Consider the following 72089-nt stretch of genomic DNA (forward strand, 5'->3'; position numbering starts at 1 on the left):
GCAACGGCCCTAGCAACCACGCCGGGTACCCTAGCAACCACATAGCAACACCCTAGCAACCACCCCGGGTACCCTAGCAACCACCCCGAGTACCCTAGCAACGGCCATAGCAACCACCCCAGGTACCTTAGAAACCGCATAGCAACACCCTAGTAACCACCCCGTGTACCCTAGCAACCGCATAGCAACACCCTAGCAACCACCCCGGGTACCCTAGCAACCACCCCGAGTACCCTAGCAACGGCCATAGCAACCACCCCAGGTACATTAGAAACCGCATAGCAACACCCTAGCAACCACCCCGTGTACCCTAGCAACCGCATAGCAACACCCTAGACAACCACCCCGGGTACCATAGCAACGGCCCTAGCAACCATCATGGGTGCCATAGCAACTGCATATCAACACCCTAGCAACCGAGGGCCGAGTTTTGCCACCGCAAGCACCACTCACATTTTCTTCAGGAAATGTACATATCTAGTATTACTATTACTGTTCGCCCTGACAAAACTTTGGCGCACTTCTCCTCCCGCATCGTTTGCTGTAGATCCATGAATGAGGTGTCAAATCGACCGGCCCATTGAGGAGAGGTTTGCTATGACTTTTCTAAGCAATCGGACCTACGATGTTCACACAGCGGAGGAAAAAGCGAGCTACCAAATCACATTGATTTACAATGGCAGAATGTCTGTGAATTTGAATCTCAACTGTCACTTTCTCACACACACATACAGGCCTATAGGAACTTAGTTGTGTAATTTGTCCTGCACCGTTTGGCGTAGACCCATGAATGAGGTGTCAAATGTTGCGGCTTATTGAGGAGAGGTGTGCTATGACTTTTCGGAGTGATTGTACGTACGATGTTCAAACAGTGCACGAAATTGCGGGCAAAAATATCACATAGACTTTCATTGGCACAATGTCCATGCAGGCCCATAGGAAATTCGGTGCGTATTTTGACCGGCACCGTTTGCGGTAGAACCGTGAATGAGGTGTCAAATGTTGCGGCTTATTGAGGAGAGGTGTGATATGAATTTTTGAAGAGATCGAGCATACGATTATTGTAAAGCGGACGAGAAATTTGGCCAAAATCTCCCATAGGCCTAACATTGCCATACAATTTGTGAGAACATATCTTTGGATCAGAAAGTCATAGAGGTTTGTGGGTTTGAACTCGGCCTATAAGTAGTGACCTATGATCTTCATAGCCACACTCTAGCGACCAATTACATCACCCTAGCAACCGAGGGCCGAGTTTTGCCACTGCAAGCACCACTCACATTTTCTTCAGGAAATGTACATATCTAGTTAGTGGTGCTTGCCATAGGCAAAGCATCACTATTACTGTTGTGCGTGCTTATTATTATTATTATTATTATAGATTCCGTACAGATTTTCGGCGCGCTACTCCTCCCGCAGTTTTTGTCGTAGACCCTCGAAACGGGTGTCAAATCGTGCGGCCTATATAGACTCGGTGTGCTATGACTTTTATAAGCGATCGGGGGTACGATGACATCACACGGGGCGAAAAAGCGCCCCAAAAACGTCCCATAGACAATGCATTGTGGAAACGTTTTAGGGGACGTAGCGCCGAGCGACAATTTCGCAGAAACACGTCATTCGCCACATTTGGAGAGGCTATCAAGCTGTGCGAGAACACATCTCGCAATGGGGTGTAAGTTGTACCCCTGGGGCGCAAATGCCCCTCTTTCGTTCAAATTTTGGCGCGCCCCTTGTCCCGCAATTTTTGACGTAGACCCTCGAAATGGGTGTCAAATTGTGCGGCCAACACGGGAATGTAGATCCCCGACTTTCATAAGTGATCAGGGGTACGATGATGTCACAGCCAATTTTTATTCGGCCCCAAAATACCATAGACAACGCATTGGGACGAATTTTGACGGGACGTAGCGCCAAGCAATAATTTCGTAGAAACACGTGATTCGCCACATCTGGAGAAGCTATCAAGCTGTGCGAGAAGACTTCTCGCAATGGGGTAAAAGTTGTACCCCTGGGGTGCAAGAGCTCTCCAAATTTGCCCCATTGACTTTCTATGGTAAGGGACGTCCCATGAAAACCCATTGTAATTTACATAGGGATTTTGCATTGGGCATAACTCAGCATCACATTGGCCTAGAGACATGGAGGCGGGCTCATTTTACTCAGATGGCCAATCAGACTCTCCGGATCATCATGAAGGTGTCAAGCCACGCCCTAGCGACCATTTAGGGCACCCTAGCAACTGATCCCATAGACTTCCATTATAAGGGCCCAGATGCATATCTCTGGATCAGAGTGTCATAGAGACATGGGGGCGGACTCCTTTGAGTCGGGGCAGCAAACGCCCAATCACCAATCAACATTGACACTCCCTAGCAACCAAACAGAGTACCCTAGCAACCCAAAGCCACACAGGCATATCTTCACACCTGAATGTCACAGAGACATGGGGGTTGGTTTATATAACTCATACTGGCAACTACACTTTACAGTGTCGTCATTGGCCACTCCCTAGCAACCAAACAGAGTACCCTAGCAACCTAAAGCCACACAGGCATATCTTCAGACCTGAATGTCACAGAGACATGGGGGTTGGTTTATATAACTCATACTGGCAACTACACTTTACAGTGTCGTCATTGGCCACTCCCTAGCAACCAAACAGAGTACCCTAGCAACCCGAAGCCACACAGGCATATCTTCAGACCTGAATGTCACAGAGACATGGGGGTTGGTTTATATCAGTCATACTGGCAACTACACTTTACAGTGTCGTCATTGGCCACTCCCTAGCAACCAAACAGAGTACCCTAGCAACCCAAACCCACACAGGCATATCTTCAGACCTGAATATCACAGAGACATGGGGGTTGGTTTATATCACTCATACAGGCAATTACACTTTACAGTGTCGTCATTGGCCACTCCCTAGCAACCAAAGAGAGTACCCTAGCAACCCGAAGCCACACAGGCATATCTTCAGACCTGAATGTCACAGAGACATGGGGGTTGGTTTAAATCACTCATACTGGCAACTACACTTTACAGTGTCGTTATTGGTCACTCCCTAGCAACCAAACTGAGTACCCTAGCAACCAATTAGCAAGACCGATATCTTTGTATCAGAATGACGCATGGACATGGGAGTTGCTACTTTTGACTCATGCTAGCTAACTCTTGACATGCTACACATGCTAGCACTCAATGGCTACATGCTCATAGCAATTAGCTAAGGGCTAATCAGGCAAAGACCTCTATAACACTCCATAGTAATGATCTTTGACAACTAGCAACTGCCTACCAATGCCCTAGCAACTAGCCCGGGTACCTTAGCAACGGCCCTAGCAACCACCCGGGTACCCTAGCAACCGCATAGAAATGGCCCTAGTAACCACCCAAGTACCCCAGCAACCACCCTGGGTACCCTAGCAACGGCCCTAGCAACCACCCCGGGTACCCTAGCAACCACATAGCAACACCCTAGCAACCACCCTGGGTACCTTAGCAACCACCCCGAGTACCCTAGCAACGGCCATAGCAACCACCCCAGGTACCTTAGCAACCGCATAGCAACACCCTATCAACCACCCCGGGTACCCTAGCAACGGCCCTAGCAACCATCATGGGTGCCATAGCAACTGCATATCAACACCCTAACAACCGGGGTCCAAGTTTTGCCCCCGCAAGCACCACTCACATTTTCTTCAGGAAATGTACATATCTAGTATTACTATTACTGTTCGCCCTGACAAAACTTCGGCGCGTAACTCGTCCCGCACCGTTTGGCGTAGACCCATGAATGAGGTGTCAAATCGACCGGCTCATTGAGGAGAGGTGTGCTATGACTTTTCTAAGCGATCGGACCTACGATGTTCACACAGCAGAGTAAAAAGCGGGGCTAAAAAATCCCATTGATTTACAATGGCAGAATGTCTGTGAATTTGAATCTCAACTGTCACTTTCTCACACACACACACACACACACACACACACACACACACACAGGCCCATAGGAACTTCGGTGCGTAATTTATCCGGCACCGTTTGCCGTAGACCCATGAATGAGGTATCAAATGTTGCGGCTTATTGTGGAGAGGTGTGCTATGCCTTTTCGGAGCGATTGGAGGTACGATGTTCAAACAGCGCACGAAAAAGCAGCGAAAAATATCCCATAGACTTTCATTGGCAGAAAGTTCAAACAGGCCCATAGAAACTTCGGAGTGTAACTCGTCCTGCACCGTTTGTCATAGACCCATGAATGACGTCTCAAATCGACCGGCTTATTGAGGAGAGGTGTCCTATGACTTTTTGAATCGATCGAGCATACGATTATCGTAAAGTGGCCGAGAAATTTGGGCAAAATCTCCGATAGACTAACATTGCCATACAATTTGTGATATATCTTTGTATCAGAAAGTCATAGAGGTTTGTGGGTTTGGACTCGGCCTATAAGTGGTGACCTTCATAGCCACACCCTAGCAACCAATTACATCACCTTAGCAACCGTGGGCCGAGTTTTGCCACTGCAAGCACCACTCACATTTTCTTCAGGAAATGTACATATCTAGTTAGTGGTGCTTGCCATAGGCAAAGCATCACTATTACTATTCGACATACTTATTAGTGGTGCTTGCCATAGGCAAAGCATCACTATTACTATTCGACATACTTATTCTTCTTCTTACTTCTTCCGTACGTTTTTCGGCGCGTAACTAGTCCCGCAGTTTTTGTCATAGACCCTCGAAACAGGCATCAAATCTTGCGTCCTATATACATTCGGTGTGCTATGACTTTTATAAGGGATCGGGGGTACGATGATGTCACACGGGGCAAAAAACCACCCCAAAATTTACAACGACAATGCATTACGGCCAACTTTAACGGGACGTAGCGCAGACCCAAAATTTCGTAGAAACACGTGATTCACCACAACTGGAGAGGCTGTCAAGCTGTGCGAGAACACATCTCGCAATGGGGTGTAAGTTGTACCCCTGGGGCGCAAATGCCCCTCTTTCGTTCAAATTTTAGCGCGCCCCTCGTCCCGCAATTTTTGACGTAGACCCTCGAAATGGGTGTCAAATTGTGCGGCCAATACGGGAATGTAGATCCCCGACTTTCATAAGTGATCAGGGGTACGATGATGTCACAGCCAATTTTTATTCGGCCCCAAAATCCCATAGACAACGCATTGGGACGAATTTTGACGGGACGTAGCGCCAAGCAATAATTTTGTAGAAACACGTGATTGGCCACATCTGGAGAGGCTATCAAGCTGTGCGAGAAGACTTCTCGCAATGGGGTAAAAGTTGTACCCCTGGGGTGCAAGAGCTCTCCAAATTTGCCCCATTGACTTTCTATGGTAAGGGACGTCCCATGAAAACCCATTGTAATTTACATAGGGATTTTGCATTGGGCATAACTCAGCATCACATTGGCCTAGAGACATGGAGGCGGGCTCATTTTACTCAGATGGCCAATCAGACTCATCATGAAGGTGTCAAGCCACGCCCTAGCGACCATTTAGGGCACCCTAGCAACTGATCCCATAGACTTCCATTATAAGGGCCCAGATGCATATCTCTGGATCAGAGTGTCATAGAGACATGGGGGCGGACTCCTTTGAGTCGGGGCAGCAAACACCCAATCACCAATCAACATTGACACTTCCTAGCAACCAAACAGAGTACCCTAGCAACCCAAAGCCACACAGGCATATCTTCAGACCTGAATGTCACAGAGACATGGGGATTGGTTTATATCACTCATACTGGCAACTACACTTTACAGTGTCGTCATTGGCCACTCCCTAGCAACCAAACAGAGTACCCTAGCAACCCAAAGCCACACAGGCATATCTTAACACCTGAATGTCACAGAGACATGGGGGTTGGTTTAAATCACTCATACTGGCAACTACACTTTACATTGTCGTCATTGGCCACTCCCTAGCAACCAAACAGAGTACCCTAGCAACCTAAAGCCACACAGGCATATCTTCTGACCTGAATGTCACAGAGACATGGGGGTTGGTTTATATCACTCATACTGGCAACTACACTTTACAGTGTCGTCATTGGCCACTCCCTAGCAACCAAACAGAGTACCCTAGCAACCCAAACCCACACAGGCATATCTTCAGACCTGAATGTCACAGAGACATGGGGATTGGTTTATATCACTCATACTGGCAACTACACTTTACAGTGTCGTCATTGGCCACTCCCTAGCAACCAAACAGAGTACCCTAGCAACCCAAAGCCACACAGGCATATCTTCACACCTGAATGTCACAGAGACATGGGGGTTGGTTTAAATCACTCATACTGGCAACTACACTTTACATTGTCGTCATTGGCCACTCCCTAGCAACCAAACAGAATACCCTAGCAACCTAAAGCCACACAGGCATATCTTCTGACCTGAATGTCACAGAGACATGGGGGTTGGTTTATATCACTCATACTGGCAACTACACTTTACAGTGTCGTCATTGGCCACTCCCTAGCAACCAAACAGAGTACCCTAGCAACCAATTAGCAAGACCTATATTTTTGTATCAGAATGTCGCATAGACATGGGAGTTGCTACTTTTGACTCATGCTAGCACTCAATAGCTTCATGCTAATAGCAATTAGCTAAGGGCTAATCAGGCAAAGACCTCTATAACACTCCATAGTAATGATCTTTGACAAGTAGCAACTGCATACCAACGCCATAGCAACTAGCCCGGTTACCTTAGCAACGGCCCTACCAACCACCCAAGTACCCTATCAACCGCATAGCAACTGCCCTAGTAACCACCCGAGTACCATAGCAACCGCATAGCAACACATTAGCAACCACCCCGGGTACCATAGCAACGGCCGTAGCAACCATCCCGGGTACCATAGCAACTGCATAGCAACACCCTAGCAACCACCCCGGGTACCCTAGCAACGGCCCTAGCAACCACCCCGGATACCCTAGCAACCGCATAGCAACACCCTAGCAACCACCCCGGGTACCCTAGCAACCACATAGCAACACCCTAGCAACCACCCTGTGTACCCTAGCAACGGCCCTAGCAACCACGCCGGGTACCCTAGCAACCACATAGCAACACCCTAGCAACCACCCCGGGTACCCTAGCAACCACCCCGAGTACCCTAGCAACGGCCATAGCAACCACCCCAGGTACCTTAGAAACCGCATAGCAACACCCTAGTAACCACCCCGTGTACCCTAGCAACCGCATAGCAACACCCTAGCAACCACCCCGGGTACCCTAGCAACCACCCCGAGTACCCTAGCAACGGCCATAGCAACCACCCCAGGTACATTAGAAACCGCATAGCAACACCCTAGCAACCACCCCGTGTACCCTAGCAACCGCATAGCAACACCCTAGACAACCACCCCGGGTACCATAGCAACGGCCCTAGCAACCATCATGGGTGCCATAGCAACTGCATATCAACACCCTAGCAACCGAGGGCCGAGTTTTGCCACCGCAAGCACCACTCACATTTTCTTCAGGAAATGTACATATCTAGTATTACTATTACTGTTCGCCCTGACAAAACTTTGGCGCACTTCTCCTCCCGCATCGTTTGCTGTAGATCCATGAATGAGGTGTCAAATCGACCGGCCCATTGAGGAGAGGTTTGCTATGACTTTTCTAAGCAATCGGACCTACGATGTTCACACAGCGGAGGAAAAAGCGAGCTACCAAATCACATTGATTTACAATGGCAGAATGTCTGTGAATTTGAATCTCAACTGTCACTTTCTCACACACACATACAGGCCTATAGGAACTTAGTTGTGTAATTTGTCCTGCACCGTTTGGCGTAGACCCATGAATGAGGTGTCAAATGTTGCGGCTTATTGAGGAGAGGTGTGCTATGACTTTTCGGAGTGATTGTACGTACGATGTTCAAACAGTGCACGAAATTGCGGGCAAAAATATCACATAGACTTTCATTGGCACAATGTCCATGCAGGCCCATAGGAAATTCGGTGCGTATTTTGACCGGCACCGTTTGCGGTAGAACCGTGAATGAGGTGTCAAATGTTGCGGCTTATTGAGGAGAGGTGTGATATGAATTTTTGAAGAGATCGAGCATACGATTATTGTAAAGCGGACGAGAAATTTGGCCAAAATCTCCCATAGGCCTAACATTGCCATACAATTTGTGAGAACATATCTTTGGATCAGAAAGTCATAGAGGTTTGTGGGTTTGAACTCGGCCTATAAGTAGTGACCTATGATCTTCATAGCCACACTCTAGCGACCAATTACATCACCCTAGCAACCGAGGGCCGAGTTTTGCCACTGCAAGCACCACTCACATTTTCTTCAGGAAATGTACATATCTAGTTAGTGGTGCTTGCCATAGGCAAAGCATCACTATTACTGTTGTGCGTGCTTATTATTATTATTATTATTATAGATTCCGTACAGATTTTCGGCGCGCTACTCCTCCCGCAGTTTTTGTCGTAGACCCTCGAAACGGGTGTCAAATCGTGCGGCCTATATAGACTCGGTGTGCTATGACTTTTATAAGCGATCGGGGGTACGATGACATCACACGGGGCGAAAAAGCGCCCCAAAAACGTCCCATAGACAATGCATTGTGGAAACGTTTTAGGGGACGTAGCGCCGAGCGACAATTTCGCAGAAACACGTCATTCGCCACATTTGGAGAGGCTATCAAGCTGTGCGAGAACACATCTCGCAATGGGGTGTAAGTTGTACCCCTGGGGCGCAAATGCCCCTCTTTCGTTCAAATTTTGGCGCGCCCCTTGTCCCGCAATTTTTGACGTAGACCCTCGAAATGGGTGTCAAATTGTGCGGCCAACACGGGAATGTAGATCCCCGACTTTCATAAGTGATCAGGGGTACGATGATGTCACAGCCAATTTTTATTCGGCCCCAAAATACCATAGACAACGCATTGGGACGAATTTTGACGGGACGTAGCGCCAAGCAATAATTTCGTAGAAACACGTGATTCGCCACATCTGGAGAAGCTATCAAGCTGTGCGAGAAGACTTCTCGCAATGGGGTAAAAGTTGTACCCCTGGGGTGCAAGAGCTCTCCAAATTTGCCCCATTGACTTTCTATGGTAAGGGACGTCCCATGAAAACCCATTGTAATTTACATAGGGATTTTGCATTGGGCATAACTCAGCATCACATTGGCCTAGAGACATGGAGGCGGGCTCATTTTACTCAGATGGCCAATCAGACTCTCCGGATCATCATGAAGGTGTCAAGCCACGCCCTAGCGACCATTTAGGGCACCCTAGCAACTGATCCCATAGACTTCCATTATAAGGGCCCAGATGCATATCTCTGGATCAGAGTGTCATAGAGACATGGGGGCGGACTCCTTTGAGTCGGGGCAGCAAACGCCCAATCACCAATCAACATTGACACTCCCTAGCAACCAAACAGAGTACCCTAGCAACCCAAAGCCACACAGGCATATCTTCACACCTGAATGTCACAGAGACATGGGGGTTGGTTTATATAACTCATACTGGCAACTACACTTTACAGTGTCGTCATTGGCCACTCCCTAGCAACCAAACAGAGTACCCTAGCAACCTAAAGCCACACAGGCATATCTTCAGACCTGAATGTCACAGAGACATGGGGGTTGGTTTATATAACTCATACTGGCAACTACACTTTACAGTGTCGTCATTGGCCACTCCCTAGCAACCAAACAGAGTACCCTAGCAACCCGAAGCCACACAGGCATATCTTCAGACCTGAATGTCACAGAGACATGGGGGTTGGTTTATATCAGTCATACTGGCAACTACACTTTACAGTGTCGTCATTGGCCACTCCCTAGCAACCAAACAGAGTACCCTAGCAACCCAAACCCACACAGGCATATCTTCAGACCTGAATATCACAGAGACATGGGGGTTGGTTTATATCACTCATACAGGCAATTACACTTTACAGTGTCGTCATTGGCCACTCCCTAGCAACCAAAGAGAGTACCCTAGCAACCCGAAGCCACACAGGCATATCTTCAGACCTGAATGTCACAGAGACATGGGGGTTGGTTTAAATCACTCATACTGGCAACTACACTTTACAGTGTCGTTATTGGTCACTCCCTAGCAACCAAACTGAGTACCCTAGCAACCAATTAGCAAGACCGATATCTTTGTATCAGAATGACGCATGGACATGGGAGTTGCTACTTTTGACTCATGCTAGCTAACTCTTGACATGCTACACATGCTAGCACTCAATGGCTACATGCTCATAGCAATTAGCTAAGGGCTAATCAGGCAAAGACCTCTATAACACTCCATAGTAATGATCTTTGACAACTAGCAACTGCCTACCAATGCCCTAGCAACTAGCCCGGGTACCTTAGCAACGGCCCTAGCAACCACCCGGGTACCCTAGCAACCGCATAGAAATGGCCCTAGTAACCACCCAAGTACCCCAGCAACCACCCTGGGTACCCTAGCAACGGCCCTAGCAACCACCCCGGGTACCCTAGCAACCACATAGCAACACCCTAGCAACCACCCTGGGTACCTTAGCAACCACCCCGAGTACCCTAGCAACGGCCATAGCAACCACCCCAGGTACCTTAGCAACCGCATAGCAACACCCTATCAACCACCCCGGGTACCCTAGCAACGGCCCTAGCAACCATCATGGGTGCCATAGCAACTGCATATCAACACCCTAACAACCGGGGTCCAAGTTTTGCCCCCGCAAGCACCACTCACATTTTCTTCAGGAAATGTACATATCTAGTTATGTTGGCTTGGAGAAGCCAACATATTGTTATGCTATTTAAACTTATTATTATTATTATTATTATTATTAAAATTCTTCTGAGACTAAAATTCTATACGCTACTCCTCCTAGAGCTTTAAGGCTACAAGCCCCAAACTCGGCGGAGCCCTGGGCCCTGGTCACCAAAGTGTTGCTATATCTTTTTGGAATGATCAGACTTACAGTTGATTTAATATTAATTTTTTTACATGAAAAATTTCTATGGGATTTCAATGGGCTGAGAAAAAATGCGCCATCTAAAGGCGCAATACCTCTCGACTGAAGAGGCGGGACTCAAACCTCTTACTTACAGTCACTCTGAAATCGGTGGAAATACAAATAAATACCGCCTTAAAAATTCAAATATTACAGCGATTTAACTCTAAATACCCATTAGAACATATCAACAGCTAAATTCAGTGGTTTGTAAGTAGTTCTTGTAAGAGAAAAGCTCGCACCCTTCAGCGCTTATACAAGCCGTCAGCACTAGGCTTCTCTCTCTCGACATGTGCTCACAAACAACATAAATTGCACGAATTAGAACGCCTTTAAAGTAAATATATTTCAGCGATTTGTTTGTAAATACCCATTAGAACACATCAACAAATCAGCCTTTTGAGATCTGTTTTATTTCAAAGTTAAAGCACTGTCTTCAGCAAATGTGTTATACAGACGAGCTTTCACGGATCGGAGCTAACCTGACTGAGAATTATACATGACTGCACGTCTTTTAAAAGCATTTAATTAAAAACACTCCAGCGATCCAACACAATAAATATAGAAGAATATTTTAAAGAACTACATTAGCTGCAAATGAGCTGTTCAATAGGTTTCACTAACGAACATGTTACCGAGCTGAGACTTACTTTCACTTTGAACTCGGTGGAAAATGCATATAAATAACGCCTTTAAAATTACAATATTCCAGCCATTTAATACTAAATACCCATTAGAAACACATCAAGACCTGAATTCAGCTGTTTGAGCGAATTTATTGAAACCCCAAAGCATTTCCTTCACCGCGTACAGATTGCTTTCAACGAGTTTACATGGATACGAACGACAAAATTTGCACAAATTTGACCGCCTTTAAAATTACAATATTGCAGCGATTTAATTCAGTCCACCCATTAGAAAATATCAACAGCTAAATGCAGTTGTTTGTGAGCATTTTGCTTTCATACAGAGAGTGCTGCGTTCAGCCGTGTGTTAGACATGAGCTCCGAGATGTCCGACTGAGAATTATACATGACTGCACGTCTTTTAAAGGCATTTAAATAAAAACACTCCAGCGATTCAACACAATAAATATAGAAGAATATTTTAAAGACCTGCATTGGGTGCAAATGACGTTTTTCATAGGCTTAACTAACATGAGATGCACTGCTGCATTTATGTGTCTGTTAACAAAGACATCATTTGCACGTCTTTTAAAGGTATTTTAATACAAACACTCCGGCGATTCAACACAATAATAGTTCAGTCATATAATAAAAAGTTTAAATGCTTGCTTATTTCTGCTTTTCGGCTCAACCGCACGGCAACGCAACGCGGCTTTGAAGAAGGCATCACTTATTCCAGTATGGCAAGCCGTTTTAACCTAAAATACACATATTAATCCAATATGGTGTTCTGGGCTAGCCCTTTTGCCCGAAGCCTGCCCGGTTTGCTTCTCCAAGCCAACATTTAAAGTTTGTCATCGAACTTTAGCTTCTAGTTATTATTATTATTATTATAGATTCCGTACAGATTTTCGGCGCGCTACTCCTCCCGCAGTTTTTGTCGTAGACCCTCGAAACGGGTGTCAAATCGTGCGGCCTATGTAGACTCGGTGTGCTATGACTTTTATAAGCGATCGGGGGTACGATGACATCACACGGGGCGAAAAAGCGCCCCAAAAACGTCCCATTGACAATGCATTGTGGCAAACTTTGACGGGACGTAGCGCCGAGCGACAATTTTGCAGAAACATGTCATTCGCCACATTTGGAGAGGCTATCAAGCTGTGCGAGAACACATCTCGCAATGGGGTGTAAGTTGTACCCCTGGGGCGCAAATGCCCCTCTTTCGTTCAAATTTTGGCGCGCCCCTCGTCCCGCAATTTTTGACGTAGACCCTCGAAATGGGTGTCAAATTGTGCGGCCAACACGGGAATGTAGATCCCCGACTTTCATAAGTGATCAGGGGTACGATGATGTCACAGCCAATTTTTATTCGGCCCCAAAATACCATAGACAACGCATTGGGACGAATTTTGACGGGACGTAGTGCCAAGCAATAATTTCGTAGAAACACGTGATTCGCCACATCTGGAGAGGCTATCAAGCTGTGCGAGAAGACTTCTCGCAATGGGGTAAAAGTTTTACCCCTGGGGTGCAAGAGCTCTCCAAATTTGCCCCATTGACTTTCTATGGTAAGGGACGTCCCATGAAAACCCATTGTAATTTACATAGGGATTTTGTATTGGGCATAACTCAGCATCACATTGGCCTAGAGACATGGAGGCGGGCTCATTTTACTCAGATGGCCAAACAGACTCTCCGGATCATCATGAAGGTGTCAAGCCACGCCCTAGCGACCATTTAGGGCACCCTAGCAACTGATCCCATAGACTTCCATTATAAGGGCCCAGATGCATATCTCTGGATCAGAGTGTCATAGAGACATGGGGGCGGACTCCTTTGAGTTGGGGCAGCAAACGCCCAATCACCAATCAACATTGACACTCCCTAGCAACCAAACAGAGTACCCTAGCAACCCAAAGCCACACAGGCATATCTTCACACCTGAATGTCACAGAGACATGGGGGTTGGTTTATATCACTCAAACTGGCAACTACACTTTTCAGTGTCGTCATTGGCCACTCCCTAGCAACCAAACAGAGTACCCTAGCAACCCAAAGCCACACAGGCATATCTTCACACCTGAATGTCACAGAGACATGGGGGTTGGTTTAAATCACTCATACTGGCAACTACACTTTACATTGTCGTTATTGGCCACTCCCTAGCAACCAAACAGAGTACCCTAGCAACCTAAAGACACACAGGTATATCTTCTGACCTGAATGTCACAGAGACATGGGGGTTGGTTTATATCACTCATACTGGCAACTACACTTTACAGTGTCATCATTGGCCACTCCCTAGCAACCAAACAGAGTACCCTAGCAACCCAAAGCCACACAGGCATATCTTCACACCTGAATGTCACAGAGACATGGGGGTTGGTTTAAATCACTCATACTGGCAACTACACTTTACAGTGTCATCATTGGCCACTCCCTAGCAACCAAACAGAGTACCCTAGCAACCTAAAGCCACACAGGCATATCTTCTGACCTGAATGTCACAGAGACATGGGGGTTGGTTTATATCACTCATACTGGCAATTACACTTTAAAGTGTCGTCATTGGCCACTCCCTAGCAACCAAACAGAGTACCCTAGCAACCAATTAGCAAGATCTATATTTTTGTATCAGAATCATCACTGCAAGCACCACTCACATTTTCTTCAGGAAATGTACATATCTAGTTATTATTATTATAATTATACTAGATTCCGTACACATTTCGGCGCGTAACTAGTCCCGCAGTTTTTGTCGTAGACCCTCGAAACGGGCATCAAATCGTGCGTCCTATATAGACTCGGTGTGCTATGACTTTTATAAGGGATCGGGGGTACGATGATGTCACACGGGGCAAAAAACCACCCCAAAATTTACAACGACAATGCATTACGGCCAACTTTAACGGGACGTAGCGCAGACCCAGAATTTCGTAGAAACACGTGATTCACCACAACTGGAGAGGCTGTCAAGCTGTGCGAGAACACATTTCGCAATGGGGTGTAAGTTTTACCCCTGGGGCGCAAATGCCCCTCTTTCGTTCAAATTTTGGCGCGCCCCTCGTCCCGCAATTTTTGTCGTAGACCCTCGAAATGGGCGTCAAATTGTGCGGCCAATACGGGAATGTAGATCCCCGACTTTTATAAGCGATCAGGGGTACGATGATGTCACCTGGGGTAATAATTCGGCCCCAAAATCCCATAGACAACGCATTGGGACGAATTTTGATGGGACGTAGCGCCAAGCAAGAATTTCGTAGAAACACGTGATTCGCCACATCTGGAGAGGCTATCAAGCTGTGCGAGAACACTCCTCGCAATGGGGTAAAAGTTGTACCCCTGGGGTGCAAGAGCTCTCCAAATTTGCCCCATTGACTTTCTATCGTAAGGGACGTCCCATGAAAACCCATTGTAATTTACATAGGGATTTTGCATTGGGCATAACTCAGCATCACATTGGCCTAGAGACATGGGGGCGGGCTCATTTTACTCAGACAACCAATCAGACTCTCTGGATCACTGTGAAGCAGTCAAGCCACGCCCTAGCAACCATTTAGAGCACCCTAGCAACTGATCCCATAGACTGCCATTATAATTACCCATATGTATATCTCTGGATCAGAGTGTCATAGAGACATGGGGGCGGACTCCTTTGAGTCGGGGCAGCAAACGCCCAATCACCAATCAACATTGACACTCCCTAGCAACCAAACAGAGTACCCTAGCAACCCAAAGCCACACAGGCATATCTTCAGACCTGAATGTCACAGAGACATGGGGGTTGGTTTATATCACTCATACTGGCAACTACACTTTACAGTGTCGTCATTGGCCACTCCCTAGCAACCAAACAGAGTACCCTAGCAACCCAAAGCCACAAAGGCATATCTTCACACCTGAATATCACAGAGACATGGGGGTTGGTTTAAATCACTCATACTGGCAACTACACTTTACATTGTCGTTATTGGCCACTCCCTAGCAACCAAACAGAGTACCCTAGCAACCTAAAGCCACACAGGCATATCTTCTGACCTGAATGTCACAGAGACATGGGGGTTGGTTTATATCACTCATACTGGCAACTACACTTTACAGTGTCGTCATTGGCCACTCCCTAGCAACCAAACAGAGTACCCTAGCAACCTAAAGCCACACAGGCATATCTTCTGACCTGAATGTCACAGAGACATGGGGGTTGGTTTATATCACTCATACTGGCAACTACACTTTACAGTGTCGTCATTGGCCACTCCCTAGCAACCAAACAGAGTACCCTAGCAACCAATTAGCAAGACCTATATTTTTGTATCAGAATGTCGCATAGACATGGGAGTTGCTACTTTTGACTAATGCTAGCAAACTCTCAACATGCTACACATGCTAGCACTCAATGGCTGCATGCTAATAGCAATTAGCTAAGGGCTAATCAGGCAAAGACCTCTATAACACTCCATAGTAATGATCTTTGACAAGTAGCAACTGCATACCAACGCCATAGCAACTAGCCCGGGTACCTTAGCAACGGCCCTAGCAACCACCCAAATACCATAGCAACTGCATAGCAACGGCCCTAGTAACCACCTGAGTACCCTAGCAACCGCATAGCAACACCCTAGCAACACCCCGAGTACCCTAGCAACGGCCCTAGCAACCACCCCGGGTACCCTAGCAACCGCATAGCAACACCCTAGCAACCACCCCGGGTACCCTAGCAACGGCCCTAGCAACCACCCTGGATACCCTAGCAACTGCATAGCAACACCCTAGCAACCACCCCGGGTACCCTAGCAACCGCATAGCAACACCTTAGCAACCACCCTGGGTACCCTAGCAACGGCTATAGCAACCACCCCAGGTACCCTAGCAACCGCATAGCAACACCCTAGCAACCACCCTGGTGACCCTAGCAACCGCATAGCAACACCTTAGCAACCACCCTGGGTACCCTAGCAACCGCATAGCAACACCCTAGCAACCACCCAGGGTACCCTAGCAACGGCCCTAATAACCACTCCGAGTACCCTAGCAACCGCATAGCAACACCTTAGCAACCACCCTGGGTACCCTAGCAACGGCCCTAGCAACCACCCCGTGTACCCTAGCAACCGCATAGCAATACCCTTGCAACCACCCCGTGTACCCTAGCAACCGCATAGCAGCACCCTAGCAACCACCCCGTGTACCCTAACAACCGCATAGCAACACCCTAGCAACCACCCCATGTACCATAGCAACGGCCCTAGCAACCATCATGGGTGCCATAGCAACTGCATATCAACACCCTAGCAACCGAGGGCCGAGTTTTGCCACCGCAAGCACCACTCACATTTTCTTCAGGAAATGTACATATCTAGTTCTTATTATTCTTCCGTGCCAAATTTCGGTGCGTAACTAGTCCCGCAGTTTTTGTCATAGACCCTCGAAACGGGCGTCAAATCGTGCGGCCTATATAGACTCGGTGTGCTATGACTTTTATAAGCGATCGGGGGTACGATGGCGTCACACGGGGCGAAAAAGCGCCCCAAAAACGTCCCATAGACAATGCATTGTGGCAAACTTTGACGGGACGTAGCGCAGAGCGACAATTTCGCAGAAACATGTGATTCGCCACATTTGGAGAGGCTATCAAGCTGTGCGAGAACACACCACTCAATGGGGTATAAGTTGCACCCCTGGGGCGCGAAAGCGCCCCAAAGTCGCCCCATTGACTTACTATGGTGAGGGGCGGCCCATGAAACACATGCGTTTTTCCTACTATGGTAATTTACATAGGGATTTTGCATTGAACATAACTCTGCATCACAGTGTCATAGAGACATGGGGGCGGGCTCATTTTACTCAGACAACCAATCAGACTCTCCTTATCACTGTGAAGCTGTCAAGCCACGCCCTAGCAACCATTTAGAGCACCCTAGCAACTGATCCCATAGACTGCCATTATAATGACCCATATGTATATCTTTGGATCACAGTGTCATAGAGAGATGAGGGTGGGCTCGTTTGATTCGGGGCCAATTATGAATCACCAATTAAACTATCTAGCCACGCCTTAGCAACCATTATCAAGCACCCTAGCAACCAAAACCCACACAGGCATATCTTTAGATCTGAATGTCACAGAGACATGGGGGTTGGTTTATATCACTCATACTGGCAACTACACTTTACAGTGTCGTCATTGGCCACTCCCTAGCAACCAAACAGAGTACCCTAGCAACCCGAATCCACACAGGCATATCTTCAGACCTGAATGTCACAGAGACATGGGGCTTGGTTTATATCACTCATACTGGCAACTACAATTTACAATGTTGTCATTGGCCACTCCCTAGCAACCAAACAGAGTACCCTAGCAACCCAAAGCCACACAGGCATATCTTCAGACCTGAATGTCACAGAGACATGGGGGTTGGTTTATATCACTCATACTGGCAACTACACTTTACAGTGTCGTCATTGGCCACTCCCTAGCAACCAAACAGAGTACCCTAGCAACCCAAAGCCACACAGGCATATCTTCACACCTGAATGTCACAGAGACATGGGGGTTGGTTTAAATCACTCATACTGGCAACTACACTTTACATTGTCGTTATTGGCCACTCCCTAGCAACCAAAAAGAGTACCCTAGCAACCTAAAGCCACACAGGCATATCTTCTGACCTGAATGTCACAGAGACATGGGGGTTGGTTTAAATCACTCATACTGGCAACTACACTTTACAGTGTCGTCATTGGCCACTCCCTAGCAACCAAACAGAGTACCCTAGCAACCCAAAGCCACACAGGCATATCTTCAGACCTGAATGTCACAGAGACATGGGGGTTGGTTTATATCACTCATACTGGCAACTACACTTTACAGTGTCGTCATTGGCCACTCCCTAGCAACCAAACAGAGTACCCTAGCAACCCAAAGCCACACAGGCATATCTTTAGATCTGAATGTCACAGAGACATGGGGGTTGGTTTATATCACTCATACTGGCAACTACACTTTACAGTTTCGTCATTGGCCACTCCCTAGCAACCAAACAGAGTACCCTAGCAACCCGAATCCACACAGGCATATCTTCAGACCTGAATGTCACAGAGACATGGGGCTTGGTTTATATCACTCATACTGGCAACTACAATTTACAATGTTGTCATTGGCCACTCCCTAGCAACCAAACAGAGTACCCTAGCAACCCAAAGCCACACAGGCATATCTTCAGACCTGAATGTCACAGAGACATGGGGGTTGGTTTATATCACTCATACTGGCAACTACACTTTACATTGTCGTTATTGGCCACTCCCTAGCAACCAAACAGAGTACCCTAGCAACCCAAAGCCACACAGGCATATCTTCAGACCTGAATGTCACAGAGACATGGGGGTTGGTTTATATCACTCATACTGGCAACTACACTTTACAGTGTCGTCATTGGCCACTCCCTAGCAACCAAACAGAGTACCCTAGCAACCCAAAGCCACACAGGCATATCTTCACACCTGAATGTCACAGAGACATGGGGGTTGGTTTAAATCACTCATACTGGCAACTACACTTTACATTGTCGTTATTGGCCACTCCCTAGCAACCAAAAAGAGTACCCTAGCAACCTAAAGCCACACAGGCATATCTTCTGACCTGAATGTCACAGAGACATGGGGGTTGGTTTAAATCACTCATACTGGCAACTACACTTTACAGTGTCGTCATTGGCCACTCCCTAGCAACCAAACAGAGTACCCTAGCAACCCAAAGCCACACAGGCATATCTTCAGACCTGAATGTCACAGAGACATGGGGGTTGGTTTATATCACTCATACTGGCAACTACACTTTACAGTGTCGTCATTGGCCACTCCCTAGCAACCAAACAGAGTACCCTAGCAACCCAAAGCCACACAGGCATATCTTTAGATCTGAATGTCACAGAGACATGGGGGTTGGTTTATATCACTCATACTGGCAACTACACTTTACAGTGTCGTCATTGGCCACTCCCTAGCAACCAATCATAGTACCCTAGCAACCAATTAGCAAGACCTATATTTTTGTATCAGAATGTCGCATACACATGGGAGTTGTTACTTTTGACTCATGCTTGCAAACTCTAAACATGTTAAACATGCTAGCACTCAATAGCTTCATGCTAATAGCAATTAGCTAAGGGCTAATCATGCAAATACCTCTATAACACTCCATAGTAATGATCTTTGACAAGTAGCAACTGCATACCAACGCCATAACAACTAGCCCGGTTAGCTTAGCAACGGCCCTAGCAACCACCCAAGTACCCTAGCAACCGCATAGCAACACCCTAGCAACCACCACGGGTACCATAGCAACGGCCCTAGCAACCACCCCTGGTACCATAGCAACCACATAGCAACACCCTAGCAACCACCCCGGGTACCCTAGCAACGGCCCTAGCAACCACCCCGGGTACTCTAGCAACCGCATAGCAACACCCTAGCAACCACTCCAGGTACCCTAGCAACCACATAGCAACACCTTAGCAACCACTCCAGGTACCCTAGCAACGGCCCTAGCAACCACCCCCGGTACCCTAGCAACTGCATAGCAACACCCTAGCAACGGCCCTGGGTACCCTGACAACGGCCCTAGCAACCACCCTGGGTACCTTAGCAACCACATAGCAACACCCTAGCAACCACCCTGACTACCATAGCAACACCCTAGCAACCACCCTGGGTACCCTAGCAACCGCATAGCAACACCTTAGCAACCACCCCGGGTACCATAGCAACTGCATAGCAACACCCTAGCAACCACCCCGGGTACCCTAGCAACGGCCTTAGCAACCACCCCGGATACCCTAGCAACCTCATAGCAACACCCTAACAACCACCCTGGGTACCCTAGCAACCGCATAGCAACACCTTAGCAACCACCCCGGGTACCCTAGCAACGGCCCTAGCAACCACCCCGGATACCCTAGCAACCGCTTAGCAACACCCTAGCAACCACCCCGGGTACCCTAGCAACCGCATAGCAACACCCTAGCAACCACCCGGGGTACCATGGCAACGGCCCTAGCAACCATCATGGGTGCCATAGAAACTGCATGTCAACACCCTAGCAACCAAGGGCCGAGTTTTGCCACCGCAAGCACCACTCACATTTTCTTCAGGAAATGTACATATCTAGTTAGTGGTGCTTGCCATAGGCAAAGCATCACTATTACTATCTCACATACTTATTATTATTATACTAGATTCCGTACAAATTTCGGCGCGTAACTTGTCCCGCAGTTTTTGTCACAGACCCTCGAAACGGGCGTCAAATCGTGCGTCCTATATAGACTCGGTGTGCTATGACTTTTATAAGAGATCGGGGGTACGATGACATCACACGGGGCGAAAAAGCGCCCCAAAAACGACCCATAGACAATGCATTGTGGCAAACTTTGACGGGACGTAGAGCCGAGCGACAATTTCGCAGAAACACGTCATTCGCCACATTTGGAGAGGCTATCAAGCTGTGCGAGAACACACCACTCAATGGGGTATAAGTTGTACCCCTGGGGCGCGAAAGCGCCCCAAATTCGCCCCATTGACTTACTATGGTGAGGCGCGGCCCATGAAACACATGCGTTTTTCCTACTATGGTAATTTACATAGGGATTTTGCATTGAACATAACTCTGCATCACAGTGTCATAGAGACATGGGGGCGGGCTCATTTTACTCAGACAACCAATCAGACTCTCCGGATCACTGTGAAGCAGTCAAGCCACGCCCTAACAACCATTTACAGCACCCTAGCAACTGATCCCATATACTGCTATTATAATGACCCATATGGATATCTTTGGACCACAGTGTCATAGAGACTTGGGGGTGGGCTCGTTTGATTCGGGCCAATGGTGAATCACCAATGACACTTCCTATCCACGCCCTAGCAACCATTATCAAGCACCCTAGCAACCAAAACCCACACAGGCATATCTTTAGATCTGAATGTCACAGAGACATGGGGGTTGGTTTATATCACTCATACTGGCAACTACACTTTTCAGTGTCGTCATTAACCACTCCCTAGCAACCAAACAGAGTATCCTAGCAACCCAAAGCCACACACGCATATCTTCACACCTGAATGTCACAGAGACATGGGGGTTGGTTTAAATCACTCATACTGGCAACTACACTTTACATTGTCGTTATTGGCCACTCCCTAGCAACCAAACAGAGTACCCTAGCAACCCAATGCCACACAGGCATATTTTCAGACCTGAATGTCACAGAGACATGGGGGTTGGTTTATATCAATCATACTGGCAACTACACTTTACAGTGTCGTCATCGGCCACTCCCTAGCAACCAAACAGAGTACCCTAGCAACCTAAAGCCACACAAGCATATCTTCAGACCTGAATGTCACAGAGACATGGGGGTTGGTTTATATCACTCATTCTGGCAACTAGACTTTACAGTGTCGTCATTGGCCACTCCCTAGCAACCAAACAGAGTACCCTAGCAACCCAAAGCCACACAGGCATATCTTCAGATCTGAATGTCACAGAGACATGGGGGTTGGTTTATATCACTCATACTGGCAACTACACTTTACAGTGTCGTCATTGGCCACTCCCTAGCAACCAAACAGAGTACCCTAGCAACCCAAAGCCACACAGGCATATCTTCGCACCTGAATGTCACAGAGACATGGGGGTTGGTTTAAATCACTCATACTGGCAACTAGACTTTACAGTGTCGTTATTGGCCACTCCCGAGCAACCAAACAGAGTACCCTAGCAACCTAAAGCCACACAGGCATATCTTCAGACCTGAATGTCACAGAGAGATGGGGGTTGGTTTAAATCACTCATACTGGCAACTACACTTTCCAGTGTCATCATTGGCCACTCCCTAGCAACCAAACAGAGTACCCTAGCAACCTAAAGCCACACAGGCATATCTTCTGACCTGAATGTCACAGAGACATGGGGGTTGGTTTATATCACTCATACTGGCAACTACACTTTAAAGTGTCGTCATTGGCCACTCCCTAGCAACCAAACAGAGTACCCTAGCAACCAATTAGCAAGACCTATATTTTTGTATCAGAATGTCGCATAGACATGGGAGTTGCTACTTTTAACTCATGCTAGCAAACTCTCAACATGCTACACATGCTAGCACGCAATAGCTTCATGCTAATAGCAATTAGCTAAGGGCTAATCAGGCAAAGACCTCTATAACACTCCATAGTAATGATCTTTGACAAGTAGCAACTGCATACCAATGCCATAGCAACTAGCCCGGTTACCTTAGCAACGGCCCTAGCAACTACCCAAGTACCCTAGCAACCGCATAGCAACTGCCCTAGTAATCACCCGAGTACCATAGCAACCGCATAGCAACACCTTAGCAACCACCCTGGGTACACTAGCAATGGCCCTAGCAACCACCCCGGGTACCCTAGAAACCGCATAGCAACACCCTAGCAACCACCCCGGGTACCATAGCAACCGAATAGCAACACCTTAGCAACCACCACGGGTACCCTAGCAACGACCCTAGCAACCACCCTGGGTACCCTAGCAACCGCATAGCAACACCCTAGCAACCACCCAGGGTACCATAGCAACGGCCCTAGCAACCATCATGGATGCCATAGCAACTGCATAACAACACCCTAGCAACCGAGGGCCGAGTTTTGCCACTGCAAGCACCACTCACATTTTCTTCAGGAAATGTACATATCTAGTTAGTGGTGCTTGCCATAGGCAAAGCATCACTATTATTATCTCACATAACTATTATTATTATTATAATAATTATTATTATACTAGATTCCGTACACATTTCGGCGCGTAACTAGTCCCGCAGTTTTTGTCGTAGACCCTCGAAACGGGCGTCAAATCGTGCGTCCTATATAGACTCGGTGTGCTATGACTTTTATAAGGGATCGGGGGTACGATGATGTCACACGGGGCAAAAAACCACCCCTAAATTTACAACGACAATGCATTACGGCCAACTTTGACGGGACGTAGCGCAGACCAAGAATTTCGTAGAAACACGTGATTCACCACAACTGGAGAGGCTGTCAAGCTGTGCGAGAACATATCTCGCAATGGGGTGTAAGTTGTACCCCTGGGGTGCAAATGCCCCTCTTTCGTTCAAATTTTGGCGTGTCCCTCGTCCCACAATTTTTGTCGTAGACCCTCGAAATGGGCGTCAAATTGTGCGGCCAATATGGGAATATAAATCCCCGACTTTTATAAGCGATCAGGGGTACGATGATGTCACCTGGGGTAATAATTTGGCCCCAAAATCCCATAGACGACGCATTGGGACGAATTTTGATGGGACGTAGCTTCAAGCAAGAATTTCGTAGAAACACGTGATTCGCCACATCTGGAGAGGCTATCAAGCTGTGCGAGAAGACTCCTCGCAATGGGGTAAAAGTTGTACCCCTGGGGTGCAAGAGCTCTCCAAATTTGCCCCATTGACTTTCTATGGTAAGGGACGTCCCATGAAAACCCATTGTAATTTACATAGGGGTTTTGCATTGGGCATAACTCAGCATCACATTGGCCTAGAGACATGGAGGCGGGCTCATTTTACTCAGATGGCCAATCAGACTCTCCGGATCATCATGAAGGTGTCAAGCCACGCCCTAGCAACCATTTAGGGCACCCTAGCAACTGATCCCATAGACTTCCATTATAAGGGCCCAGATGCATATCTCTGGATCAGAATGTCATAGAGACATGGGGGCGGACTCCTTTGAGTCAGGGCAGCAAACGCCCAATCACCAATCAACATTGACACTCCCTAGCAACCAAACAGAGTACCCTAGCAACCCAAAGCCACACAGGCATATCTTCAGACCTGAATGTCACAGAGACATGGGGGTTGGTTTATATCACTCATACTGGCAACTACACTTTAGAGTGTCGTCATTGGCCACTCCCTAGCAACCAAACAGAGTACCCTAGCAACCCAAAGCCACACAGGCATATCTTCACACCTGAATGTTACAGAGACATGGGGGTTGGTTTAAATCACTCATACTGGCAACTACACTTTACAGTGTCATTATTGGCCACTCCCTAGCAACCAAACTGAGTACCCTAGCAACCAATTAGCAAGACCGATATCTTTGTATCAGAATGACGCATGGACATGGGAGTTGCTACTTTTGACTCATGCTAGTAAAAACTCTCAACATGCTACACATGCTAGCACTCAATGGCTGCATGCTAATAGCAATTAGCTAACACTCCATAGTAATGATCTTGGACAACTAGCAACTGCCTACCAATGCCCTAGCAACTACCCCAGGTACCTTAGCAACGGCCATAGCAACCACCCAAGTACCCTAGCAACAGCATAGCAACGGCCCTAGTAACCACCCAAGTACCCTAGCAACCACATAGCAACAACTTAGCAACCACCCTGGTTACCCTAGCAACCGCATAGCAACACCTTAGCAACCACCCTGGGTACCCTAGCAACGGCCCTAGCAACCACCCCAAGTACCCAAGCAACCGCATAGCAACACCCTAGCAACCACTCCGGGTACCCTAGCAACGGCCCTAGCAACCACCCCGGGTACCCTAGCAACGGCCCTAGCAACCACCCCGGGTACCATAGCAACCGCATAGCAACAACCTAGCAACCACTCCGGGTACCCTAGCAACCGCATAGCAACACCTTAGCAACCACCCCGGGTACCCTAGCAACGGCCCTAGCAACCACTCCGGGTACCATAGCAACCGCATAGCAACACCCTAGCAACCACCACGGGTACCCTAGCAACGGCCCTAGCAACCACCCCGGGTGCCCTAGCAACGGCCCTAGCAACCACCACGGATACCCTAGCAACCACCCCGGGTACCCTAGCAACGGCCCTAGCAACCACCCTGGTTACCTTAGCAACCGCATAGCAACACCCTACCAACCACCCTGGGTACCCTAGCAACGGCCCTAGCAACCACCCTGGTTACCTTAGCAACCGCATAGCAACACCCTACCAACCACCCTGGGTACCCTAGCAACGGCCCTAGCAACCACCCTGGGTACCCTAGCAACCACATAGCAACACCCTAGCAACCACCCCGGGTACCTTAGCAACCGCATAGCGAAACCCTAGCAACCACCCCGGGTACCTTACCAACGGCCTTAGCATCCATCCTGAGTGCCATAGCAACTGCATATCAACACCCTAGCAACCAAGGGCCGAGTTTTGCCAAAGCAAGCACCACTCACATTTTCTTCAGGAAATGTACATATCTAGTTAGTGGTGCTTGCCATAGGCAAAGCATCACTATTACTGTTGTGCGTGCTTATTATTATTCTTCTTCTTTTTATTCTTCCGTACACATTTCGGCGCGTAACTAGTCCCGCAGTTTTTGTCGTAGACCCTCGAAACGGGCGTCAAATCGTGCGTCCTATATAGACTCGGTGTGCTATGACTTTTATAAGGGATCGGGGGTACGATGATGTCACACGGGGCAATAAACCACCCCAAAATTTACAACGACAATGCATTACGGCCAACTTTGACGGGACGTAGCGCAGACCCAGAATTTCGTAGAAACACGTGATTCACCACAACTGGAGAGGCTGTCAAGCTGTGCAAGAACACATCTCGCAATGGGGTATAAGTTGTACCCCTGGGGCGTAAATGCCCCTCTTTCATTCAAATTTTGGCGCGCCCCTCGTCCTGCAATTTTTGTCGTAGACCCTCGAAATGGGCGTCAAATTGTGCGGCCAATATGGGAATGTAGATCCCCGACTTTTATAAGCGATCAGGGGTACGATGATGTCACCTGGGGTAAAAATTCGGCCCCAAAATCCCATAGACAACGCATGGGGATGAATTTTGACGGAACGTAGCGCCAAGCAAGAATTTCGTAGAAACACGTGATTCGCCACATCTGGAGAGGCTATCAAGCTGTGCGAGAAGACTCCTCGCAATGGGGTAAAAGTTGTACCCCTGGGGTGCAAGAGCTCTCCAAATTTGCCCCATTGACTTTCTATGGTAAGGGACGTCCCATGAAAACCCATTGTAATTTACATAGGGGTTTTGCATTGGGCATAACTCAGCATCACATTGGCCTAGAGACATGGAGGCGGGCTCATTTTACTCAGATGGCCAATCAGACTCTCCGGATCATCATGAAGGTGTCAAGCCACGCCCTAGCAACCATTTAGGGCACCCTAGCAACTGATCCCATAGACTTCCATTATAAGGGCCCAGATGCATATCTCTGGATCAGAGTGTCGTAGAGACATGGGGGCGGACTCCTTTGAGTCGGGGCAGCAAACGCCCAATCACCAATCAACATTGACACTCCCTAGCAACCAAACAGAGTACCCTAGCAACCCAAAGCCACACAGGCATATCTTCAGACCTGAATGTCACAGAGACATGGGGTTTGGTTTATATCACTCATACTGGCAACTTCACTTTACAGTGTCATCATTGGCCACTCCCTAGCAACCAAACAGAGTACCCTAGCAACCTAAAGCCACACAGGCATATCTTCTGACCTGAATGTCACAGAGACATGGGGCTTGGTTTATATCATTCATATTGGCAACTACACTTTACAGTGTCGTCATTGGCCACTCCCTAGCAACCAAACAGAGTACCCTAGCAACCAATTAGCAAGACCTATATTTTTGTATCAGAATGTCGCATAGACATGGGAGTTGCTACTTTTGACTCATGCTAGCAAATTCTCAACATGCTACATGCTAGCACTCAATGGCTGCATGCTAATAGCAATTAGCTAAGGGCTAATCAGGCAAAGACCTCTATAACACTCCATAGTAATGATCTTTGACAACTAGCAACTGCCTACCAATGCCTTAGCAACTAGCCCGGGTACCTTAGCAACGGCCCTAGCAACCGCATAGAAACGGCCCTAGTAACCACCCAAGTACCCCAGCAACCACCCTGGGTACCCTAGCAACTGCCCTAGCAACCACTCCGAGTACCCTAGCAACCACATAGCAACACCCTAGCAACCACCCCAGGTACCCTAGCAACCACATAGCAACACCCTAGCAACCACTCCGAGAACCCTAGCAACCACATAGCAACACCCTAGCAACCACCCCAGGTACCCTAGCAACCGCATAGCAACACCCTAGCAACCACCCCGGGTACCCTAGCAACCACATAGCAACACCCTAGCAACCACTCCAGGTACCCTAGCAACGGCCCTAGCAACCACCCCGGATACCCTAGCAACCGCATAGCAACACCCTAGCAACCACCTCGGATACCCTAGCAACCACATAGCAACACCCTAGCAACCACCCCAGGTACCCTAGCAACGACCCTAGCAACCACCCCGGATACCCTAGCAACCGCATAGCAACACCCAAGCAACCACCCCGGATACCCTAGCAACCGCATAGCAACACCCTAGCAACCACCCCGGATACCCTAGCAACCACCCCGTGTACCCTAGCAACGGCCCTAGCAACCACCCCGGGGACCTTAGCAACGGCCCTAGCAACCACCCCGTGTACCCTAGCAACGGCCCTAGCAACCACTCTGGGTACCTAGCAACGGCCCTAGCAACCACCCAGGGTACCCTAGCAACGGCCCTAGCAACCACCCCGGGAACCCTAGCAACCACCCCGTGTACCCTAGCAACGGCCCTAGCAACCACCCCTGGGACCTTAGCAACGGCCCTAGCAACCACTCTGGGTACCTAGCAACGGCCTTAGCAACCACCCAGGGTACCCTAACAACCGCATAGCAACCACCCCATGTACCCTAGCAACCACATAGCAACACCCTAGCAACCGCCCCGGGTATTACTATTACTGTTCGCCCTGACAAAGTTTTGGCGCGCTACTCCTCCCACACCGTTTGTCGTAGATTAATGAATGAGGTGTCAAATCGACCGACTCATTGAGGAGAGGTGTGCTATGACTTTTCTAAGCGATCGGACCTACGGTGTTCACACAGCGTAGGAAAGAGCGGGCTAAAAAATCCCATTGATTTACAATGGCAGAATGTCTGTGAATTTGAATCTCAACTGTCACTTTCTCACACACACACACACACACACAGGCCCATAGGAACTTCGGTGCGTAATTTGTCCGGCACCGTTTGCCGTAGACCCATGAATGAGGTGTCAAATGTTGCGGCTTATTGAGGAGAGGTGTGCTATGACTTTTCGGAGCGATTGGAGCTACGATGTTCAAACAGCGCACGAAAAAGTGGGCAAAAATATCCCATAGACTATCATTGGCAGAATGTTCATTCAGGCCCAAAGGTACTTCGACGTGTAACTCGCCGGTCACCGTTTGTCATAGACCCATGAATGACGTCTCAAATCGACCGGCTTATTGAGGAGAGGTGTGCTATTAATTTTTGAAACGATCGGGCGTACGATTATCGAAAATTGGGTGAGAATTTTGGGCAAAATCTCAGATAGACTAACATTGCTATACAATTTGTGAGATCATATCTTTGGATCAGAAAGTCATAGAGGGTTGTGGGTTTGGACTCGGCCTATAAGTAGTGACCTGTGACATATAGCCACACCTCAATTACATCACCCTAGCAACCGGGGGCCGAGTTTTGCCACTGCAAGCACCACTCACATTTTCTTCAGGAAATGTACATATCTAGTATTACTATTACTGTTCGCCCTGACAAAACTTTGGCGCGTAACTCCTCCCACCCCGTTCGGTGTAGATCCATGAATGAGGTGTCAAATCGACCGGCTTATTGAGGAGAGGTGTGCTATGACTTTTCTAAGCGATCGGACCTAAGATGTTCACACAGCGGAGCAAAAAGCGGGCTAAAAAATCCCATTGATTTACAATGGCAGAATGTCTGTGAATTTGAATCTCAACTGTCACTTTCTCTCACACACACAGTTCCATAGGAACTTCCATGCGTAATTTGTCCGGCACCGTTTGCCGTAGACCCATGAATGAGGTGTCAAATGTTGCGGCTTATTGAGGAGAGGTGTGCTATTACTTTTCGGAGTGATTGGAGCTACGATGTTCAAACAGCGCACAAAAAAGTGGGCAAAAATATCCCATAGACTTTCATTGGCAGAATTTTCATGTAGGCCCAAAGGTACTTCAACGTGTAACTCATCCCACACCGTTTGTCGTAGACCCATGAATGACGTCTCAAATCGACCGGCTTAATGAGGAGAGGTATGCTATGACTTTTCTAAGCAATCGGACCTACGATGTTCACACAGCAGAGGAAAAAGCGGGCTAAAAAATCCCATTGATTTACAATGGCAGAATGTCTGTGAATTTGAATCTCAACTGTCACTTTCTCACACACACACACAGGCCCATAGGAACTTCAGTGCGTAATTTGTCCGACACCGTTTGCCGTAGACCCATGAATGAGGTGTCAAAAGTTGCGGCTTATTGAGGAGAGGTGTGCTATGACTTTTCGGAGTGATTGGAGCTACCATGTTCAAACAGCGCACGAAAAAGTGGGCAAAAATATCCCATACACTTTCATTGGCAGAATGTTCATGCAGGCCCAAAGGTACTTCGACGTGTAACTTTTCCCTAATCCGTTTGTCATAGACCCATGAATGACATCTCAAATCGACCGGCTTATTGAGGAGAGGTGTGCTATGAATTTTTGAAGCGATCGGGCGTACGATTATCGTAAAGCGGGCGAGAAATTTGGGCAAAATCTCTGATAGACTAACATTGCCATACAATTTGTGATATATCTTTGGATCAGAAAGTCATAGAGGTTTGTGGGTTTGGACTTGGCCTATAAGTAGTGACCTATGATCTTCATAGCCACACCCTAGCAACCAATTACATCACCCTAGCCACCGAGGGCCGAGTTTTGCCACCGCAAGCACCACTCACATTTTCTTCAGGAAATGTACATATCTAGTTATGTTGGCTTGGAGAAGCCAACATATTGTTATGCTATTTAAACTTATTATTATTCAACCTTCTTCTGAGACTAATTTTCTATACGCTACTCCTCCTAGAGCTTTAAGGCTACAAGCCCCAAACCTGGCTGAGCCCTGGGCCCTGGTCACCAAAGTGTTGCTATATCTTTTTGGAATGATCAGACTTACAGTTGATTTAATATTAATTTTTTTACATGAAAAATTTCTATAGGATTTCAATGGGCTGAGAAAAAATGCGCCATCTAGAGGCGCAATACCTCTCCACTGAAGAGGCGGGACTCAAGCCTCTTGCTTACAGTCACTCTGAAATCGGTGGAAATACAAATAAATACGGCTTTTTAAAATGTAAATATTACAGCGATTTAACTCTAAATACCCATTAGAACACATCAACAGCTTAATTCAGTGGTTTGTGAGCAGTTCTTGTAAAAGAAAAGCTTGCACCCTTCAGCGAGTACAAGCCGTCAGCACGAACTCTCTCTGTATGTGCTCATAAACAACATAACTTGCACGAATTAGAACGCCTTTAAAATTAATATATTTCAGCGATTTATTTGTAAATACCCATTAGAACACATCAACAAATCAGCCTTTTGTGATCTGTTTTATTTCAAAGTTAAGTTAGCTCCGAGCCGTGAAGCTCATCTGTATAACACACATTTGCTGAAGACTGCTTTAACGTTACCCGACTGAGAATTATACATGACTGCACGTCTTTTAAAAGCATTTAAATAAAAACACTCCAGCGATCCAACACAATAAATATACAAGAATATTTTAAAGAACAACATTAGCTGCAAATGAGCTATTCAATAGGTTTCACTAACGAACATGTTCCCAAGCTGTGACCCACACTTTCAATTTGACTTCGGTGGAAAATGCATATAAATAACGCCTTTAAAATTACAATATTCCAGCCATTTAATTTTAAATACCCATTAGAACACATCAAGACCTGAATTCAGCTGTTTGAGCGAATTTATTCAAAACCCTAAGCATTTCCTTCACCGCGTACAGATTGCTTTCAACGAGTATAAATGGAGACGAACGATATAATTTGGACGAATTAGAATGCCTTTAAAATTACAATATTGCAGCGATTTAATTCATTCCACCCATTAGAAAATATCAACAGCTAAATGCAGTTGTTTGTGAGTATTTTTTTTTCCATACAGAGAGCGCTGTGTTCAGCAGTGTAGACATGAGCTCCGAGATGTCTGTCTGAGAATTATACATGACTGAACGTCTTTTAAAGGCATGTAAATACAAACACTCCAGCGATTGCACACAATACATATAGAAGAATATTTTAAAGACCTGCATTGGGTGCAAATGACTTTTTTCATAGGCTTAACTAACAGGAGATGCACGGCTGCATTTATGTGTCTGTTAACAAAGACATCATTTGCACGTCTTTTAAAGGTATTTAAATTCAAACACTCCAGCGATTAAACACAATAATAGTAGAGTAATATACTACACAGCTTAAATGCTTGCTTATTTCTGCTTTTAGGCTCAACCGCACAGCAACGCGTCGTGGCTTTCAAGCACCCGCTGCACACTTGTTGTATGGCAAGCCGGATTAACCTAAAATACACATAAATCCTCTATGGCAAGCTGTTTAGCCTAAAATATACTAAGCATTACTTATCGTAATAGCATTTTTACTAGCAACAATTCAATCAGAGAGCTCTAAGTGTTCTGGGCTGGCCCTTTTGCCCGAAGGCTGCCCGGTTTGCTTCTCCAAGCCAACATTTAAAGTTTGTCATCGAACTTTAGCTTCTAGTTATATGTTATTATTCTTATGGTACACGAATTTACAAACGCTACTCCTCCTAGGGCTTGAATGCCACAAGCCCCAAACTTGGCAGATACCTGGGTCCTGCTCTGAAGTTAGTTGCTATATCTTTTTAGACTGATCAGACTTACAGTTGATTTATTATTAATTTTTGAATATGACACATTTCCCAATGAATTACATGGGCTGAGAAAAAATGCGCCCTCTAACAGTAATACCTCTCGACTGAAGAGGCGGGACTCAAACCTCTCACTTACAGTCACTCTGAAATCGGTGGAAATACAAATAAATATCGCCTTAAAAATTTAATTATTACAGCGATTTAACTCTAAATACCCATTAGAACATATCAACAGTTAAATTCAGTGGTTTTATAGTTCTTGTAAAAGAAAAGCTCGCACCCTTCAGCGCTTATACAAGCCGTCAGCACTAGGCTACTCTCTCTGTGCATGTGCTCACAAACAACATAAATTGCACGAATTAGAACGCCTTTAAAATAAATATATTTCAGCGATTTGTTTGTAAATACTCATTAGAACACATCAACAAATCAGCCTTTTGTGATCTGTTTTATTTCAAAGTTAAAGCACTGTCTTCAGCAAATGTGTTACACAGACGAGCTTTCACGGCTCGGAGCTAACTTACCCGACTGAGAATAATACATGACTGAACGTCTTTTAAAAGCATTTAAATAAAAACACTCCAGCGATCCAACACAATAAATATACAAGAATATTTTAAAGAACTACATTAGCTGCAAATGAGCTATTCAATAGGTTTCACTAACAATCATGTTACCGAGCTGTGACCTATACTTTCACTTTGACTTCGGTGGAAAATGCATATAAATAACGCCTTTAAAATTACAATATTCCAGCCATTTAATTGTAAATACCCATTAGAACACATCAAGACCTGAATTCAGCTGTTTGAGTGAATTTATTGAAACCCCTAAGCATTTCCTTCACCGCGTACAGATTGCTTTCAACGAGTTTACATGGAGACGAACGACATAATTTGCACGAATTAGAACGCCTTTAAAATTACAATATTGCAGCGATTTAATTCAGTCCACCCATTAGAAAATATCAACAGCTAAATGCAGTTGTTTGTGAGCATTTTGTTTTCATACAGAGAGCGCTGCGTTCAGCTGTGTGTTAGACATGAGCTCCGAGATGTCCGACTGACAATTATACATGACTGCACGTCTTTTAAAGGCATTTAAATACAAACACTCCAGCGATTGCACACAATAAATATAGAAGAATATTTTAAAGACCTACATTGGGTGCAAATGACTTTTTTCATAGGCTTAACTAACATTGGATGCACTGCTCAGTCTTCGTCTGCATCATCAAACACATCATTTGCACGTCTTTTAAAGGTATTTAAATACAAACACTCCAGCCATTAAACACAATAATAGTAGAGTAATATAATACACAGCTTAAATGCTTGCTTATTTCTGCTTTTAGGCTCAACCGCACAGCAACGCGTCGTGGGTTTCAAGCATGCGCTGCAAACTTGTTGTATGGCAAGCCGTTTTAACGTAAAATCCACACACGATCCTCTATGTTTTAGCCTAAAATATACTAAGCATTTCTTGTCGTACTGCCATTTTTACTAGCAACAATTCAATCAGAGAGCTCTAAGTGTTCTGGGCTGGCCCTTTTGCCCCAAGGCTGCCCAATTTGGCTCTCCAAGCCAACATTTAAAGTTTGTCATCGAACTTTAGCTTCTAGTTATATGTTATTATTCTTATGGTACACGAATTTACAAACGCTACTCCTCCTAGGGCTTGAATGCCACAAGCCCCAAACTTGGCAGATACCTGGGTCCTGCTCTGAAGTTAGTTGCTATATCTTTTTAGACTGATCAGACTTACAGTTGATTTATTATTAATTTTTGAATATGACACATTTCCCAATGAATTACATGGGCTGAGAAAAAATGCGCCATCTAACAGTAATACCTCTCGACTGAAGAGGCGGGACTCAAACCTCTCACTTACAGTCACTCTGAAATCGGTGGAAATACAAATAAATATCGCCTTAAAAATTTAATTATTACAGCGATTTAACTCTAAATACCCATTAGAACATATCAACAGTTAAATTCAGTGGTTTTATAGTTCTTGTAAAAGAAAAGCTTGCACCCTTCAGCGCTTATACAAGCCGTCAGCACTAGGCTACTCTCTCTGTGCATGTGCTCACAAACAACATAAATTGCACGAATTAGAACGCCTTTAAAATAAATATATTTCAGCGATTTGTTTGTAAATACTCATTAGAACACATCAACAAATCAGCCTTTTGTGATCTGTTTTATTTCAAAGTTAAAGCACTGTCTTCAGCAAATGTGTTACACAGACGAGCTTTCACGGCTCGGAGCTAACTTACCCGACTGAGAATTATGACTGCACGTCTTTTAAAAGCATTTAAATAAAAACACTCCAGCGATCCAACACAATAAATATACAAGAATATTTTAAAGAACTACATTAGCTGCAAATGAGCTATTCAATAGGTTTCACTAACGATCATTTTACCGAGCTGTGACCTATACTTTCACTTTGACTTCGGTGGAAAATGCATATAAATAACGCCTTTAAAATTACAATATTCCAGCCATTTAATTGTAAATACCCATTAGAACACATCAAGACCTGAATTCAGCTGTTTGAGTGAATTTATTGAAACCCCTAAGCATTTCCTTCACCGCGTACAGATTGCTTTCAACGAGTATACATGGAGACGAACGACATAATTTGCACGAATTAGAACGCCTTTAAAATTACAATATTGCAGCGATTTAATTCAGTCCACCCATTAGAAAATATCAACAGCTAAATGCAGTTGTTTGTGAGCATTTTGTTTTCATACAGAGAGCGCTGCGTTCAGCTGTGTGTTAGACATGAGCTCCGAGATGTCCGTCTGAGAATTATACATGACTGCACGTCTTTTAAAGGCATTTAAATACAAACACTCCAGCGATTGCACACAATAAATATAGAAGAATATTTTAAAGACCTACATTGGGTGCAAATGACTTTTTTCATAGGCTTAACTAACTAACATTGGATGCACTGCTCAGTCTTCGTCTGCATCATCAAACACATCATTTGCACGTCTTTTAAAGGTATTTAAATACAAACCCAGACAGCACACATACGTCGGGCCGACGTCGGCTCGTGAGCAGAACGTCGGCCTCATAAACTTTAGATCTAAAAAGGATCGGCCAGGCGTAGGCGGGTGTAATTCGGTCAGTGCTTTATTTTGCCAGCTCATCAAACGTCGGCTCTGAGTTGGCTCACGACAGAAGGCCGATGCCGCGCTTTTCTGTTTGAATTTGTACGGTTATTCGTCTCTTAGCAACCCACCAGAGAGAGAGATGGCGACTCCTCCGGCGACATCCGTGGCTTTCAGGTAAGTTTTCACTTGAGTTAAATTGGAAAAGTATATTATTTTGTTAATTCTGTGACACTTTATAACTAATAAGGCGCTTGGTGCACTGTAGTACAGGTAAAAAGACTTTGCCTTGAGCCCAACTTGAGACTTGAGACTCCAAATAACGTTAACTTAGCTAACGGGAACGGATTACTGTGTTTCCAGCAGTTTTCTGAGGGGACGAGCTAACGTTAGACGCTGAGCAGCAAAAAAAAGCTTAGTTCAGAGTTTGTTTTTAGTTTTTATTTCACTACTTTGTCCTAACTAACGTTTTTCGTCGTGTTTTTCACTCTGTTACAGGCTGCCAGAAAGTCTCCGTCTCTACGGTGAGCCATGCTAACGTTATTGTTGCGGTTCCTTTTTAAACTAAAAATCTGTTTTAAATTCATGATTGGATAATGATTAAATGAAACTAGATTAATAATGTAATGATTCAATTCTAGATGTTTACTTTTGTAAATACTGCGTGACTTTGACGTATTTTAATTTGTTGAATATCTAAAGTTTACGCTGGAGAGGTTGCCATGGAAACAGGGCTGCAGCAAGACACCTGACACTCAAACTCCGTCTCTCGGTGCTGCTGTTGTCGTCGCTGCTTTTAGGTAAGTTTAGTGCTTAAAATCACACAAGTATTACATATAACTGTTCCTTACTTGTAATTGACTCGTTTCTGTTGAATATTTACTTTGTAGAAATGGTTTAATGTCTTCGAAAAAGTTCGTTAGCATCTCACAGATGAGGTATGCTAACTCTAGAGATTGAGCTCTTGTTTATGACACTTTTTTTTATTTTTTTTGCTGACAGATTGTCTGTGGATTATTGGAAGTAGGCTCATTTATTGAACCTAAATGGCTGAAAACAAGTGAAAATGCTTTTTGATCTTGTAAGATAAACACATACTGACAAAATATGTTCTTTCAGGAGGACAGAAATAAAGCCTCCACAACAGAAGGGAAGCTCCAATGTTTCAAAATGTCTGAATAGAGCTGCTGACAGAAGCAGGAAATACAGGTGAACCGAAGAAGCTCATAAAAATAACTTAATATGCATTTTCACACAATATATTTAACCTATATAACCATGTGTCTGTTAATTTATTTGGCTAAATTAAATATTTATTTATTATAGTAATTTTAAGAAGCTTTTCACAGCCAAATGTAACTACTTAACAATAAAAACATATTCTGTTATATAATTGTAGTATATTATGTATTCTTTTTTCTGCATTGTACCTGTACTTTAACTTGTTTAATCTTCCAATAAACCAGCAACTGCATACTAAATATTGTGGTCTCTGTGACAAATTGCATGTTTTGTTCCTAGATTCTTCCATGATGATGGCCTGTTGCAATCTGCAGACTCAGAGTGAACCTTCTTCTCCAAAGTGCTGGAAACCAATGATCTAGTAAGTAAAATATCAAACATACACTACTGTTTCGTAAGTTTTGGTATGGTAAAGTCTCTTCTGCCCACCACAGCTGTGTGTATTTGATAAATAATACAGTTAAACAGTAATATTGTAAAATTAATACAATTTAAAATGATTGTTTTCTATTTTAATATAGTTAGAGAAGTAATTTATTTATGTGATGCAAAGCTACATTTTCAGTATCTTTACTCCAGTCTTTAGGGTCACATGATCATTCAGAAATCATTAATCATGTGTTTGACTTAATGCAGGAGGATATTTTGATGAATAAAAAAAGTTTCTTTTTTAATTTACAGCATTTGTTTGAAACATAAATGTTTCCTTTAACTTTTGATAATTGATAATGATAAGACATTGATAATTAGAAATTAAAAATATTTTTTGAGCAGCAAATCAGCATATTAGAATGATTTCTGAAGGATCATGTCACACTGAAGACTGGAGTAAAGATGCTGAAAATGCAGCTTTGATAAAAATAAATTTAATTTCACAATATATTCACAAAAATCTGCTGTTAAATTGTAATAATATTTTACAATATTATTGTTTTTACTTCATTTTTGATCAAATAAATGCAGCCTTAGTGAGCAGAAGCGACTTATTTCAAAGACGTAAACTTTTGAAAGGTAGTGCACATTACAGTTATGATGTACCTCACACTTACAGGGCTAGTTCACCTAAACATGATTTAGGTAATCATTAATTACTCACGCCCATGTTGTTCCAAACCCGTAAGACCTCCGGTCATCTTCTGAACACAAAATAAAATATTTTTGATAAAATCCAAGAGCTTTCTGACCCTGCATAGACAGCAAGGGTACCACCATGGTCAAGACAGAGAAGAGTATTAATGACATTGTTAAAATTGTCCATGTGACATCTGTGGTTCAACTGTAGTTTTATGAAACTATGAGAGTAATTTTGTGCACAAAGGAAACTAAATTTGTATTCTTGTGGCATCATAAAATGAAGGTTGAATCGCTGATGTCACATGGACTATTTTAATAATTATTTTACTACCCTTCTGTGTCTTGACCGTGGTAGGGCCCTTGCTGTATATGCAGGGTCAGAAAGCTCTCAGATTTCATCCAAAACATCCTAATTTGTGATTTGAAGATGAACAAAGGTCTTACAGTTTTAGAATGACATGAGAGTGAGGAATTAATGACAGAATTCTCATTTTTGGGTGAACTAACCCTTTAAATGATACTGTGGCATATGTAGTCCATTCTGTAGAGACTGTGTCTGTTCCCTGAATACTGAGGGCAAATAGTATTTTTACCTTTGCTTCTATAAAAATCCTTATTGTGATTAAACCAGATCACAATAAGCACAAATACAGGCATTAATACTTGGCCTGTAATGAGGTTACAAAACTCTGATAATAAAAAATTGATAATAGTGAGGATATACCAAAATCCACTAAAGTATAAGTAGCAAAATTTTTGTATTTTATTCTTTAACTTTAAAATAGTCTTTCTGATAATGTCCATGGGTCAGGTACAATCTTTTTGTTTAAATTAATTTAAAATACACATTTTTAGCTAAGCATTCACATAACATTGCACTACAGTTATATGTCATTTAAATAAATCATCCTTTGTCTGAAATAATATGAACAGCTGCTATGCTAATCTTTCTCCTTTTGCTTTCCTGTTTCTTTCTCTGGATGCCCATCCCAAGGTTACCAGAGGTTACGCCAGTTCAAGATCGGATCCAGCCTTACTTGTGAAGACTTCAGAAGACCGCAACACTCAAGTCTTCAGATGATGCCAGCTGTACATGGACATACAAAACTGTGAAATATTATCCATATATTGCCTTTAAGGGTATCAATTTTCAACCCGCTTTGTATTATTGCAGTGTTTCTAATATCTGTAAATCTGTAAATGAGTTATGTGTACCTATAAATCCCTTTTTACTTATAAGCAACACTCTGCAGGATGACTCATAATGAAATGATGAGTTTTGACAAAACACTTTTTGCATCAACAAAATACTGCGTTTTGCATCATGCAGCAGAGTTTTGCTGACGAATAAACTGGGGATTTCTGAGAAATCTTTTACATATATTAACAACTTTGTAACATACAAAGTGGATTGAAAATTGTTGAACTTACCCTTTAATAATGTTAAATGATTGTGTTTAACTGAACACTTCACTGGAGACTTTAGTAAGGTTTTATCATAAAAGATTTTAAAATTTGTATCATATAACTTAAAACATTTTAACTGCTGTAGTGTTTGCTCAGTTTTTATTTTGTGTTCATGTAGCTCTCGTAATATTGTACATCGGTTTTTGCCATGAAGATAGATTAGATTCTGATGTGGCAATGAAAATAGATAATTACCTTTATCTTTGAGATGCTGTCATATGGACATTTTTTTGTTGCTAAAAGATGTTTCCCAGTAAGTCTCAATCACCTCTGGCTGATTAAAGTTTTTTTTTTTTTTTTACATTGTAACCTTGGAAAAATGCATTTTCTGTAAACCTACTTTGAAATGATAAGTATTATGAAATGTGTATATAATTATAGAGCAGTTAACCATGGTTTTTCAATAGCAAAACTGTAGCAACTATAAGTGTAGTAAACAAGTTTTTTTTTTTTTTTTTTGTTCATAAGGTTTTGATGCCATGGTTCTACTATAGTTGAATTGTAGTAATACTAAAGTAAAACTGTGGTAAGCATGACTGTAGTAACCATAGTTTTTTAAAATCATAATAAATGTGGTTGCTATGGTTTTACTGCAAATACTATAGTAATGGTTAGTTTTGTACTTACTGTGGTTTTAATGCAACAGTCATTGTTAAACGGTTATTGAAGTAAAAATATTGATTTAGTTTTTACTATGGTTTTACTGCAAATGCTGTGGTTAATCTTTTAAAGAGTGAATGCTTCTCATTTGTATGTCACTTTTGATACAAATATATCTGATAAATGTAAATGTATTTGTATGTTTAATGTCTGCCTTGAAAATGTTAATAAACAAGCAACCGTTATTGAGAGTGGTGTCGTGTGTATTGTTTTATTATAAACCAGCGGCTCCTGCCGCGGGTGGTACGTTAGAATAGGAATGAGCGAAACGCCGGTGAACCGCGCCCACGCCGAGCAGCCGGGATTTAAAGCTGCATCGGCCGAATGTCGGCCGGAGAACATTTGCGATTAAATGCCGACATCGCGGCGACATCTTGCCGATTAGCAAACGATCTCGGAGCGACATCGCGCCGATGGAATTTTGTAAGTCGGGACGACGTCGGCCCAACGTATGTGTGCTGTCTGGGAACACTCCAGCGATTAAACACAATAATAGTAGAGTAATATAATACACAGCTTAAATGCTTGCTTATTTCTGCTTTTAGGCTCAACCGCACAGCAACGCGTCGTGGGTTTCAAGCACGCGCTGCAAACTTGTTGTATGGCAAGCCGTTTTAACATAAAATCCACACACGATCCTCTATGTTTTAGCCTAAAATATACTAAGCATTTCTTGTCGTACTGCCATTTTTACTAGCAACAATTCAATCAGAGAGCTCTAAGTGTTCTGGGCTGGCCCTTTTGCCCCAAGGCTGCCCAATTTGGCTCTCCAAGCCAACATTTAAAGTTTGTCATCGAACTTTAGCTTCTAGTTATGTTGGCTTGGAGAGCCAACATACTGTTATGCTATTTAAACTTATTATTATTATTATTATGTTGGCTTGGAGAAGCCAACATATTGTTATGCTATTTAAACTTATTATTATTATTATTATTATTATTATGTTGGCTTGGAGAGCCAACATACTGTTATGCTATTTAAACTTATTATTATTATTATTATTATATGTTATTATTCTTATGGTACACGAATTTACAAACGCTACTCCTCCTAGGGCTTGAATGCCACAAGCCCCAAACTTGGCAGATACCTGGGTCCTGCTCTGAAGTTAGTTGCTATATCTTTTTAGACTGATCAGACTTACAGTTGATTTATTATTAATTTTTGAATATGACACATTTCCCAATGAATTACATGGGCTGAGAAAAAATGCGCCCTCTAACAGTAATACCTCTCGACTGAAGAGGCGGGACTCAAACCTCTCACTTACAGTCACTCTGAAATCGGTGGAAATACAAATAAATATCGCCTTAAAAATTTAATTATTACAGCGATTTAACTCTAAATACCCATTAGAACATATCAACAGTTAAATTCAGTGGTTTGTGAGTAGTTCTTGTAAAAGAAAAGCTCGCACCCTTCAGTGCTTATACAAGCCGTCAGCACTAGGCTACTCTCTCTGTGCATGTGCTCACAAACAACATAAATTGCACGAATTAGAACGCCTTTAAAATAAATATATTTCAGCGATTTGTTTGTAAATACTCATTAGAACACATCAACAAATCAGCCTTTTGTGAACTGTTTTATTTCAAAGTTAAAGCACTGTCTTCAGCAAATATGTGTTACACAGACGAGCTTTCACGGCTCGGAGCTAACTTACCCGACTGAGAATAATACATGACTGAACGTCTTTTAAAAGCATTTAAATAAAAACACTCCAGCGATCCAACACAATAAATATACAAGAATATTTTAAAGAACTACATTAGCTGCAAATGAGCTATTCAATAGGTTTTACTAACGAACATGTTACCGAGCTGTGACCTATACTTTCACTTTGACTTTGGTGGAAAATGCATATAAATAATGCCTTTAAAATTACAATATTCCAGCCATTTAATTGTAAATACCCATTAGAACACATCAAGACCTGAATTCAGCTGTTTGAGCGAATTTATTGAAAACCCTAAGCATTTCCTTCACCGCATACAGATTGCTTTCAACGAGTATACATGGAGACGAACGACATAATTTGCACGAATTAGAACGCCTTTAAAATTACAATATTGCAGCGATTTAATTCAGTCCACCCATTAGAAAATATCAACAGCTAAATGCAGTTGTTTGTGAGCATTTTGTTTTCAGAGAGCGCTGCGTTCAGCAGTGTGTTTAGACATGAGCTCCGAGATGTCCGTCTGAGAATTATACATGACTGCACGTCTTTTAAAGGCATTTAAATAAAAACACTCCAGCGATTCAACACAATAAATATAGAAAAATATTTTTAAAGACCTGCATTGGGTGCAAATTACGTTTTTCATAGGCTTAACTAACTAACATGAGATGCAAGGCTGCATTTATGTGTCTGTTAACAAAGACATCATTTGCACGTCTTTTAAAGGTATTTTAATACAAACACTCCAGCGATCCAACACAATAATAGTTCAGTCGTATAATAAAAAGTTTAAATGCTTGCTTATTTCTGCTTTTCGGCTCAACCGCACGGCAACGCGACGCGGCTTTGAAGCAGGCGCTCATCATTATTCCAGTATGGCAAGCCGTTTTAACCTAAAATACACATATTAATCCACTATGGTGTTCTGGGCTGGCCCTTTTGCCCGAAGGCTGCCCAATTTGGCTCTCCAAGCCAACATTTAAAGTTTGTCATCGAACTTTAGCTTCTAGTTATGTTGGCTTGGAGAAGCCAACATATTGTTATGCTATTTAAACTTATTATTATTCAACCTTCTTCTGAGACTAATTTTCTATACGCTACTCCTCCTAGGGCTTTAAGGCTACAAGCCCCAAACTCGGCGGAGCCCTGGGCCCTGGTCACGAAAGTGTTGCTATATCTTTTTGGAATGATCAGACTTACAGTTGATTTAATATTAATTTTTTTACATGAAAAATTTCTATAGGATTTCAATGGGCTGAGAAAAAATGCGCCATCTAGAGGCGCAATACCTCTCCACTGAAGAGGCGGGACTCAAACCTCTTACTTACAGTCACTCTGAAATCGGTGGAAATACAAATAAATACCGCCTTTAAAATTTAAATATTGCAGCGATTTAATTGTAAATACCCATTAGAACACATCAACAGCTACATTCAGCTGTGAGCTGTTTTGTGTAAAAGTTCAACCGCTGTCTTTAGAGAGTGTGTTACAGATGAGCTTCACATCTCCGTCTGAGAATTATACATGACTGAACGTCTTTTAAAAGCATTTAAATAAAAACACTCCAGCGATTGTACACAATAAATATAGAATAATATTTTAAAGAACTACATTAGCTGCAAATGAGCTTTTCAATACGTTTCACTAACGAACATGTTACCGAGCTGTGACTTACTTTCACTTTGAACTCGGTGGAAAATGCATATAAATAATGCCTTTAAAATTACAATATTCCAGCCATTTAATTGTAAATACCCATTAGAACACATCAAGACCTGAATTCAGCTGTTTGAGCGAATTTATTGAAAACCCTAAGCACCGCGCACAGATTGCTTTCAACGAGTATACATGGAGACGAACGACATAATTTGCACGAATTAGAACGCCTTTAAAATTACAATATTGCAGCGATTTAATTCAGTCCACCCATTAGAAAATATCAACAGCTAAATGCAGTTGTTTGTGAGCATTTTGTTTTCATACAGAGAGCGCTGCGTTCAGTGTGTTAGACATGAGCTCCCAGATGTCCGTCTGAGAATTATGTACATGACTGCACGTCTTTTAAAGGCATTTAAATAAAAACACTCCAGCGATCCAACACAATAAATATAGAAGAATATTTTAAAGACCTGCATTGGGTGCAAATGACGTTTTTCATAGGCTTAACTAACTATGCACGGCTGCATTTATGTGTCTGTTAACAAAGACATAATTTGCACGTCTTTTAAAGGTATTTTAATACAAACACTCCAGCGATTAAACACAATAATAGTACAGTCATATAATAAAAAGGTTAAATGATTGCTTATTTCTGCTTTTCGCCTCAACCGCACAGCAACGCGTCGTGGCTTTGAAGCAGGCGCTGCACGAATCTTAAGATATGGCAAGCCGCTTTAACCTAAAATACACATAAATCCTCTATGGCAAGCTGTTTTAGCCTAAAATATACTAAGCATTACTTATTGTAATAGCATTTTTACTAGCAATAATTCAATTACAGAGCTCTAAGTGTTCTGGGCTGGCCCTTTTGCCCGAAGGCTGCCCAATTTGGCTCTCCAAGCCAACATTTAAAGTTTGTCATCGAACTTTAGCTTCTAGTTATGTTGGCTTGGAGAAGCCAACATATTGTTATGCTATTTAAACTTATTATTATTCAACCTTCTTCTGAGACTAATTTTCTATACGCTACTCCTCCTAGAGCTTTAAGGCTACAAGCCCCAAACTCGGCTGAGCCCTGGGCCCTGGTCACCAAAGTGTTGCTATATCTTTTTGGAATGATCAGACTTACAGTTGATTTAATATTAATTTTTTTACATGAAAAATTTCTATAGGATTTCAATGGGCTGAGAAAAAATGCGCCATCTAGAGGCGCAATACCTCTCCACTGAAGAGGCGGGACTCAAGCCTCTTGCTTACAGTCACTCTGAAATCGGTGGAAATACAAATAAATACGGCTTTTTAAAATGTAAATATTACAGCGATTTAACTCTAAATACCCATTAGAACACATCAACAGCTTAATTCAGTGGTTTGTGAGCAGTTCTTGTAAAAGAAAAGCTTGCACCCTTCAGCGAGTACAAGCCGTCAGCACGAACTCTCTCTGTATGTGCTCATAAATTGCACGAATTAGAGTGCCTTTAAAATTTATATATTTCAGCGATTTATTTGTAAATACCCATTAGAACACATCAACAAATCAGCCTTTTGTGATCTGTTTTATTTCAAAGTTAAGTTAGCTCCGAACCGTGAAGCTCATCTGTATAACACACATTTGCTGAAGACTGCTTTAACGTTACCCGACTGAGAATTATACATGACTGCACGTCTTTTAAAAGCATTTAAATAAAAACACTCCAGCGATCCAACACAATAAATATACAAGAATATTTTAAAGAACAACATTAGCTGCAAATGAGCTATTCAATAGGTTTCACTAACGAACATGTTCCCAAGCTGTGACGCACTTTCACTTTGACTTCGGTGGAAAATGCATATAAATAACGCCTTTAAAATTACAATATTCCAGTCATTTAATTTTAAATACCCATTAGAACACATCAAGACCTGAATTCAGCTGTTTGAGCGAATTTATTCAAAACCCTAAGCATTTCCTTCACCGCGTACAGATTGCTTTCAACGAGTATAATGGAGACGAACGATATCATTTGGACGAATTAGAACGCCTTTAAAATTACAATATTGCAGCGATTTAATTCATTCCACCCATTAGAAAATATCAACAGCTAAATGTAGTTGTTTGTGAGTATTTTTTTTCCATACAGAGAGCGCTGTGTTCAGCAGTGTAGACATGAGCTCCGAGATGTCTGTCTGAGAATTATACATGACTGCACGTCTTTTAAAGGCATGTAAATACAAACACTCCAGCGATTGCACACAATAAATATAGAAGAATATTTTAAAGACCTGCATTGGGTGCAAATGACTTTTTTCATAGGCTTAACTAACTAACAGGAGATGCACGGCTGCATTTATGTGTCTGTTAACAAAGACATCATTTGCACGTCTTTTAAAGGTATTTAAATTCAAACACTCCAGCGATTAAACACAATAATAGTAGAGTAATATACTACACAGCTTAAATGCTTGCTTATTTCTGCTTTTAGGCTCAACTGCACAGCAAGGCGTCGTGGCTTTCAAGCACCCGCTGCACACTTGTTGTATGGCAAGCCGGATTAACCTAAAATACACATAAATCCTCTATGGCAAGCTGTTTAGCCTAAAATATACTAAGCATTACTTATCGTAATAGCATTTTTACTAGCAACAATTCAATCAGAGAGCTCTAAGTGTTCTGGGCTGGCCCTTTTGCACGAAGGCTGCCCGGTTTGCTTCTCCAAGCCAACATTTAAAGTTTGTCATCGAACTTTATCTTCTAGTTATTATTAAACTTCTTCTGAGACTAAAATTCTATACGCTACTCCTCCTAGAGCTTTAAGGCTCATCTCAAATAAGATGGAGACATCAAGCAAGATGGCAGCGAGGCATACGCACGGTCTGGCAGATGCCGTGTGTGTAAAGCTTCTATCGATTCCAGTAATGTTACATCAATCTTCTTTTCGAATTTGGATAACTAACGCAGTTGCTATTGCCTGTTTACTAATACTTTTGACACGAAGTCAAATGATCAGCGAAAGCCATCCGATTACTGAAAGTCAACATCTTCTCTACTCTGCGTATCTGGACAGAGGCCACGTCAGGTTTCCAGCATCGTTAAAGCAACCAAACTCTAACAATCTAACTTCAAGACTTTGGCACCTAACGCTAATAGTAATCCTTGCAGGGGATGTCGAACTAAACCCTGGTCCACAGCCGATCACTGTAATCAGCTCACCTAGCCAAGCTTCATATCCACAAAGTAATCAATTAACGGGTAGGCCTACCTCCGGTCTTGGTCAGCCCTGCCTGAGGGGGAGCTCCGGCGGGTTGGACCCGTGGTGTGTGGATGCGTCGGTGACTTTGATGGGCTCCAGCCCTGGGGAGGCCCAGCTAGCGGGCGTGGCGTTGACGAGCGCTGAGGCCATGGCCGGGGAGGTGCTGCTCTGCGGGGTGCAGCGTGGCGTGCTGGCCTCGTCAGCAGGGATCGCTGATCGATTGGTGACTCAGGCTTTGTTGGCCTGCCCGGGGCTCGTACTCGGAGATGGCCCCGTGCGGGCCGAGGTCCAGGAGGACGGTCTGGAGACTGGTCGGCGAGTGTGTACCCGTCGCCTTGTCGTTCCAGCTCGGACTTCCAGGTGTGGAACTGCCGCTCCATCAAAGTCGATGAAAAGAGCGCAGGGTCTTCAGTGGAAGGCTGAACAGCCTGTTTGCACTTCAACGGACCCGATTTCGCTAACAAATAGGTTTGCTAACAACATGGGTGAGTCTCAGACTTTGCTTCATGAACAATCGGCGAAAGTAACAAAGCATCGGAACCCGATCATGAGAAAATATAGATCTACGAAAATATTTCAGACTTTAAATCAGGCAAAAATAATTTGGGATCCACGCTATAAACCAAGAGGATTATTAGGAGGACATTTAAATATTCGCAGCATGGTTCCAAAACGTGAACAGCTTGAACATCTATTGATGAACTCTAACATAGACTTTTTAGGTCTGACTGAAACCTGGCTAAGTTGTCAGTCACCTGAAGCAGCTGTAAATATGCTTGGCTACACAACCTTTAGAAGGGATAGAGCTATAGGTCGAGGAGGGGGGGTATTGCTGTATGTCAAGAATACTTTGAAATGTAAACTGATTGAATGGCCAACTAATATGGCATTGGAATGTATTGGTGTTGATATTATCCTCTCTACTGAAATGCAATTTAGTGTCATTTGTTTATATCGTAAACCTACATCTGCAGTAGACTTCTATGACCAATTGAAACTGCTGCTAGATTCATGTAATCTTAAAAGAGAGGTTATTATAATGGGGGATTTCAATGTAAATTGGGACATTAAGGGTGATAAAAAACATCTTAAACGGTTAACAGGCCAATTTAATCTTAATCAGCTAGTTGAACAATCCACTAGAGTGACAAGTCAATCAAAAACAAGAATTGACTTGCTTTTTTCAAATAAACCTGAAAGGATTGTGAAGGTATACAACCTATTTACTGGGCTTTCAGATCATAATGCCATATTTTTTTCAAGAAAACTAACCAAAGCTCGATTCTGTAACATCCACAACTGTAAAAAAGTAGAGTGTAATATAATACCTAAAGGCCTACAGCAAGATTTTGAAAATGCACTTAAAGCTCATAATTGGTTAAATGTGACCTCGTGCAGTGATGTAGAAACGAGTAGTGAGTGTCTTCACTCAGAGTTAAAAGAGATTATCGCATCACACACGAGAAAAGTGAGACCAAGAGGCAAAATGAGAAACCTACCATGGCTCACGAATGAATGTTGGCAATTAATGAAAAACAGAGACCTTTTGCTTAAAACATCATTAAAAACTGGTCTGATAATAGATAGGCAGAAATTTGTATCAGTGAGGAATAAAGTGATCCAAGTTTTGAGAAAAACCAAAGCAAATTACTTTATTAATGTCATTAAAGGTGCCAATGGGAACAATAAAAAGATATGGCAGCAATTGAATAAATTAACAGGAAAGGAACACACAAGGGAAAATAAATTGTTAGAGCTTAAGATTAATAATGTGATAGAGTCCAATCCTACCATCTTGGCAACCAACCTAAATGCATATTTCATTGATTCAGTCAAAGAAATTACCAATCTTTTCTCTTCACGTGTATGTAAATACAATTCAGTAAATCAGGAGCAGTCTGTTTTCACCCTAAAGGAGATATCAGACAGCGAGGTTGCTAAAATGATAGATGCTCTGAATAACTCAAAGGCCAGAGATAGCTATGGCATTGATACACATTTTTTAAAACAGTACAAAGATTACATTATAAAGCCAATCAAACATCTTATAAATCTTTCCATTCAACAATCAATTGTGCCTTTATCTTGGAAAGTTGCCATGATCACACCTATATTTAAATCAGGGGATAAGACCAACATGAAGAACTATCGTCCGATAAGTTTACTTCCGGTCATCTCTAAAATCATAGAAAAATGGGTGGCTAAGCAACTCATTGAGCATTTGAGCGAGGGCCAGACCCTACTTCATCCTATGCAGTTTGGTTTCCGTGCCCACCATTCAACGGAATCTGCTTTAAATGTTTTTTTGGAGAACATTAAGCAGTCTCTTGATAATAAGGCGTGTGTTGGGGCAGTTTTCATTGACCTAAAAAAGGCTTTCGACACAGTCAACCATTGTGTTCTTCTTTCCAAATTGTCAACATTTAATTTTTCTCCAAAAACAATCTCATGGTTTGAATCTTACCTCTCATGTAGAAAACAGTGTGTGTCTGTTGGAGGTGCGGTCTCATCATACCTTGAACTGCCAGTAGGGGTCCCTCAAGGCTCCATACTGGGTCCCATACTGTTCTCCTTATACATAAATGACTTGCCCAAGATATGCAAGAATACAAGTATTCTAATGTATGCTGATGATGCCGTCATCTTCACCGAGTCAAAAGACGTCGGTGAAGCCGCTAATATACTCACAACAACACTATCTGACATACAAGAATGGCTTATGAACTCGTGTCTGTTAGTAAACACAAAAAAAACAGTATGCATGATGTTCTCTAAGCAAAAACAAAATTTAAGTAATTCTAATGTTTTCTTAAAAGGAGAGGAAATTACACTAGTGAAAGAATTCAAGTATCTTGGTGTCATATTGGACTCTACGCTATCTTTTAAGAGTCATGTAAAGAACATTACAAATAAAATTAAATTTAATCTAAAAAATTTTCAACAGATTAGACCTTGTCTATCCGATCAAGCAGCCAAGTTATATATGCATTCTATGATTTTTTCCCACATCGAATACTGTTTCACAAATTGGTCACTTACAAGTTCTGGTACTTTAAAATCAATAGAATCCTTATATAAGAAAACACTTAAAGTTTTTGACAAAAAGCCAAATTCATATCACCACTGCCATATTCTTGCAAAATATAATTACATGAGTTTTAATAATTTTGTCATTTTTAAATATGCTTGCACTATTTTTAAAATATTAAACGGACTAGCACCCCCTCCCCTGGGAGATTTTATTAAGAGGGTTACTCATGGTACCAGAACAAGAGCAGCTTCCAGAGGGGATTGTGGGGTGCCTAGAAGACGCACAGTATTTAGTCAAAATGTGTTATCCGTTAAAGGTTGCACTACTTGGAACAGTCTACCCATAACTATTCGAGAATGCACCACTTTTTACACTTTTAAAATTCATCTAAAGGAATGGCTAAAAAACAATCAAATATGCACTCATTCTTCAATCTGAGGACTTGGCTTTTTGTAAATGACCACAATGGCAGAAACTGATGTTTATGTTATTTTATTCATTCATTTTAATGTTATGCATTTTTGATGATTCTGTCTCTGTCTGTCTTAAATTGTTATCTGCCAAGGGACAAGGGATGTAAATTAGCCTTCGGCTAACTCCCACATACTTACATTTTCTAATGTTCATTAGTATGTACTGTCCCTTATTAATTAAATAAATAAATATAAATAAATAAATAAGGCTACAAGCCCCAAACTTGGCAGAGCCCTGGGCCCTGGTCACGAAAGTGTTGCTATATCTTTTTGGAATGATCAGACTTACAGTTGATTTAATATTAATTTTTTTACATTAAAAATTCCTAAAATTTCGCCCTCTAATGGAGCAATATTCCAGTATGGCAAGCCGTTTTAACCTAAAATCCACACATGATCCTCTATGGCAAGCTGTTTTAGCCTAAAATATACTAAGCATTTCTTGTCGTACTGCCATTTTTACTAGCAACAATTCAATTAGAGAGCTCTAAGTGTTCTGGGCTGGCCCTTTTGCCCCAAGGCTGCCCGGTTTGGCTCTCCAAGCCAACATTTAAAGTTTGTCATCGAACTTTAGCTTCTAGTTATATGTTATTATTCTTATGGTACACGAATTTACAAACGCTACTCCTCCTAGGGCTTGAATGCCACAAGCCCCAAACTTGGCAGATACCTGGGTCCTGCTCTGAAGTTAGTTGCTATATCTTTTTAGACTGATCAGACTTACAGTTGATTTATTATTAATTTTTGAATATGACACATTTCCCAATGAATTACATGGGCTGAGAAAAAATGCGCCCTCTAACAGTAATACCTCTCGACTGAAGAGGCGGGACTCAAACCTCTCACTTACAGTCACTCTGAAATCGTTGGAAATACAAATAAATATCGCCTTAAAAATTTAATTATTACAGCGATTTAACTCTAAATACCCATTAGAACATATCAACAGTTAAATTCAGTGGTTTTATAGTTCTTGTAAAAGAAAAGCTCGCACCCTTCAGCGCTTATACAAGCCGTCAGCACTAGGCTACTCTCTCTGTGCATGTGCTCACAAACAACATAAATTGCTCGAATTAGAACGCCTTTAAAATAAATATATTTCAGCGATTTGTTTGTAAATACTCATTAGAACACATCAACAAATCAGCCTTTTGTGATCTGTTTTATTTCAAAGTTAAAGCACTGTCTTCAGCAAATGTGTTACACAGACGAGCTTTCACGGTTCGGAGCTAACTTACCCGACTGAGAATAATACATGACTGAACGTCTTTTAAAAGCATTTAAATAAAAACACTCCAGCGATCCAACACAATAAATATACAAGAATATTTTAAAGAACTACATTAGCTGCAAATGAGCTATTCAATAGGTTTCACTAACGATCATGTTACCGAGCTGTGACCTATACTTTCACTTTGACTTCGGTGGAAAATGCATATAAATAACGCCTTTAAAATTACAATATTCCAGCCATTTAATTGTAAATACCCATTAGAACACATCAAGACCTGAATTCAGCTGTTTGAGTGAATTTATTGAAACCCCTAAGCATTTCCTTCACCGCGTACAGATTGCTTTCAACGAGTATACATGGAGACGAACGACATAATTTGCACGAATTAGAACGCCTTTAAAATTACAATATTGCAGCGATTTAATTCAGTCCACCCATTAGAAAATATCAACAGCTAAATGCAGTTGTTTGTGAGCATTTTGTTTTCATACAGAGAGCGCTGCGTTCAGCTGTGTGTTAGACATGAGCTCCGAGATGTCCGACTGACAATTATACATGACTGCACGTCTTTTAAAGGCATTTAAATACAAACACTCCAGCGATTGCACACAATAAATATAGAAGAATATTTTAAAGACCTACATTGGGTGCAAATGACTTTTTTCATAGGCTTAACTAACTAACATTGGATGCACTGCTCAGTCTTCGTCTGCATCATCAAACACATCATTTGCACGTCTTTTAAAGGTATTTAAATACAAACACTCCAGCGATTAAACACAATAATAGTAGAGTAATATAATACACAGCTTAAATGCTTGCTTATTTCTGCTTTTAGGCTCAACCGCACAGCAACGCGTCGTGGGTTTCAAGCACGCGCTGCAAACTTGTTGTATGGCAAGCCGTTTTAACGTAAAATCCACACACGATCCTCTATGTTTTAGCCTAAAATATACTAAGCATTTCTTGTCGTACTGCCATTTTTACTAGCAACAATTCAATCAGAGAGCTCTAAGTGTTCTGGGCTGGCCCTTTTGCCCCAAGGCTGCCCAATTTGGCTCTCCAAGCCAACATTTAAAGTTTGTCATCGAACTTTAGCTTCTAGTTATTATGTTGGCTTGGAGAAGCCAACATATTGTTATGCTATTTAAACTTATTATTATTATTATTATGTTGGCTTGGAGAAGCCAACATATTGTTATGCTATTTAAACTTATTATTATTCAACCTTCTTCTGAGACTAATTTTCTATACGCTACTCCTCCTAGAGCTTTAAGGCTACAAGCCCCAAACTCGGCTGAGCCCTGGGCCCTGGTCACCAAAGTGTTGCTATATCTTTTTGGAATGATCAGACTTACAGTTGATTTAATATTAATTTTTTTACATGAAAAATTTCTATCGGATTTCAATGGGCTGAGAAAAAATGCGCCATCTAGAGGCGCAATACCTCTCCACTGAAGAGGCGGGACTCAAGCCTCTTGCTTACAGTCACTCTGAAATCGGTGGAAATACAAATAAATACGGCTTTTTAAAATGTAAATATTACAGCGATTTAACTCTAAATACCCATTAGAACACATCAACAGCTTAATTCAGTGGTTTGTGAGCAGTTCTTGTAAAAGAAAAGCTTGCACCCTTCAGCGAGTACAAGCCGTCAGCACGAACTCTCTCTGTATGTGCTCATAAACAACATAAATTGCACGAATTAGAGTGCCTTTAAAATTTATATATTTCAGCGATTTATTTGTAAATACCCATTAGAACACATCAACAAATCAGCCTTTTGTGATCTGTTTTATTTCAAAGTTAAGTTAGCTCCGAACCGTGAAGCTCATCTGTATAACACACATTTGCTGAAGACTGCTTTAACGTTACCCGACTGAGAATTATACATGACTGCACGTCTTTTAAAAGCATTTAAATAAAAACACTCCAGCGATCCAACACAATAAATATACAAGAATATTTTAAAGAACAACATTAGCTGCAAATGAGCTATTCAATAGGTTTCACTAACGAACATGTTCCCAAGCTGTGACGCACTTTCACTTTGACTTCGGTGGAAAATGCATATAAATAACGCCTTTAAAATTACAATATTCCAGTCATTTAATTTTAAATACCCATTAGAACACATCAAGACCTGAATTCAGCTGTTTGAGCGAATTTATTCAAAACCCTAAGCATTTCCTTCACCGCGTACAGATTGCTTTCAACGAGTATAATGGAGACGAACGATATCATTTGGACGAATTAGAACGCCTTTAAAATTACAATATTGCAGCGATTTAATTCATTCCACCCATTAGAAAATATCAACAGCTAAATGTAGTTGTTTGTGAGTATTTTTTTTCCATACAGAGAGCGCTGTGTTCAGCAGTGTAGACATGAGCTCCGAGATGTCTGTCTGAGAATTATACATGACTGCACGTCTTTTAAAGGCATGTAAATACAAACACTCCAGCGATTGCACACAATAAATATAGAAGAATATTTTAAAGACCTGCATTGGGTGCAAATGACTTTTTTCATAGGCTTAACTAACTAACAGGAGATGCACGGCTGCATTTATGTGTCTGTTAACAAAGACATCATTTGCACGTCTTTTAAAGGTATTTAAATTCAAACACTCCAGCGATTAAACACAATAATAGTAGAGTAATATACTACACAGCTTAAATGCTTGCTTATTTCTGCTTTTAGGCTCAACTGCACAGCAAGGCGTCGTGGCTTTCAAGCACCCGCTGCACACTTGTTGTATGGCAAGCCGGATTAACCTAAAATACACATAAATCCTCTATGGCAAGCTGTTTAGCCTAAAATATACTAAGCATTACTTATCGTAATAGCATTTTTACTAGCAACAATTCAATCAGAGAGCTCTAAGTGTTCTGGGCTGGCCCTTTTGCACGAAGGCTGCCCGGTTTGCTTCTCCAAGCCAACATTTAAAGTTTGTCATCGAACTTTATCTTCTAGTTATTATTAAAATTCTTCTGAGACTAAAATTCTATACGCTACTCCTCCTAGAGCTTTAAGGCTACAAGCCCCAAACTTGGCAGAGACCTGGGCCCTTGTCCCGAAAGTGTTGCTATATCTATTTGGACTGATCAGATTTACAGTTGATTTATTATTAATTTTTTTACATTAAAAATTCCTAAAATTTCGCCCTCTAATGGAGCAATACCTCTCCACTGAATGGAACTCTCCACTGAATGGAAATATGTCCCATAGATTTGAATGGGCTGAGAAAAAAAGCGCCCTCTAAAGGAGTAATTCCTCTCTACTCAACAGGAGATCGCTGAGCTCTGACCAACTTCCACTTTGACTTCGATGGAAAATGCAAATAAATAACGCCTTTAAAATTAAAATATTCCAGCGATTTAATTGTAAATACCCATTAGAACACATCAAGACCTGAATTCAGCTATTTGAGCTAATTTATTAAAAACTCTAAGCATTCCTTCACCGTGTACAGCTTCAGCACGTACTCTCTCTGTATATCTGCTCACAAATGACCTAATTTGCACGAATTAGAACGCCTTTAAAATTAAAATATTACAGCGATTTAACTCTAAATACCCATTACAACACATCAACAGCTAAATCAGTTTGTGATCTGTTTTATTTCAAAGTTGAAGTACTGTCTTCAGCAAATGTGTTACACAGACGAGCTTCACGGCTCGGAGCTAACTTACCCGACTGAGAATTATACATGACTGAACGTCTTTTAAAAGCATTTAAATAAAAACACTCCAGCGATCCAACACAATAAATATACAAGAATATTTTAAAGAACTACATTAGCTGCAAATGAGCTATTTAATAGGTTTCACTAACGAACATGTTACCGAGCTGTGACTTACTTTCACTTTGAACTCGGTGGAAAATGCATATAAATAACGTCTTTAAAATTACAATATTCCAGCCATTTAATTGTAAATACCCATTAGAACACATCAAGACCTGAATTCAGCTGTTTGAGCGAATTTATTGAAAACCCTAAGCATTTCCTTCACTGCGTACAGATTGCTTTCAACGAGTATACATGGAGACGAACGACATAATTTGCACGAATTAGAACGCCTTTAAAATTACAATATTGCAGCGATTTAATTCAGTCCACCCATTAGAAAATATCAACAGCTAAATGCAGTTGTTTGTGGGCATTTTGTTTTCATACAGAGAGCGCTGCGTTCAGCAGTGTGTTAGACATGAGCTCCGAGATGTCAGTCTGAGAATTATACATGACTGCACGTCTTTTAAAGGCATTTAAATAAAAAACACTCCAGCGATTCAACACAATAAATATAGAAGAATATTTTAAAGACCTACATTGGGTGCAAATGACTTTTTTCATAGGCTTAAGTAACTAACATGAGATGCACTGCTGCATTTATGTGTCTGTTAACAAAGACATCATTTGCACGTCTTTTAAAGGTATTTTAATACAAACACTCCAGCGATTCAACACAATAATAGTACAGTCATATAATAAAAAGGTTAAATGCTTGAATATTTCTGCTTTTCGGCTCAACCGCACAGCAACGCGACGCGGCTTTGAAGCAGGCGCTCATCGCATATTCCAGTATGGCAAGCTGTTTTAACCTAAAATACACACACGATCCTCTATGGCAAGCTGTTTTAGCCTAAAATAAACTAAGCATTTCTTGTCGTACTGCCATTTTTACTATCAACAATTCAATTAGAGAGCTCTAAGTGTTCTGGGCTGGCCCTTTTGCCCCAATGCTGCCCGGTTTGGCTCTCCAAGCCAACATTTAAAGTTTGTCATCGAACTTTAGCTTCTAGTTATATGTTATTATTCTTATGGTACACGAATTTACAAACGCTACTCCTCCTAGGGCTTGAATGCCACAAGCCCCAAACTTGGCAGATACCTGGGTCCTGCTCTGAAGTTAGTTGCTATATCTTTTTAGACTGATCAGACTTACAGTTGATTTATTATTAATTTTTGAATATGACACATTTCCCAATGAATTACATGGGCTGAGAAAAAATGCGCCCTCTAACAGTAATACCTCTCGACTGAAGAGGCGGGACTCAAACCTCTCACTTACAGTCACTCTGAAATCGGTGGAAATACAAATAAATATCGCCTTAAAAATTTAATTATTACAGCGATTTAACTCTAAATACCCATTAGAACATATCAACAGTTAAATTCAGTGGTTTTATAGTTCTTGTAAAAGAAAAGCTCGCACCCTTCAGCGCTTATACAAGCCGTCAGCACTAGGCTACTCTCTCTGTGCATGTGCTCACAAACAACATAAATTGCTCGAATTAGAACGCCTTTAAAATAAATATATTTCAGCGATTTGTTTGTAAATACTCATTAGAACACATCAACAAATCAGCCTTTTGTGATCTGTTTTATTTCAAAGTTAAAGCACTGTCTTCAGCAAATGTGTTACACAGACGAGCTTTCACGGCTCGGAGCTAACTTACCCGACTGAGAATAATACATGACTGAACGTCTTTTAAAAGCATTTAAATAAAAACACTCCAGCGATCCAACACAATAAATATACAAGAATATTTTAAAGAACTACATTAGCTGCAAATGAGCTATTCAATAGGTTTCACTAACGATCATGTTACCGAGCTGTGACCTATACTTTCACTTTGACTTCGGTGGAAAATGCATATAAATAACGCCTTTAAAATTACAATATTCCAGCCATTTAATTGTAAATACCCATTAGAACACATCAAGACCTGAATTCAGCTGTTTGAGTGAATTTATTGAAACCCCTAAGCATTTCCTTCACCGCGTACAGATTGCTTTCAACGAGTATACATGGAGACGAACGACATAATTTGCACGAATTAGAACGCCTTTAAAATTACAATATTGCAGCGATTTAATTCAGTCCACCCATTAGAAAATATCAACAGCTAAATGCAGTTGTTTGTGAGCATTTTGTTTTCATACAGAGAGCGCTGCGTTCAGCTGTGTGTTAGACATGAGCTCCGAGATGTCCGACTGACAATTATACATGACTGCACGTCTTTTAAAGGCATTTAAATACAAACACTCCAGCGATTGCACACAATAAATATAGAAGAATATTTTAAAGACCTACATTGGGTGCTAATGACTTTTTTCATAGGCTTAACTAACTAACATTGGATGCACTGCTCAGTCTTCCTCTGCATCATCAAACACATCATTTGCACGTCTTTTAAAGGTATTTAAATACAAACACTCCAGCGATTAAACACAATAATAGTAGAGTAATATAATACACAGCTTAAATGCTTGCTTATTTCTGCTTTTAGGCTCAACCGCACAGCAACGCTTTCAAGCATGCGCTGCACACTTGTTGTATGGCAAGCCGTTTTAACCTAAAATACACATAAATCCTCTATGGCAAGCTGTTTTAGCCTAAAATATACTAAGCATTACTTATCCTAATAGCATTTTTACTAGCAAGAATTCAATCAGACAGCTCTAAGTGTTCTGGGCTGGCCCTTTTGCCCGAAGGCTGCCCGGTTTGCTTCTCCAAGCCAACATTTAAAGTTTGTCATCGAACTTTAGCTTCTAGTTATTATTATGTTGGCTTGGAGAAGCCAACATATTGTTATGCTATTTAAACTTATTATTATTATATGTTATTATTCTTATGATCTACAGAAATTTCTGACAGCTACTCCTCCGAGGCCTTTGAAGCCACAAGGCCCAAACTTGGCAGAGACCTGGGCCCTTGTCCCGAAAGATATGCTATATCTATTTAGACTGATCAGATGTACAGTTGATTTATTATTAATTTTTGAATATGACAAATTTCCCAATGAATTACATGGGCTGAGAAAAAATGCGCCCTCTAACAGTAATACCTCTCGACTGAAGAGGCGGGATTCAAACCTCTTACTTACAGTCACTCTGAAAACGGTGGAAATAGAAATAAATACCGCCTTAAAAATGTAAATATTACAACGATTTAACTCTAAATACCCATTAGAACATATCAACAGCTAAATTCAGTGGTTTGTGAGTATTTCTTGTAAAAGAAAAGCTCGCACCCGTCAGCGCTTATACAAGCCGTCGGCATGTACTCTCTCTGTATGTGCTCATAAACAACATAATTTGCACGAATTAGAACGCCTTTAAAATTAATATATTTCAGCGATTTATTTGTAAATACCCATTAGAACACATCAACAAATCAGCCTTTTGTGATCTGTTTTATTTCAAAGTTAAAGCACTGTCTTCAGCAAATGTGTTATACAGACGAGCTTTCACGGGTCGGAGCTAACTTACTCGACTGAGAATTATGACTGCACGTCTTTTAAAAGCATTTAAATAAAAACACTCTAGCGATCCAACACAATAAATATAGAAGAATATTTTAAAGAACAACATTAGCTGCAAATGAGCTTTTCAGTTTCACTAACGACCATGTTACCGAGCTGTGACCTATACTTTCACTTTGACTTCGGTGGAAAATGCATATAAGTAACGCCTTTAAAATTACAATATTCCAGCCATTTAATTGTAAATACCCATTAGAACACATAAAGACCTGAATTCAGCTGTTTGAGCGAATTTATTCAAAACCCTAAGCATTTCCTTCACCGCGTACAGATTGCTTTCAACGAGTATACATGGAGATGAACGACATAATTTGCACGAATTAGAACGCCTTTAAAATTAATATATTGCAGCGATTTAATTCAGTCCACCCATTAGAAAATATCAACAGCTAAATGCAGTTGTTTGTGAGCATTTTGTATTCATACAGAGAGCGATGTGTTTAGCAGTGTGTTAGACAGCTCCGAGATGTCCGACTGACAATTATACATGACTGCACGTCTTTTAAAGGCATTTAAATACAAACACTCCAGCGATTGCACACAATAAATATAGAAGAATATTTTAAAGACCTACATTGGGTGCAAATGACGTTTTTCATAGGCTTAACTAACTAACATGAGATGCACGGCTGCATTTATGTGTCTGTTAACAAAGACATCATTTTCACTTCTTTTAAAGGTATTTTAATACAAACACTCCAGCGATTCAACACAATAATAGTACAGTGATATAATAAAAAGGTTAAATGCTTGAATATTTCTGCTTTTCGGCTCAACCGCACGGCAACGCGACGCGGCTTTGAAGCAGGCGCTCTTCGCATATTCCAGTATGGCAAGCTCTTTTAACCTAAAATCCACACACGATCCTCTATGGCAAGATGTTTTAGCCTAAAATAAACTAAGCATTTCTTGTCATACTGCCATTTTTACTATCAACAATTAAATTAGAGAGCTCTAAGTGTTCTGGGCTGGCCCTTTTGCCCCAATGCTGCCCGGTTTGCTTCTCCAAGCCAACATTTAAAGTTTGTCATCGAACTTTAGCTTCTAGTTATTATTATGTTGGCTTGGAGAAGCCAACATATTGTTATGCTATTTAAACTTATTATTATGTTGGCTTGGAGAAGCCAACATATTGTTATGCTATTTAAACTTATTATTATTATTATTATATTTTATTATTCTTATGAGCTAAAGAAATTTCTGACACCTACTCCTCCGAGGCCTTTGAAGCCACAAGGCCCAAACTTGGCAGAGACCTGGGCCCTGGTCCCGAAAGAGTTGCTATATCTATTTGGACTGATCAGATGTACAGTTGATTTATTATTAATTTTTGAAAATGACAAATTTTCCAATGAATTACATGGGCTGAGAAAAAATGCGCCCTCTAACAGTAATACCTCTCGACTGAAGAGGCGGGATTCAAACCTCTTACTTACAGTCACTCTGAAAACGGTGGAAATACAAATAAATACCGCCTTAAAAATTTAAATATTACAGCGATTTAACTCTAAATACCCATTAGAACATATCAACAGCTAAATTCAGTGAGTAGTTCTTGTAAAAGAAAAGCCCGCACCCTTCAGCGCTTATACAAGCCGTCAGCATGTACTCTCTCTGTATGTGCTCATAAACAACATAATTTGCACGAATTAGAACGCCTTTAAAATTAATATATTTCAGCGATTTATTTGTAAATACCCATTAGAACACATCAACAAATCTGCCTTTTGTGATCTGTTTTATTTCAAACTTAAAGCACTGTCTTCAGCAAATGTGTTATACTGACGAGCTTTCAAGGCTCGGAACTTACCCGACTGAGAATATATTATACATGATTATACATGAGTGCACGTCTTTTAAAAGCATTTAAACAAAAACACTCTAGCGATCCAACACAATAAATATAGAAGAATATTTTAAAGAACAACATTAGCTGCAAATGAGCTATTCAGTAGGTTTCACTAACGAACATGTTACCGAGCTGTGACCTATACTTTCACTTTGACTTCGGTGGAAAATGCATATAAATAACGCCTTTAAAATTACAATATTCCAGCCATTTAATTGTAAATACCCATTAGAACACACCAAGACCTGAATTCAGCTGTTTGAGCGAATTTATTGAAACCCCTAAGCATTTCCTTCACCGCATAGGTTGCCTTCAACGAGTATACATGGAGACGAACGACATAATTTGCACGAATTTGACCGCCTTTAAAATTACAATATTGCAGCGATTTAATTCAGTCCACCCATTAGAAAATATCAACAGCTAAATGCAGTTGTTTGTGAGGTTTTTTTTTTCATACAGAGAGCGATGTGTTCAGCAGTGTGTTAAGACATGAGCTCCGAGATGTCCGACTGACAATTATACATGACTGCACGTCTTTTAAAGGCATGTAAATACAAACACTCCAGCGATTGCACACAATAAATATAGAAGAATATTTTAAAGACCTACATTGAGTGCAAATGACTTTTTTCACTGGCTTAACTAACTAACAGGAGATGCACGGCTGCATTTATGTGTCAGTTAACAAAGACATCATTTGCACGTCTTTTAAAGGTATTTTAATACAAACACTCCAGCGATTCCACACAATAAATATAGAAGAATATTTTAAAGACCTACATTGAGTGCAAATGACTTTTTTCACTGGCTTAACTAACTAACATTGAATGCACTGCTCAGTCTTCATCTGCATCAAAGACATAATTTGCACGTCTTTTAAAGGTATTTAAATACAAACACTCCAGCGATTGAACACAATAATAGTAAAGTAATATATTACACAGCTTAAATGCTTGCTTATTTCTGCTTTTAGGCTCAACCGCACAGCAACGCTTTCAAGCACGCGCTGCACACTTGTTGTATGGCAAGCCGTTTTAACCTAAAATACACATAAATCCTCTATGGCAAGCTGTTTAGCCTAAAATATACTAAGCATTACTTATCGTAATAGCATTTTTACTAGCAACAATTCAATCAGAGAGCTCTAAGTGTTCTGGGCTGGCCCTTTTGCCCGAAGGCTGCCCGGTTTGCTTCTCCAAGCCAACATTTAAAGTTTGTCATCGAACTTTAGCTTCTAGTTATTATTATTATTATTCTTATGACCTAAAGAAATTTCTGACAGCTACTCCTCCGAGGCCTTTGAAGCCACAAGGCCCAAACTTGGCAGAGACCTGGGCCCTTGTCCCGAAAGAGTTGCTATATCTATTTGGACTGATCAGATGTACAGTTGATTTATTATTAATTTTTGAATATGACAAATTTCCCAATGAATTACATGGGCTGAGAAAAAATGCGCCCTCTAACAGTAATACCTCTCGACTAAAGAGGCGGGATTCAAACCTCTTACTTACAGTCACTCTGAAAACGGTGGAAATAGAAATAAATACCGCCTTAAAAATTTAAATATTACAGCGATTTAACTCTAAATACCCATTAGAACATACCAACAGCTAAATTCAGTGGTTTCTGAGTAGTTCTTGTAAAAGAAAAGCTCGCACCCTTCAGCGCTTATACAAGCCGTCGGCATGTACTCTCTCTGTATGTGCTCATAAACAACATAATTTGCACGAATTAGAACGCCTTTAAAATTAATATATTTCAGCGATTTATTTGTAAATACCCATTAGAACACATCAACAAATCAGCCTTTTGTGATCTGTTTTATTTCAAAGTTAAAGCACTGTCTTCAGCAAATGTGTTATACAGACGAGCTTTCACGGGTCGGAGCTAACTTACTCGACTGAGAATTATGACTGCACGTCTTTTAAAAGCATTTAAATAAAAACACTCTAGCGATCCAACACAATAAATATAGAAGAATATTTTAAAGAACAACATTAGCTGCAAATGAGCTATTCAGTAGGTTTCACTAACGAACATGTTACCGAGCTGTGAAATATACTTTCACTTTGACTTCGGTGGAAAATGCAAATAAATAACGCCTTTAAAATTACAATATTCCAGCCATTTAATTGTAAATACCCATTAGAACACATCAAGACCTGAATTCAGCTGTTTGAGCGAATTTATTGAAACCCCTAAGCATTTCCTTTACCGCATACAGGTTGCCTTCAACGAGTATACATGGAGACGAACGACATAATTTGCACGAATTTGACCGCCTTTAAAATTACAATATTGCAGCGATTTAATTCAGTCCACCCATTAGAAAATATCAACAGCTAAATGCAGTTGTTTGTGAGCTTTTTTTTTTCATACAGAGAGCGATGTGTTCAGCAGTGTGTTAAGACATGAGCTCCGAGATGTCCGACTGACAATTATACATGACTGCACGTCTTTTAAAGGCATTTAAATACAAACACTCCAGCGATTGCACACAATAAATATAGAAGAATATTTTAAAGACCTACATTGAGTGCAAATTACTTTTTTCACTGGCTTAACTAACTAACATTGAATGCACTGCTCAGTCTTCATCTGCATCAAAGACATAATTTGCACGTCTTTTAAAGGTATTTAAATACAAACACTCCAGCGATTAAACACAATAATAGTAAAGTAATATATTACACAGCTTAAATGCTTGCTTATTTCTGCTTTTAGACTCAACCGCACAGCAACGCTTTCAAGCACGCGCTGCACACTTGTTGTATGGCAAGCCGTTTTAACCTAAAATACATATTAATCCACTATGGCAAGCTGTTTAGCCTAAAATATACTAAGCATTACTTATCGTAATAGCATTTTTACTAGCAACAATTCAATCAGAGAGCTCTAAGTGTTCTGGGCTGGCCCTTTTGCCCGAAGGCTGCCCGGTTTGCTTCTCCAAGCCAACATTTAAAGTTTGTCATCGAACTTTAGCTTCTAGTTATGTTGGCTTGGAGAAGCCAACATATTGTTATGCTATTTAAACTTATTATGTTGGCTTGGAGAGCCAACATATTGTTATGCTATTTAAACTTATTATGTTGGCTTGGAGAAGCCAACATATTGTTATGCTATTTAAACTTATTATTATTATTATTATTATTAAAATTCTTCTGAGACTAAAATTCTATACGCTACTCCTCCTAGAGCTTTAAGGCTACAAGCCCCAAACTTGGCAGAGACCTGGGCCCTTGTCCCGAAAGTGTTGCTATATCTATTTGGACTGATCAGATTTACAGTTGATTTATTATTAATTTTTTTACATTAAAAATTCCTAAAATTTCGCCCTCTAATGGAGCAATACCTCTCCACTGAATGGAACTCTCCACTGAATGGAAATATGTCCCATAGATTTGAATGGGCTGAGAAAAAAAGCGCCCTCTAAAGGAGTAATTCCTCTCTACTCAACAGGAGATCGCTGAGCTCTGACCAACTTCCACTTTGACTTCGATGGAAAATGCAAATAAATAACGCCTTTAAAATTAAAATATTCCAGCGATTTAATTGTAAATACCCATTAGAACACATCAAGACCTGAATTCAGCTATTTGAGCTAATTTATTCAAAACTCTAAGCATTCCTTCACCGTGTACAGCTTCAGCACGTACTCTCTCTGTATATCTGCTCACAAACGACCTAATTTGCACGAATTAGAACGCCTTTAAAATTAAAATATTACAGCGATTTAACTCTAAATACCCATTACAACACATCAACAGCTAAATCAGTTTGTGATCTGTTTTATTTCAAAGTTGAAGTGTCTTCAGCAAATGTGTTACACAGACGAGCTTCACGGCTCGGAGCTAACTTACCCGACTGAGAATTATACATGACTGAACGTCTTTTAAAAGCATTTAAATAAAAACACTCCAGCGATTGTACACTATAAATATAGAAGAATATTTTAAAGAGCTACATTGGGTGTAAATGAGCTATTTCAAACGTTTTACTAACGAACATGAGATGTATGGCTGCATTATCAGTCTGTCAACAAATACATCATTTGCACGTCTTTTAAAGGCATTTAAATAAAAACACTCCAGCGATTGCACACAATAAATATAGAAGAATATTTTAAAGAGCCGCATTGAATGCAAGCGACCTGTTTCAAAGGTTTTTAACGAACATGAGATGTAAGGCTGCATTATCAGTCTGTCAACAAAGAATTCATTTGCACGTCTTTTAAAGGTAATCAAATAAAAACATTCCAGCGATTGCACACAATAAATATAGAAGAATATTTTAAAGAGCTGCATTGAGTGCAAATGAGCTGTTTGCACTGCTCAGTTCTTCGTCTGCATCATCAAAGACATCATTTGCATGTCTTTTAAAGGTATTTAAATACAAAAACTGCCGCGATTTAACACAATAATAGTATAGTAATATCGTCACCTTAGAATTATAAGGTTCTATCTGCGTTCCGAGTGGTTTTGAGATATTGAGCTTCAAAGTTTTTGCATTCTATATAGCAAAAATGATATGGGGAACAAGTCTCTTTCCTACATGAGAATGACAGAGACCCTAAATGTATTCTAAATGTACAATATCAAAATCCTCTCAGATTTTTAAATGGGGATTTTGGGAACAGGTCAAATGCAGATAGAACCTTCTAATTCTAAAAAGTCGTTTTCTGCTTGGAATTATAAGGTTCTATCTTGCAAAACATTAATTAAAGCAACAATTTTCAAGAAATAAAAGTAGTTTTGTTTTATTTGTTTTAAAACATAAATTACTGTTGTAACAATGTGTCAACATGTATGAGAATTTAATGCTTTAATGCTTTCTACATCACATTTATTTAATAGGACAAATATTTTTCCTTGTTTAAGTTAGGCATAAAAGGCAGTGCTGAATATTTTGTCCAGAGCAGATGTTAATTTTATAATTATAGTGGGTAATTAAAGACATTATTGCAGAAACAGTTAAAAAAATCAGCTACTCTAATCCATCTGACCAGGACTTTATTCCACAAAAAGCCATATTCAACCATATTCGCAAAACTATCGTTTTCAACATCTTTAATAACAACAGTTTGATCGCTATTGATCACATTCAACATCAAATGACAGTGAAACTTATATTTCATTAAGTACTTTACATTATGCAATTGCTCTGCAGTAAAGCCATTCAAGCCAGTTGCAGATACTATTATTTGTTTTATGCCGGTAATGTATAATGCCGGTAGCGGTAATTATGAGTAAAAATAAATCACGCCATCATTATGTTTTAAACACTGCCACTTTGAGGAATAAATGTGAATTGCACTCATTGATTCTACAGACGTGTAATTGTTGTTTTACGTTTAATCTTTCCTGCTGTTATGGAGCAGTCCAGCGACATGACAAAGAAAGTTGATCCTGATTGGTCCTCTTGTTTGCATTCGAAGTGCTGATTGGCTCACAGATAGAACCTTATAGAACCAAGTTATAGTTCGACTCTGTAGATAGAACCTTTTTCTTTTCTAAATAAAAAGTCCTAAAATGTACACAACTTTTTAAAAAACCATCACATAATGTAAATAAGTTGTCACAGAATAAGAATATGTGAATAACTCAATTTTGACAAAAATGTCAGATAGAACCTTATAATTCTAAGGCGACGATATATTACAAAGGTTAAATGCTTGCTTATTTCTGCTTTTCGGCTCAACCGCACAGCAACGCGACGCGGCTTTGAAGCAGGCGCTCATCACATATTCTAGTATGGCAAGCCGTTTTAACCTAAAATCCACACACGATCCACTATGGCAAGCTGTTTTAGCCTAAAATATACTAAGCATTTCTAGTCGTACTGCCATTTTTACTAGCAACAATTCAATTACAGAGCTCTAAGTGTTCTGGGCTGGCCCTTTTGCCCGAAGGCTGCCCAATTTGGCTCTCCAAGCCAACATTTAAAGTTTGTCATCGAACTTTAGCTTCTAGTTATTATTATTATTATTAAAATTCTTCTGAGACTAAAATTCTATACGCTACTCCTCCTAGAGCTTTAAGCCTACAAGCCCCAAACTCGGCGGAGCCCTGGGCCCTGGTCACGAAAGTGTTGCTATATCTTTTTGGAATGATCAGACTTACAGTTGATTTAATATTAATTTTTTTATATTAAAAATTCCTAAAATTTCGCCCTCTAATGGAGCAATACCTCTCCACTGAATGGAAATATGTCCCATAGAATTGAATGGGCTGAGAAAAAGGCGCCCTCTAAAGGAGTAAATCCTCTCTACTCAACAGGAGATCGCTGAGCTCTGACCTACTTTCACTTTGACTTAGGTGGAAAATGCAAATAAATAACGCCTTTAAAATTAAAATATTTCAGCGATTTAATTGTAAATACCCATTAGAACACACCAAGACCTGAATTCAGCTATTTGAGCTAATTTATTCAAAACTCTAAGCATTTCCTTCACCGTGTACAGCTTCAGCACGTACTCTCTCTGTATATCTGCTCACAAACGACCTAATTTGCTCGAATTAGAACGCCTTTAAAATTAAAATATTACAGCGATTTAACTCTAAATACCCATTACAACACATCAACAGCTAAATCAGTTTGTGATCTGTTTTATTTCAAAGTTAAAGCACTGTCTTCAGCAAATGTGTTATACAGACGAGCTTTCAGGCTCGGAGCTAACTTACCCGACTGAGAATTATGACTGCACGTCTTTTAAAAGCATTTAAATAAAAACACTCTAGCGATCCAACACAATAAATATAGAAGAACATTTTAAAGAACAACATTAGCTGCAAATGAGCTATTCAGTTTCACTAACGACCATGTTACCGAGCTGTGACCTATACTTTCACTTTGACTTCGGTGGAAAATGCATATAAATAACGCCTTTAAAATTACAATATTCCAGCCATTTAATTGTAAATACCCATTAGAACACATCAAGACCTGAATTCAGCTGTTTGAGCGAATTTATTCAAAACCCTAAGCATTTCCTTCACCGCGTACAGATTGCTTTCAACGAGTATACATGGAGATGAACGACATAATTTGCACGAATTAGAACGCCTTTAAAATTAATATATTGCAGCGATTTAATTCAGTCCACCCATTAGAAAATATCAACAGCTAAATGCAGTTGTTTGTGAGCATTTTGTATTCATACAGAGAGCGATGTGTTTAGTAGTGTGTTAGACAGCTCCGAGATGTCCGACTGACAATTATACATGACTGCACGTCTTTTAAAGGCATTTAAATACAAACACTCCAGCGATTGCACACAATAAATATAGAAGAATATTTTAAAGACCTACATTGAGTGCAAATGACTTTTTTCATAGGCTTAACTAACTAACATGAGATGCACGGCTGCATTTATGTGTCTGTTAACAAAGACATCATTTTCACTTCTTTTAAAGGTATTTTAATACAAACACTCCAGCGATTCAACACAATAATAGTACAGTGATATAATAAAAAGGTTAAATGCTTGAATATTTCTGCTTTTCGGCTCAACCGCACGGCAACGCGACGCGGCTTTGATGCAGGCGCTCTTCGCATATTCCAGTATGGCAAGCTCTTTTAACCTAAAATCCACACACGATCCTCTATGGCAAGATGTTTTAGCCTAAAATAAACTAAGCATTTCTTGTCATACTGCCATTTTTACTATCAACAATTAAATTAGAGAGCTCTAAGTGTTCTGGGCTGGCCCTTTTGCCCCAATGCTGCCCGGTTTGCTTCTCCAAGCCAACATTTAAAGTTTGTCATCGAACTTTAGCTTCTAGTTATTATTATGTTGGCTTGGAGAGCCAACATACTGTTATGCTATTTAAACTTATTATTATTATTATTATTCTTATGACCTAAAGAAATTTCTGACAGCTACTCCTCCGAGGCCTTTGAAGCCACAAGGCCCAAACTTGGCAGAGACCTGGGCCCTTGTCCCGAAAGAGTTGCTATATCTATTTGGACTGATCAGATGTACAGTTGATTTATTATTAATTTTTGAATATGACAAATTTCCCAATGAATTACATGGGCTGAGAAAAAATGCGCCCTCTAACAGTAATACCTCTCGACTGAAGAGGCGGGACTCAAACCTCTTACTTACAGTCACTCTGAAATCGGTGGAAATACAAATAAATACCGCCTTAAAAATTTAAATATTACAGCGATTTAACTCTAAAAACCCATTAGAACATATCAACAGCTAAATTCAGTGGTTTGTGAGTAGTTCTAGTAAAAGAAAAGCTCGCACCCTTCAGCGAGTATACAAGCCGTCAGCACGAACTCTCTCTGTATGTGCTCATAAACAACATAACTTGCACGAATTAGAACGCCTTTAAAATTAATATATTCAGCGATTTATTTGTAAATACCCATTAGAACACATCAACAAATCAGCCTTTTGTGATCTGTTTTATTTAAAAGTTAAAGCACTGTCTTCAGCAAATGTGTTATACAGACGAGCTTTCAGGCTCGGAGCTAACTTACCCGTCTGAGAATTATACATGACTGCACGTCTTTTAAAAGCATTTAAATAAAAACACTCCAGCGATCCAACACAATCAATATACAATAATATTTTAAAGAACTACATTAGCTGCAAATGAGCTTTTCAGTTTCACTAACGAACATGTTACCGAGCTGTGACTTACTTTCACTTTGAATTTGGTGGAAAATGCATATAAATAATGCCTTTAAAATTACAATATTCCAGCCATTTAATTGTAAATACCCATTAGAACACATCAAGACCTGAATTCAGCTGTTTGAGCGAATTTATTGAAAACCCTAAGCAATTCCTTCACCGCGTACAGCTTTCAACGAGTATACATGGAGACGAACGACATAATTTGCACGAATTAGAATGCCTTTAAAATTACAATATTGCAGCGATTTAATTCAGTCCACTCATTAGAAAATATCAACAGCTAAATGCAGTTGTTTGTGAGCATTTTGTTTTTTCATACAGAGAGCGCTGCATTCAGCAGTGTGTTAGACATGAGCTCCGAGATGTCCGACTGAGAATTATACATGACTGCACGTCTTTTAAAGGCATTTAAATAAAAACACTCCAGCGATTCAACACAATAAATATAGAAGAATATTTTAAAGACCTGCATTGGGTGCAAATGACGTTTTTCATAGGCTTAACTAACTAACATGAGATGCACGGCTGCATTTATGTCTGTTAACAAAGACATCATTTGCACGTCTTTTAAAGGTATTTTAATACAAACACTCCAGCGATCCAACACAATAATAGTTCAGTCATATAATAAAAAGTTTAAATGCTTGCTTATTTCTGCTTTTCGGCTCAACCGCACGGCAACGCGACGCGGCTTTGAAGCAGGCGCTCATCACTTATTCCAGTATGGCAAGCCGTTTTAACCTAAAATACACATATTAATCCACTATGGTGTTCTGGGCTGGCCCTTTTGCCCGAAGGCTGCCCAATTTGGCTCTCCAAGCCAACATTTAAAGTTTGTCATCGAACTTTAGCTTCTAGTTATATTTTATTATTCTTATGAGCTAAAGAAATTTCTGACACCTACTCCTCCGAGGCCTTTGAAGCCACAAGGCCCAAACTTGGCAGAGACCTGGGCCCTGGTCCCGAAAGAGTTGCTATATCTATTTGGACTGATCAGATGTACAGTTGATTTATTATTAATTTTTGAATATGACAAATTTCCCAATGAATTACATGGGCTGAGAAAAAATGCGCCCTCTAACAGTAATACCTCTCGACTGAAGAGGCGGGATTCAAACCTCTTACTTACAGTCACTCTGAAAACGGTGGAAATACAAATAAATTTATTTGTATTTCCACCGTTTTCAGAGTGACTGTAAGTAAGAGGTTTGAATCCCGCCTCTTCAGTCGAGAGGTATTACTGTTAGATACCGCCTTAAAAATGTAAATATTACAGCGATTTAACTCTAAATACCCATTAGAACATATCAACAGCTAAATTCAGTGGTTTGTGAGTAGTTGTTGTAAAAGAAAAGCTCGCACCCTTCAGCGCTTATACAAGCCGTCAGCATGTACTCTCTCTGTATGTGCTCATAAACAACATAATTTGCACGAATTAGAACGCCTTTAAAATTAATATATTTCAGCGATTTATTTGTAAATACCCATTAGAACACATCAACAAATCTGCCTTTTGTGATCTGTTTTATTTCAAACTTAAAGCACTGTCTTCAGCAAATGTGTTATACAGACGAGCTTTCAAGGCTCGGAACTTACCCGACTAGAGAATATATTATACATGATTATACATGAGTGCACGTCTTTTAAAAGCATTTAAACAAAAACACTCTAGCGATCCAACACAATAAATATAGAAGAATATTTTAAAGAACAACATTAGCTGCAAATGAGCTATTCAGTATGTTTCACTAACGAACATGTTACCGAGCTGTGACCTATACTTTCACTTTGACTTCGGTGGAAAATACATATAAATAACGCCTTTAAAATTACAATATTCCAGCCATTTAATTGTAAATACCCATTAGAATACATCAAGACCTGAATTCAGCTGTTTGAGCGAATTTATTGAAACCCCTAAGCATTTCCTTCACCGCATACAGGTTGCCTTCAACGAGTATACATGGAGACGAACGACATACCCAGCAAACATGCCCGTTCGGGGCCCGCGTGGGCCCACTGTGGGCAAAAAATCTAGCCCATGTGGGCAGCCCGCTGTGGGCCCCGATACCGGCGTGAAATGCGGGGCACGTGTGGGCCCCACACTATGGGGCCCATGTGGGGCCAGAGTGGGACAGCCCAAAAGTGTGGGTTAAGTGTGGGCTGGCCCACACAAAGCAGATTGGGCCCCCAATGGGGCCGATTGTGGGCCCATAAAGAGTGGGCATGCTGTGGGCACTGTGGGGAATAGTGTGAGAATGCTGTGGGCTGGGTGTGGGCACTGTGGGGATAGTGTGGGCATGCTGTGGGCTGGGTGTGGGCACTGTGGGGATAGTGTGGGCATGCTGTGGGCACTGTGGGGATAGTGTGGGCATGCTGTGGGCTGGGTCTGGGCACTGTGGGGATAGTGTGAGAATGCTGTGGGCTGGGTGTGGGCACTGTGGGGATAGTGTGGGCATGCTGTGGGCTGGGTCTGGGCACTGTGGGGATAGTGTGAGAATGCTGTGGGCTGGGTGTGGGCACTGTGGGGATAGTGTGGGCATGCTGTGGGCTGGGTGTGGGCACTGTGGGGATAGTGAGAGAATGCTGTGGGCTGGGTGTGGGCACTGTGGGGATAGTGTGGGCATGCTGTGGGCTGGGTGTGGGCACTGTGGGGATAGTGTGGGCATGCTGTGCGCTGGGTGTGGGCACTGTGGGGATAGTGTGAGAATGCTGTGGGCTGGGTGTGGGCACTGTGGGGATAGTGTGGGCATGCTGTGGGCTGGGTCTGGGCACTGTGGGGATAGTGTGAGAATGCTGTGGGCTGGGTGTGGGCACTGTGGGGATAGTGTGGGCATGCTGTGGGCTGGGTCTGGGCACTGTGGGGATAGTGTGAGAATGCTGTGGGCTGGGTGTGGGCACAGTA

The 72089-nt window shown here is 41.7% G+C and overlaps 1 long non-coding RNA gene across 1 annotated transcript; it reads left to right on the forward strand.

The window, feature by feature from the left end:
- Positions 1–36320: 36320 nt before the first annotated feature.
- LOC141290286 (uncharacterized) lies at positions 36321–40230 on the forward strand. Its single transcript, XR_012340087.1, has 4 exons — positions 36321–36398; positions 36718–36807; positions 37120–37201; positions 38909–40230. It is a non-coding gene; the product is annotated as an uncharacterized lncRNA (long non-coding RNA).
- The last annotated feature ends 31859 nt before the right edge of the window (positions 40231–72089 follow it).

This window comes from Garra rufa, chromosome 17 (assembly GCF_049309525.1).
Source record: "Garra rufa chromosome 17, GarRuf1.0, whole genome shotgun sequence".
NCBI classification, from domain to species: Eukaryota; Metazoa; Chordata; class Actinopteri; order Cypriniformes; family Cyprinidae; genus Garra; species Garra rufa.